Here is a 58,188-nt window from a genome sequence, read left to right as displayed (position 1 = left end):
GTGTTTCTTAACCTGGAAACCACTAGCATTCTGGATGGGATAATGCATTGTTGTGGGGCTGACCTGTGTATTGCAGGATGGTGACCAGTATCTCTGACCTCTAGCCACTAGATGCCAGCAGCGCCTTCCAGTTGGGAACAGTCAAAAAAAAAAAAAAAAAAAAAAAAGTCTCTGCATTGCCAAACGTCCCTTGGGGCAAAATCATCCCTGTTCTACACCAGGCCCAGCTCCCTTAGCAGGTCCAGAGAAAGAGTTCCAGGCCCTAGAATTCCCACCCCCTTCCCTAATGCTCTTCAGATCACATAAATGAAACCACTGGAATTTAATAAAACAAAAATCTTTTATTAGAGATGAGTGAAATAACAAGTCTGAGATGAACAAAACCAGACACTGGAGGCTCAGAAGACAACCCTGTTCCTGTGGGATCCCAGACCAGTCAGGTCTCCATCCAGGGTAAACAGTTCAGCCTCCTGGGCCAGACTGCTTCGTTGGCCATTGGCACCCTCCAGCCTCTTCTGTTTGGCCTGGCCCATCCTTGCCAGGGCCTCATGCCCAGTGCCCATAAAGCTGTTAGAGATTGATGATGGCTTAAGTGTACCTGTTTTCTAACATGGGGCTGAAAGTCATGGTGGAATTTCTGGCAAGGGGAAGGAGGAACTTTATTTCCTGCTCTCCCTTCCTATTATTTTCCTTCCTCCTTTCTTAGCTCTTTCCTCCCCCAAGACTGGAAGGCTCCTGAGTTGACCGAAGAAAAAGGAGAGAAGTGAAGATCGGTCATCTCCGACCATTCCTTTTCTTCCTGCTAAATCAAGGAGAGTAGGCAAATGGGGGTTACTCCTAGTCTACCTCCCGGCTGGGGAATATAACAGAGGTGCCCGGGAAGGCTGCGCTGTCCCTTGAAAGGAGTACTCTTCAGAGTTTTTACTTAACAGCCAGTTCAGCATGAGCACTGGCCAAGCAGAAGGCACGCAAGCTATAGACAACTGCAGGGTCTCATCGGTGTAAGCCAGCCGACTGTCTGCCCCTGGGCCGAGGACCATCCCCTGGGATCTAGCCCTGCCCATTCCCAAGCCCAGCCTTGGGGACCAGCTTCCTAGCAAGGGACCACATCTGCAAGACCCTTGTCTTACTTGTGTGACATCTGGACATAGAGAGAAACTCAGGAAAGGAGTCCTAGACTAATGAATGTCCAAGAAGGCAGCCCTTTGTCTGGTAGAATCCCTGGTCTGGACTTGAAGCATGAGGGTAGGCCGGCCTTACTCTTACGGAGCCCCCAGACTGAGAGAAGAAGCAGAGTTCTGGTCTGATGAGAGACTGAGCATTCTCAAGATGGAGAGTAGCTCAAGAATCTCAGACCCAGCCCTCTGGCTCCCTGGCCTCTGGGCAGTGATGGGATAGAGAGGAAGGAGCCACCATTAGCCCTAACATGGGCCCAGTGTCCTGGGCAAGGGGTATGGGTCCACGGCAGGGAGGAAGGCCAGCCACGGAGGCACAAGGGACAGAGACAGCAAGACCCAAGGGAACGGACGCCTCAGTTCCCCAGTCTTGCGGGTTCAAGTCCTAGCTCTGAACATTGGGGCCCAAACACGGGGATAGTTCGGGCATGCAAAGGCCAGCAAGGAGCTAGTCTTGCAAAAGCTGCGCAGAGTTTCCAGGAGAACCCCCCTTCTTGAGCCCTCTCCTTCAGTGAAGCCAACCTGGGGATAGAAGAATGAAAATTGATAGTTTCTAAGTACCTATATTATATATTTAAAAAAAATTAATGTTTATTTATTTTTGAGAGACAGAGAGCAAGAGAGCGTGCAAGTGGGGCAGCAGCAGGGGCAGAGGGAGACACAGAATCCTAGGCAGGCTCCAGGCTCTGAGTGTCAGCACAGAGCCTGACGCAGGGCTCGAACTCATGAACCGCAAGATCATGACCTTTGCTGGAGTCGGACACTTAACCAACTGAGTCGCCCAGGCGCCCCGTCTAAGTACTTTTATTATATACCAGCTGTTTATCTCACTCGGTTTCACCACCGTCCTGTCATGGATGGATGAAATTATCCCCATTTAACAGACAATGAAACTGAGGCTTAAAGAAGTGAAGCCACTTTTCCAAGGCCTCCACACTCTGAAGCCCGGCCTCTTCTTAGCATGCACGTCTCAACAACAAGTATCGGCTAAATGCTGGGTGACAGATACCTGGTTGTGGACACAGATTTGTGTCTGGTGCCTGACTTTGATACAGTGAGGGTGGCAATTCCTCAGAGAGACCCGGTTCCTGCCCCTGCTGCCTCCCGCTCCCAGCACTGACACCCACGGCCACCCCTGAGGAATCCCCGGGGGAACAAGGAACAAGCAGTTTTATTCTCAGCCCAACTGGCTCTGTCCTGTGCCCACTCCCAGTTCCTCAACTAACTATGGGTAGCTGTGAGAGGCTTCGTGATCCAGCAGAGAGAAGTCGGATTAAGGATGAGAGCCCTTGCCTGGTCCCTGTCACATGCCTCTGTGCCTGGGAGTTGGCAGTCTCAGCAGATTCCTACAAGGGGACAGTCGGGCACACTAAAGACTGGTACACAGCCACCCTAATCCTGCTCATCTGCAGGGAGGTGAGACCTTCTCTGAGCCTCCAGCCTGGTTGACAGGGGCTCGCTCAGCCTTCCCGGAGAGAAGCCAGGGCTTGGGCATCACCACCTCTGCCTGGGCTCTCCCCAGCTGCATGTGTCCTGGGCTGTGGTGGGAAGGGCAGGCACTGACCAAGCTGCGGCCACCTGCTCTCATATGTACCCCAGTCATGGGGAGAGGTCCCCCACCCCAACCGCCTCCCGTTGACCCCCTCTGCCTCCCACGTGTCCTGCCACCGCCCCTCAAACCATGGTCCCAGAGCTCATACCGGCGTGTTCCTTCTGCACAGAGGCTGCCTGGCTGAGGGACAGTCTTCCAGGCTCCGGCCCACCCCGCCGGTAGGAGCGGGTGCTCTCGGAGCTGGAAGGCAGGGAAAGGCCAATGTGACCTCACACTGAGAGCCCCTTAGTGTGGGGGAAAAGAGCTCAGGTATAGGCTGGGGCCTAAGCAGGTGGGTAGAGAACCCCTCGAGGCCCCCAGGCTTAGAACTGACTCCCGAGGGCTCTGGAGACTTCCCCGTATCTATCCCCCAAACTGCAAACTGAAAGGGCTTGTTTCCAGGGAAGGGAGGACTGGATCCTGCGCTGGAGGTGGGAACACAGCAGAGATCCCACTGAGAGCCTCCCGACTCCCGCCTCTAGACAGGAGGGACTAAGCCTTCACTTGGCCTCCAGCAGTCTGGGTCTCAGGCTCCTTCCCAGACTCAGGAGCAGGTGTGTGAGGGGCAAGGGGCCCACTCACCCTCCACTCAAGGGCTAGCATTCTGTGTTAGTCATGGGCCTCAGAGCAGGGAGGTATCCCAGGCCTTAGGTAGGCACCACGGGCAGGTGGGGAAATACATGATGTGCAGAGGGAGGGGGGAGACTTGCCCAGGTGGGCCCTCACCTGAACTTGACCGGGGGATACATCTCCGTGGGGGTGGTTCCAGATGTCAGGCTGGGGCGGGAGGGGCCCGGGGGCTCCCAGAGGCCCTCCTCAGAGCTCGGTGGGGGGGTTTGGCTGGGACCTCCAGCTTCCCCAGGGCTTGTGAGGCTGGAGGGGGTGGAGGCTGGACTGCCCAGGCTCTCAGGGGCCCCAGAAGGCTCTAAGCTCAGGCTGGGGACTTCGGAACGATCTAGAATCAGAAATGATAAAGCCTGTCTTTACCACTTACTCTGTTCTCAATTCAAAGCAGTCCTTGGCCTCAAGGGTCGATGGCTGTCCCCACTCCCGGATGCCACCCACCTCCCCGGTGGTCCCCTTCAGCTCCTCCCCACCATGCCCAGTCTCATTTGCTATGATGGCCAGGCCACACTGATGCACTTTTGGCTTCTACCCCTCCTGCCCCTCAGTCTCAGTCTGGACTCTTCTGCTCATTCCCCAGGCTCAACGCAGATGCTACCCAGACAGGATGCCTTCCTCAACCACTCCCCAGTCCCAACAGGACACGCTCCCTCCCTCCCCTGAGCTCCCAGAACAAGGCTGTTCGTTCTTTCAACGAACAGTTCTTGAGAAGAGCCAGGCACTGTGCTAGGTGCAGGAGAAATGCTAGTCAACGGAACACTCCTGTCCTCTTGAGATTTACATTCTTTGTGTGTGTGGGGGGGGGGGGATTTACGTTCTATACCATTGTGTCTATTATTGTAATGAATTGCATTCCAGCTTCTATCTCCCCCACTAGACTGTGTCTCAGTGTAGCTCCCCAAATACTGGAGACACAGTGGATGGTCAATAAATGCTTCTCTCTCTTTTTATTTAAGGAAAGCATTGAAGAATTTGGAATGAGACAGACCCGGGTTTGAATCCCACATCGGGGACGTATTAGCTGTGGGGTTTGGGGGATGTTACTCCACACCTCTGCCCCTTTACCTGTAAGGGGGACACGATGACCTCTGCCTGACAAGAGACCATGAGGGTGATATGAGCTCACGCACGCACCCTTAACTCAATGCGCTGGTGACAGTGAATGGTATGATGAGCATTTTTCTGGGCAGCCAGTCATACCTCCACTGGTATGTCCCACACGCCCTTGGACCATGGTCCGAGAAGGGTTTTTGACCGGCAAGGGCGGGGGGCAGGCCTCACTCTCGCTCTGAGGGGCAGCTGGTCCCAGGGTGGCGATGGCCTCGTACGTCTTGTTGCTGAGGTCGACCCTCCCGCTGGCCCAGCGGGTCTGGGCTGGGGGCTTCAGAGGGCAGCGCTGCAGGGGCAAAGGTATGGGAGAAAGGATGGTGTGGTTCCTCCAGTTCAGCCCTGCCCCTCCCCACAGCAGGTCCGATCTGGCTCTTTCCATCTGCTCTCTCGCGAAGGCCCGAGAGATGGGGTGAGGACCCACCTTCTCTTCTTCCTCCTCGTCACTGTCGGAGCCAGGCTCTGTGGAGAGTCCCCAGGAGTAGTCCACGTGCAGAGGGAAGGCGAGGGTCCCCGCCCGGGCCTTCTCCAGCTGCCGAAAACAAAGCCTTGGCAGTTCAGAGGGTCAGGGGCTCCGCAGAGAAAGAGGAAGGGTCGGGGGCTTCCCCTCCTTTCCTAGACCTCACCAGCTCCTCACACTCCTTGTGCTGCTTCTTCCTGGCTATGTCCACAGCTGTCTCTCCTGCCTCGTTCACTGTGAGGGGTAAAGTCAGGGGTCAGGGTCAAAAGACATTATAGGTTAGAGGTTAAGATGGGCCTCTGGAATCAGACTGCGCTTGAACCTCGGCTCTGCTACTTCCTGGCTGCGTGATCTTGGGCAAGTCACTTAGCCTCTCTGGGCCTTGATTTGCTCATCTACAAAATGAGTATAATACTCATACCTTTCTGTTGAGGTTGTTGTGAGGCTCTTGTGCCAAGAGCACTTGGCCCCTTACCAGGCACATGTGAAACAGTAAATAAATAGTGGCTACTATAATCACTATTACTTGAACTCAGCTAATATTCATTTGCTTAAATACTTTCAGACACATTCTCTCTTTTTTTTTTTTTTTTTATCTTCTTAGCAGCTCTACTTGGTCTGTGGTATTATACCCATTTTACACATGAGGAAGCTGAGGTTCAACAGATGAATGGACAGATCCCAAGGTCACAGAGGTGGTCAGGGGCAAGCTGGGATTAGGACCCAAGTCTGTCTGCAAAGCCCATGCTTGTTACCAGGGCTCTCCGTCTGGGAAGAAGGCAGGAAGTGCCACACGAGGGGTAGTAAGGAACCGGAAGTCTGGCAGAGGAGGCGTCGGGGCCCCACCTGTGCCAACCGAAGCTCTCCCTTTCAGCAGCAGCTTGAGGCAGTCAGGCTGATTGTAGAGAGCAGCGCAGTGCACGGGACTGTTCCCGTCAGCAGCCTTGGCGTCCAGGTGACCTCTGGGGGTGGGGGGCCGGGGAGGAAGGAAGGGGAACAGACAGGCAAAGGGGTCAAAGTCAGGGGGGAAAAAGACGGAAGGGGGAAGGGGAACAGAGAAGAGAAAGGAACAAGGGGGAGTATGAGGAGGTGGGCAGATGGGCAGGGAGGTTCTCACCCATTTTGGATGATGAAATCCACCAGGGGCAGGGAGGCCTGGGTGGCGACTCTGATAGCCAAGTGCAGGGCAAGCTCTCCAGGTGCCTGGGTACACAGCCACACCTCTGAGTTTCCCCCAGTCCACCTGCCCCCAATCCAGTATTACCCTCCTGAACTCTCGCTGCCCTGGACACCTCCCGACATAAAGCTGCCAGAACCCTGAGAGAGGAGACCACAGGGATGGAACGTGCTTGGGAGGGAGGTGAGAGACCATTCGCTCACTGCTTCCTTCATTGGCTCTGCCTCCTCTTACCCCCAATAACAGGTGCTTCCCAGCCTTGGTTCTTAGCCCTGGGCTCTCTCTGCTCCTCTCTCTCACTGGCCCCTTGAGACCTCAGCTAACCTCATACTTTCAGCTCTATCACTCATGTGTAGGCTGTTCCAAATTCTTACCTCACCTAAGTGCTGCACCCTCGCTGCCCACTGGGAAGCCCTACCCACAAAGACATGACATTCGATTTTTTTCATGTACAGTCAGCAACTCCTGTCAATTTATCCATTCACATGTCTCTGATACCCTTCCCCTCTGACTCACCCCCTCCCGGCTCACTGGAGTCGCCAATGCAATAGCCTTCCCTGATCTACTCGGACGCACCTTTACCCATTTCCAAGGCTAGTCGAGGAAACAGAAAGATACTAATATTCATTGCACACATATTATATGCCTGGCCCTTTATATACATAACTTAATTCTCACTTCTACCCTGTGGGTGCTATCATCAACTCATTTTACAAATGAGAAAACGAGACTCAGAGAAGTTAAGTAACCTACTCAAGATCACACAGCTTGGAAAAGCCAGACAGCCAGGAGTCTGGCCCAGGTCTGCTCGACTGAAGTGCTCGGTCCCATTTACCCCTCTGCCGGGTGGGATTTGAGCAGATGTCAGAGGCAGGGCAGGGGGTGAGGGGAATAGCTGATCCTGGAGAAAGGCTGGGGAGTATGAGAGAGCGGGTGGGGTATAAGTGGCCCTTGGGGGTGGTTCTCACCTGGCCCTCAGGCCCAGGCAGCAGCTGTCCAAAGTCCTGCCCGTTAGCGAAGGCCTCCAGTACTGACAGGAGGTCCCGGTTGCAAATGGCCGTCCGCAGTCTCTGAGGCTCGGGTGCGGACCGGCGGGCAAACCTGTGTTCCACGTACTTGGCCACAATATAGTCCCTGCGCGAGCTCCTGCCGAAGTCAACCACAATTGGAACCCTCCCACAGGAGATACGGATCTCCTTTTCCCCAGAACCACGTCCTAGACCTTCCAGATCCGAGGCTCCCTTCTCCCCAGACTTCTGGTCCAAGACCCTCCTGAGACCACGGGGAGCTGGAAAAGCAGAATCCCCAGCCAGGATGTCCCCCCTCCACCGGATAATCCCCTTACATGTCACTCTCAGCGGAGGGCTTAGGGCCTCCATGTGAGGGCAGCTGGGCCTCCATAACCTCATTGAAGCGAGTGTTTCCGATGTTCAAGGCCAGCTGGGGTCGCAGGAAAGTGGTGGGGGTAAGACCGGTGGTTAGGACAGCGCCCCCTGGGGGACTGAGCCTCCGGAAGCCCCCCCCCCCCCCCGCCCCACATCACCCCCTTCCCGGCGCGTCGGGATCCTGCCCCACCTCTCCAGGGCCCACAGTCTCAGGTTGAGCCAGTGGACCCAGTCCAGCCTCCGACCAGGCCCCCCCCCCAGTGTCACCGCTGGCCCCGCCCCACCCTCACCAGCAGCTCGGAGGGGCCCAGCAGGTCCAAGGTGAGGGACTGCATGCGCGAGAAACGCACACCCAGCTCGCGGTGGACGCCCGAGCACTGGATGCAGGTGAGCACGCCCAGGTTGGTGCTGAGCCACGTGGGGTCTGCAAGGTGGAGAAGCTTGAGCCTGGGGGTGGGGGGGTGGGGGGGTGGGGGCCCCCCCCTCCCACCCTCCCCTCCCCTGCCATCTCCCTCCCCGCCCCGTCCACTGGCTGACCTGCAGCTCCGCAGTCGCAGCACTGGCCATTTCCGGGCCTGCTCTTCACCTCCGCGATGAGCAGCTTCGTGAGGTCCTGGGGCTCCCCATCCAGCCCAGCGCCCCCCCAGGGCCCCGGGCCGCCGCTGGGCTCCCCGAGGAAGGCACTGCTCAAGGCCTCGTCCTTGCTGTTCTGTAGCACTGACACCCACCTGCGGAGAGCATGCCGGGGGGGCCCGGGAGTGACACCCACAGGGGTGGGGTCCCCAGAGGCTGGGAGGTAGCTAGGGCTCCCCTGACCCCACCCCCAGGCTGGCCGTGGGGAGTCACTCACGCCTCACACTCATGTTCATCCTCTGCCTGGAAGTGGTATGTCCTGTTGTCTGTGGGGAGACCGACGTGTGTGTGGTCCACAGAAATCCTGTGGACCTTCCCTGGGCCCAGGGAGCCCTCAACCAAACAGCTGGGCCCGGGGGGGGGGGGGGAGGAGGGGGGGCTTTTGTCCCTGAGGAGCCAGGCTCTGCAGAGCTGGGGTGGGGAGGGTAATGACAGTGGCCAGTAGCACAGGCAGTTTCTCAGAAGTCACCTCCAAAGGAAGAGCCCAACAAGAAGCCTCTGTGTGAAACCCCAGTTACAGGGTCCAGGGAACAGGACCCCACCCAGCTCAGAGGCAGAGTATCCTCCGAACCTACTGCCATCACCCCACTTGGGCCCTCAGCCTCCTCCTGTCTGGTCTCCTTGCTCCCCAACTCCCCCTTCCCCCAACCTGTACCGGCTGCCAGATTGTTATGCCCAAGGTTCCAATCTAATCATGCCACCCCCTGCTCCAGGACACCCTGTGGCTCCCTATTACCGGGAAATCAGGTCGAAACCTTTAAGAGGCATTTCCCGGGTCTCATCTCCCATCGCTCTCCTCTGTGAACCCTACACTCTGGCCAGACTGGCCAGACCCATTGTCCTGCCCCCATGTCTTTCACCATGCCAGTCCTGTCCCCTGAAATGTCTGCCCCCAAACTCTGTGTTGTGTGTTCTTCAAGGCTGCACTCAAATGCTCTCTGGCCCAAACAGCCTTTCCTGATTCCTCACAGCAGGGCAGGGCTTCCGCTCCCTAATCTTTGACAGTGCTGTATCTGCACCTCTCTTCTGGATACATCCCTGCCAGAGAGAGCTCCCTAGGATGAGATCTGGGTCTTTCTCAGCCTGCACTGGTCCCCATGTAAAGCCTGGCATCAAAGCCTCCAAAGGATGGAGACTGAAACTTCTAAAGAAATGATAATTTTGAAAGCCCAATTACCCCAATCCATTCAAATATACTTTACAGAAATAATCGTATTTAATGTGGGATGTGGGTACATTTTAATGTTTAATGGGATGTGGGGTGTACCCTCTAAAAAGAGCACCCAGGGCCTAAGGAGTCTGATGGCCGCAGCAGCAGCTATTTGATAAACACACGTGGGATTGGACAGAGACCCCTAACTGAAGCCTCCTGGGAGCTGACAGGTCTCTTCGAGAAGCCCTAGGCAGTTGTTGGAGAGGAGACAGGGACTACTCACGGGTCACCAGGTCAAAGCACTTTTTCTCCTCGGCATTTGGCCTCACTTGGCACGTCAGCAGGGTCAGCTTCACGGGGGGCCTGTTTATCTGTGGGAATTGGGGGACAGAGGATTTACATGTTACCCTCTGGGCCTCCCAAATCCTTAGGCCTCTATTTCCCAATCTGTTAAATGGCTATAATAGTCCTGTTCCAGTTCACATCTCCTCTCTCCCAGCACCTCATGGATTGTGGAGTGTGGGCCAAGACTACGTTGGGAGCTTTCAATCCCATCCTTCCTCCCACAGGGGGTCTCCAGCCACCTGGATCCAGGTTTGGGGGCCAGTGCTAGAGGGAGGGCTTGTTCTGACCAGTGAAGAGAGGACCTATTGAGCCCTGAGACCCCCTCTCCTCCAGGCCTCACCGTGCTGTGTGAGATGGTCAGGCAGCCGTACTTGACTCCACACTTCCTTTTCTGCCAGACTCTTCGAATTCTAGAGCCCAGAGGGACAGAGAGACACTGACCCAAGGCTCACGCCCAACTCCCCCGTATCAGAAAACACAGCCCTGGGCCAGGTCTCCAGCCCCACCTGTATGACCTCCAGCCACACCTCTTCACCTCTTCCATCCCCTGACTCCTACACCCCTTACTTTCTGGGGCTCCCTTCTGATGGAGGAGACCTAGTCCTGCCCTGAGGAAGCTCCCAGTCTGATGGGGGAAACACAGCCCCCACTCTCTGGGAATCCTTATTCTAAAGGGGAACATGTGACCCTGGCCCTCTGAGAGCTTCTAGTCTGATGAAGGAGACACTGCTCCCAACCCTTAGGGAGCTCCTAGTCTGACAGGAGCATCAGGCCCTTGACCACACCGATGCATTATGATTAAGGATAAAGCAAGATAGATACTGAGACCCCCAAAACAGAAATTAGCAAACCCACAATCCAAAGCTACTTGGTACTTCTTTAAGAGGTGAATATTAATTGGTATAACAAAGCTATTCTTCTCTGATAAAAGCTGATTAGTAAACAGAAACATGAATACATCCCCCGGAGCCTTTGCATTTCACAGATTTTTTTTTTTTTTTTTACACCAGGGAGCAAGGCACAGTCAACGCTTTCATTTCCAGGCATATTCCGTATATTAGAGAGGTTAAGGGTGAAGGCACGGGGACAGCGTAGGGCCTAATAAGTGTTCAGTAAGGGCTAGCTGCTACTATTATTCTTTTTCAAGTTAAGAACAACCAGTAAGTTCCAGCAGGAGTTCATGTGCCTAGGATTCTGAAGATCTTGCACTGCTAGAGCGGAGGGGTGCTGGAACCCTCAGAGTCTATGCAAATGATGAGAACAGTCCCCCTGGGCGGCTCCCCCAACCATTGTTTACTGGCCGTGTGGCTTTGGGCAAGTTACTTGAGCTCTCTGAGTGACTTACCCGTCACTTTTCTTGTACAGAAAGCCCACCTTCTCCGTCCCAAACTGCTTGTTGCCTTGGTGCTGATGGATGCTGTAGCCACCTCCCGAGTTCTTCCGGCTCAGATTCTCCTGTTCCTCGGACACGCAAAGGACACCTTAGGGCATCTGGGAAGAGCCTCACTGCGCGGGGGTCTCACTCAGGGAGACTTCTCAAGGGCCCCTTGAAGTGGGATCTTCCTTCTCTCCCTCCCTCCATGGCCGGCCTTGGGAGAAGGCATTCATGTGGGCATGACTGAGGGGCTGACCTCTCTGCTCTCAAGCTGCAGTGTCCCTCGGAGGGAGTCCCGGAGCTGGGTCAGCTTCTGTAGCTCCTCCTCCTGGGCTTGACGCAGCTATGGGACAGAAGGCAGGACCCCGCTGTCAGCCCACAGATGTGCCGGGTGCACAGCCCAGACCAAGACTTGCAGGGCAGCAGCCTTGCTCTCTGGGCAGGGGCCAGCTCTTCCACACCCCCAGATTCTCCCGGAAAGACAGAGGACTTGACCACGTGCCCAAGGGTGAGGCCCGACTTACTGCATGTACAGAGGCTGCCAGCTTCTCGATGAAGGGGGACAGGCTCTGAGCGGCCTTCCAGCCATCTTGGAAAAAGCTAAGAGGCGTGAGGCCAAACGGGGGACAAGAAAGAGGAGAATGAGGGAGGCAGGAAGGGTGAGAGAAGGTGCTCCAAGGATCACAGGGCCCCTGGGGGCAGTACAGCCTGCCTGTCAGGAGCAAGCTCTCTGGAGTCAAAGTTGTCTGGGTCCAGATCCCGCGTCCCAGCTGCGTGATGTTAGTAAATCTGAGCTGCAGTTTTCTGAGGACGAATGGGGGTTTCTCCTGGCTCACAGGGCTGTTGGGGGACTGAGTGAGCGCAAACGTGTAGAAGTACCTAGTGCCTGATACATGGGGAGCCCCCAGTAAAGAGGAGCCCTAGAAAGCATTCCCAACAAGGCACAGGCGGAATCCTCGAGGGCCTGCCAGATCCTGGGGATGGGCCTTGTTTTGTGTTGTCTGAAGGGTTAATGGTGAGGGCCATGGGGTGGGGGTGGGGGTGGGGACAAGGGAGAAGAAACCTACTTGTGCTGGGCGTGGAAGAACTTGATGAGGCTTTGCAGGAAATCAGGACCCTGCTTCATCTGGCTCTCCCCGGCTCTCAGCAGATACTGGGGAAAGAGCAGGGCTAAGTGTGCAGCGTGTGCAGAAGCTGAATCCTGGGGGCAAGGGGCTGCTGTCCCCACCCCGGGCTAACCTTGGCCGTGACTGAACCTCGGTGATATCTCAAGTGCCATCTGGATAGGACCCCGGGGGTTCGGGAGGCGAAGAGACACATCCCAACCTCCCCTCACCCCTGCGGCGCCCCTTACCTCACACATGTGCAGCTGGAAGACGCGCCGTTCTCTCTGTGTGTCCTGGGCCACCTCCCCAGGGCTCCCTCCTGTCACTCTGGCCCGGTCCCTTTCCTTCTCCAGCCTGGCCCTAGGCCCCAAGGAAAGAGAGGCCCGAACAACTCTTGCCATAGCCCCTTTCACCACCCACCACCTCCACATGCCCCTCTCTGCCACGGGCACACGAGAGTGAGGGGGCCCTCCTGGGTGCCAGCTGTGTGGTAGGGCTGGGGGACAATGGTGAACAAGGAGGATCCAGGTGGGGGAGAAAGGAATCAAATCGCAGCCGCGAAGACTAAAATAGGGGATCCGACCTCGCCCGGCTGCTCAGGGAGTGCTGTTTGAGGTGAGATCTGAAAGGCTGAGAGGTAGCCTTGGAGGAAGCTAGGAGCATCAGACCACGTGGTAGCCGGAGGCAGGGGGCATCGGGGCTCAGGGACGGAGATGGAGAGGAAGGGGCTCCAGGTGAGGCACAGAGGGGCCAGATCACGCGGGGCCTAATTCAGATCATTGCTCCCAAGAGCGATGGGAAGGAGCTGAAGGCTTTTATGCAGGAAGGCGACAGGCTTAGATTAGGGCCAGGTGGGGTTTGGGGTGACCAGGCTGATTTTGCCGGAAGGATCAGTGGCTCAGAGGATCAGTAGGTACCTTCATACTTCTGAACCATGGAGCTTCCCATCTAAAGCTTAGAAAACCTTTGTCTTTTTCTTTGTGAGCAAAGACAGCTTGTAGCTAAGAGTAACCTGGGCCTTCCCCCTACAGATCTCAAGGGTTGGCTGTTTTCCCTCTTTGGGGGTGGCTGGATCTGTTTGTAAACGATTTCCTGGAAATCCCACGCCCATCAGACCACCCACTCTCAGCCGGGAGAGTGTTTCCACATCTGGGGCTGGGCACATGTAACCACAAATCTTCTGTAAAGCAGATGTCTTGCTTATCAGTTTTGCTTCCAAGTAGGTACCAGCCCTGAGCAAAGATGACAACTGTGGGATACATTACAAGGATCACTACCCCTCCCCAAGCCTCAGTCTCCTCAGCCGGGAAATGGGGATCCTTATCTGTACCCAGATGAGACAAAGTATGCAGAAGACTTAGCACACGGACGACCCTACAGCTAGTATTATCATAGGTCCCTCCAGGCCTCGGTTTTCCTGTCTGTAAACTAGGGAAGCAAAGGCCTAGGCAGAGTCCTCAGGTCCATTCTGGCCTTAAAGTTCCAGGCCCTACTGAGGTCAGTGTTTACATGCAGGATCTGTCCCTGGAGACCCGTTGAGCCATTCCTCAACCGTGGAACTATGGATGTTCTGACCAGATAATTCCTTGATATGGAGCTGTTCAGTAGATGTAGGATGTTTAGCGGCACCCCTGACCTCTACCCACTAGACGTCAGTAGCATCTCCCAGTTGTGACAGCCAGAAATGTCTACTGGGGGGGGGGTGCCCCTGAGTGAGCCCCACTACTCTAGAGTGGGGGTCTGTAGGTTTAAAAAAATTTTTTTTCTCGGGAGTGGTTATTTTTCCTTTCCCTAAAGCTTTATGATACCCCAAGAGGGAGTCTGTGGCAGGCTGGTGGAGTTAGGGTGGGGACTGACCCTGTGAACTGGGCCGGGGCGGGGGGGGGGGGGGGTCATGGCAGATGCTATTTCAGGGGATCAGAAGATGAGCAGCAGGGAGGGGCAATGGCTAAGGCTGTGGTGTGCCCGCAGTGAGCCTGGCAGCTTGCTAAGAGGGCAGGAGACAAAGCAGGCAGAGCGGCTGGGAGGGGTGGAGGCATCTCCCATGCACACTGCTAACCTCATCTTTCACTAGTAAAAGTGAAAAATAAGCTAGATGGCTATCAGTGGGAAATAGATACATTATGCTCTGGCCATCTGTGGGAATACTATGCAGCCGTTAAAAAGGATAAGGAAGATCTATACGTACTGGCATGGAAAGACATCTGCTCAAGAGTAAATGGGCGAAAAGGAAGCACAACATGGGACAGTGGCTAGAAATGTGTGTTCTAGATTTGAATAGCAGCTCTCTCACTTAACCTTTATAAATCTAAGCTTCAATGTCTCCCATTTCCAAAATGAAACAAATGCTGCCTGTTCTCAGATGGCATAATGTACGGTACAGTAGTCCCTGGCATACGGTAAGCCGTCAGGATTATGATGATGCTAATGATATTGATGAGTATGATAGTAACTACTGGTGATTCCTTTAGATAATGTTTTGTTTGTTTGTTTTTAGCATGGGGCACTTCCTGATTTATTTAATATTTTTCGTACAGGCTCTAGTGGAGATTAAAGGACAGAGGCTAGTTAGCTCAGGATAGAGACAAGCTGTAAAGTATAAATGGCTTCATGAATTACCACAGCTCTGTCCCTGCCTCAGCTAAGGTAATCTACAGAGCCATACCCTACCAGGTCTGAGATGACCTCAGACTACTAGCTGGGGACTTGCTTTTTATTCCACCACACCCTTCCCAGAAAAGAGCAAGTCCTATTCCCTCCCTGTCCTCAAAGGATCACCAATGTTGTAGAAACATTTCCCATGCTGGGAATATTTTATTTCCTTTGAATGGAGTTGCAGCAGAAGGAGTGAAATGAATATTGAGTGAAAAGCAGTGAAATGCTAGTTACTGAGAAGACCAAGGTAACTGGAGAAGGGGACTTCGGGGAGCAGTGTAGTATTCAGACGGGGAGCAGGCACTCCCGGTGGAGTGAGGGGGTCAGTGAGGAGGATGGAGGAGAGGAAAGGAATCAAAACGAACCATGCACCCGCTGACCTGATGCCTTGGAATCGCCTCTCCTGTGATGCCTCCCCCGGCCACCCTTCCCTCCACCCGATCGAAACCACCTGTCTTGTCTGCCGCCTCAACGCCGACACTATTCTCACGGCACCGTCGCTTTGTATCTTCATTATTTATCCACCCACCTCTCTTCTCGCTTACGAACCAGTGGGATCCACTAGGGCAGGGATTGGGGTGGCACTCTCTTCCTTATTTCTTACCTATAAATTGGGGATAATAACAGCCCCCTTCCCTGCCAAGGGGAATAAATACATCAGATAACAGATGTAAAGAGCTTATCATGGTACCTAAGGTAAAAGAAGCTTGTAAGTAAGTATAAGTACCAGCTGCTATTATTACTAATTATTATTTTTAAGCACTGATATTGTGTTGGGCACTCTGCTAGACTCTTCACATGCTAAAGTGATAACCCCAGGAGGCAGGAATCATCACCCCATTTTATAGGTGAGGAGCCTGAGGCCGAGACAAGTCACATGTCCAAATCTCTCGGCTAGTAACTGCTGGAGCTAGGATTTGAACCCAGCATCTGGATTCAAGCCACCATCCAGTCTGTCGGATGCTCCAGGCTTGGGGACGGCGCTGGTAACCAACGCTGTGTCCCAGATTTGCCCCATCCCTCCTTCCCTGTCTGGTTCCCTCTGCTGGTGACAGGCACAGTGTCTCTCTTTTTTTTTTTTTTTCTTTTTTTAAAAAAATTGTATTTATTTTATTAACTTTAAAATTTTAATTCCAGTATGGTTAACGCATGGTGTCCTATTAGTTTCAGGTGTATAATACAGTGTTCGACGGTTCTAGACATTACTCTCTGCTCATCACGGTAAGTGCACTCATTAAGCCCCATCACCCAGTTCACCCACGCCCACGGTATCTTTTCTGATAGGCCACAGTCAGAGACTGTTTCACAGAAGATGAAGCTGAGACCCAGAGGAGGGAAGGGACTGTCCAAGAGCCCAAGCTGGCCAGGGGAAATGCTAGGAGCAGAGGCCTGGGATCCTGCCTATCAGCCCCTTGCTGTGTTACTCTGATCGCAGTTCTGGCTCAGAAAGATTTATCTGGCTCAGATAAATATTTGTGGAACCACAGCACCAGGTGCTTCATATGCACTGTGTTTATGTCATCTCCACACCAACCCTGCAAGGGTGTCACTGGCCCCATTTCTCAGATGAGGAAAGAGACTTGCACAGGGAACACCCTAGAAAAACTAGGTCCCTGCCCAAGGGATGCCTTTCTTCACAGCTCCAGGTGGACAGGGGAGCCCTCCTCCTATATGAACAACCAGGAAGTGAGGCTCCTGGTGGTATCCAACAGACGCTATTCTGGGCCCTTCCAGCTGCTGCCCAGACTGGTTTGGTAAGCATGAGGTGGAAATTACAGTAACTCACAGCGCACCAATATCTAGCTATACCTGAAGCCCTCATAAAAAGGAGCGTAACAGACGCCTGTGCCAGGACGGGTAGCTCAGCCTATGTAACGTGCCCGGCAGGAGCCAGGAGACCGCGGAGCAGGGCAGAAAGAGCACTGGGTTCTAGTCCAGGCCCTGTGGATTACTCACTGAACAACCCTCACCAAGCCCCTCTCCCTATCAATTACACAGTCTTTTCTTAAACGAAACCTTGCAGGCAAGATCAATACGTAAATCTGGTACGGGGCGCCTGACTGTGGCTCAGTCAGTGGAGCATGCGACTCTTGATCTCAGGGTTGTAAGTTTGAGCCCCATGTGAGGTGTAGAGATTACTTACAAACAAAATCATATACAAAAACATACGTATATGTATGTGTATGTAAATCTGGTAAAAGCAGAGCTGGTTGGAGATGGTCAGCAGGGTGGGGCTTATTCTTTCCACTTGGTAGGTGATGCCCTGCAAGGCTGACGGCTTAGTCAAGGGAACTCAGGAAGACGCAGACCATGTGATGGCCCCACATCAAATTGCTGGGAAGACTGCCTGCGTGGCCACGCCCCTCTCTGGGGCTCTAAAGAGAGCAGATGGCCACGCCCACCACCGCTCCCACACCCTCCCCCGGGGCGGGGCGGAGGGTCTACAGGCACAACAGCAGTAGAGACCTGAGCGCTGCTGGAGTGGGGAGTCCTGGCCTTCCTTCAGCCTCCCTGGGGCTGGAGGAACAATAAAGCTCCAGGATCTCCTTCTTAGAATTGAACCTACAGAAGTAATGATTCTGGGAGAGAGCAAACATTTAGTTCCAAGGATGCTTCCCCAAAGTCAGGGGCGGAAGAAATACATTACGGATCATGCGTATGTTGAAACACAGTGTGCCCATTTAAGTGACGATGTATATGAATATGCAATGATGTGGAAAGACGGTCATGATGTATTTTAAGTTTTATTTTTATTTTCTTATTTATTTTGAGAGACAGAGAGAGAGAAAGCATGAGTAGGGGTGGGGCAAAGAGAGAGAGGAAGCGAGAGAGAATCCCAAGCAGGCTCCGCACCGTCGGTGCAGACAGAGCCTGATGCGGGACCGAACTCATAGGCCGTGAGATCATGACCTGAGCGGAAGTCAGAGGCTTAATGACTGAGCTACCCAGGCGCCTGGGTCATAATGTATTTTTAAGTAAAAGAAAACTCAATATGATTATTATGTTCTCAGTCTTGTAAAAAATATTTCTTTATATATAGGAAAATGACTAGAAAGTTGTTAATGCTTTGGTCTTGGAAATTAAGCTTTTCCAGGGCTCCTGGTGGCTCAGTCTGTTAAGCATCCAACTCCTGATTTCCGTCAGGTCATGATCTCATGGTTTGTGAGTCTGACCCCCTTGTCTGGTTCTGTGCTGACAGCACAGAACCTGCTTGGGATTCTCTCTCCCTCTTTCTCTCTCAAAATAAATAAGCTTTTTTTTTTTTTTTTATTAAAGAATTTTCCTCTTGGTCTTTGGTAGTTTCCCCTCCTCCCACTTTTTTAAGTGATAAAACTAGAGCATCCGCCCATACTATGTAAAAACACACAAATAACAGGGGCGCCTGGGTGGCTCAGTCGGTTGGGCGGCCGACTTCGGCTCAGGTCATGATCTCGCGGTCCGTGAGTTCGAGCCCCGCGTCGGGCTCTGGGCTGACGACTCAGAGCCTGGAGCCTGCTTCCGATTCTGTGTCTCCCTCTCTCTCTGACCCTCCCCCGTTCATGCTCTGTCTCTCTGTCTCAAAAATAAATAAACGTAAAAAAAAAAAACACAAAAAACCACTCATATAACAGAAGTACTAGCTGTTCCCCACAGGGCCCTCATCCTCTCCTAAGGATAATTAAAGTTTTTTCTTCTTTCCTCCTCATTTCCTGAGTTATTCACAATGGACACATACTGCTTTTGCAAAATGCAAGAGAAGACAACAGTTTACAAATAGTAAACAGAGCTCTGAGGTACGGTGGGCCTGGCCGGGCCCTGGCAGAGTCCCATAGACAGGGCCCGAGGAGTCTCTGCTCTGGGGGGACTCGCTCCTTCTGTCCCCATGATGTGCCAGTAGCCAGTGAGAGGTCTGGAGTATCGTGAGGTGCGCACAAGAGGCGTGGGTCTGACACTGACTCCCTTTCCTCCTCTATGTCCGACTAAACGCTTACAAATAACCACCTGGTGTTGCAGAAAGAGGATGAAGGGGCGGGAACCCCAGCTCCACCTCCGCCTCCCCGTGTGGCCTTAGGCAGGCGACTTAACCCGTCTGAGCCTCCAATTCCTCCTGACGCTTGGGAGGCTAACACCTCCCGCACAGGCTGGGTGGTTGTGGAGACTTACTGGCATGCAGCCTTTCCCTCTCTCTGCCCACTTCTGGCACCACTGAGCAGATGGGTCTCTGAGAGCAGGATCTCGAGGACCCTTCACAACTGCCCCCCTTTGGTGGTCCTGCAGTCCAGCCCCCAGACTCCTGTCAGGCCTGGGCATAGATCACCTCCTGTAAATGCCTCTAGAGAGTGAGATGGCGGGTGCCTGGGTGGCTCAGTCAGTTAAGCTGAACCAACTTCGGTTCAGGTCACGATCTCACAGTTCGTGAGTTCGAACCCCGCGTTGGGCCTTTTTGTCCAGGCTCAGAGCCTGGGGCCTGCTGCAGATTCTGTGTCTCCCTCTCTCTCTGACCCTCCCTGGCTCACACTCTATCTCAAAAATAAATAGACATTAAAAAAAAAAAATGTTAGAGAGTGAGATGCCATGCGCTTTTGGGTGACACGTCCTGGCAGCACTGAGGTTCTCCCCCTGTCCAGCCTCCTTCTGCAACACAAGATTCGCTCCCCTGGGCAAACCACCCTGACCGCAGCCACTTACATTTTGGCTTCGTAGTCCTTCCACGCCTTCTCCAGCTGCTTTTTGGAATCCTGTGGTTTAAAAAGAACAATTTGCCCAGGGGCGCCTGGGTGGCGCAGTCAGTTAAGCGACTGACTCTTCACTCTTCTCGATTTCAGCTCAGGTCACGATCTCATGGTTTGTGAGTTTGGAGCCCCGTGTGGGGGAGCCTGCTTGGAATGCTCTCTCACTGCCCCTCCCCCACTTACACATGGGAGTGTGCATGCACACACACACACACACACACACACTCTCAAAATAAAAAACTAAACTAAAAAAAAAGAACAATTTGCCCAAAGGGGCACTTGGGGGCTGGAATCAACAGTATGCTTTGCTACCTTTAGGAGGACCCTGTGCTTTCATGCTCCCCTATGCTGCTCAGAGCCATACTCCAACCAACCCCTGCCCCCATAGCCCTTACTGTAAACCTCACCCCCCAAACGAGACCCGACCAGCACCATTTCTCAGGACTGAACTCCTTCTCCCACCTGACCTCTTCCTATAGCTGCTAAGAATCAGCTGGGTTTGGTGGGCCTTGGCCTGAGGTACGGGAAGAATTCTGAGTCCTCTTTCTCAGAAGGCAGAGATCGCCAAGAGAATGAGGAAGATGGAAGTCAGACTCCTCCCCTAACTTTATCCCACCCTTTCTTGTGCCTGGAACCAGATCATCCTCTCCACAGGAAGGGTACACGTAGAGGGACACACGCACAGAGAGGCTGAGGAGTCTACTCAGGGCCACACAGCAAGCCGGTGAGACCTGGCTGATCTCTGGCCTGGTTTGCCTGGGCCTCATCCAGCTGGAGTGCTCACACCCTCCAAAACTGTCCCCGTCAGCCAAGTTAAAAAAGCTGCCTGGCTGGTTTGGGCGGTTCCCAGGCTGGTGGCCGGCCTAAGGCAAGAGGGAAGTCTCTGGAAGGAGGACAGCTTCTCCCCTGGGCCTTCTGGGGCAGACTTCTCAGGGAGATTATTCTGTGGCTTTCTTTGAGTTCTGCTCTGCCTGGAGGCTAGAGCTGCCAGGTGCAGAGAGCAGCCAACACTGGAGTTGGCAGCCCCAGATCCCACCCTGGCTCCTTGGACTAGCCAGGTAACCTGTAAACAGGTTACCAAACTCCCTGGGCCTCGATCTCCTCAACTGCAGAACAGGGACGGCAGTACCTACAGAACCCACCTCGTAGGGTTGTGGTAAGAATTGCCTGACCCGTTTCCCGTAAGGGCCCCGGCAGACAACAGTTCAGCCATCCCAGACTGACCCCAAAGCCAGGTCTTCCCGCCCCTCCGAGGGTCAGCACTCCCACTGTGACAGCCTCACCTGACCTCCGGCTTCAGCCCAGCCCTGTCTGCCCTTCGGTCCCCTGCCCACCTCTTTCTTACTCCATCCCATCACCTCTGGGCACCTCCACTCCCCGAATGGAAACTCACCTGTCGCCCGTCCCTCAGTTGCCCCTTCAATAGACTGTCCAGGGGGAATGAGACAATGTTGTTCAGATTCTGAACCTGGAAAAAGCAGAGACCGCCATCCCCTATCTTGGGTGACCATCTGTCGAGCCCCAAGGGACTACAGGGCACAAGGAAGGGTCAGAGGGCAAAGGAGGGCCCTGGGGTGAGGGTAGGGGGCAGAAGGGGTGGCAGAGCCGGCCCCTGAAAGCGCTGTTTCCCCTTCTCCTGACTAACCCGGCCTCATCGCCTCACAGCTCCAGGAATATCCACGGTCAGCCCATCTCCATTCCTTTGCCACGAGCACCCTCCCCTCGCCCCTCTGACTCTGAAGTGGCCATCTGCTGTTTGTGTCTGGCCAGCTCCCCTCCCCCATCATGTGGGGAACCCTTTCCCCTGTGGTCACGTGAGGTAAACACAGGAGTCAGAGCTGACCAGAGCACCCCATCCTCGGGCAATAGGGATTGGCTCAGGTGCACAATTCGAGCTGGCCAATCAGGATCCTTCCTGGAACTTTCTGCCAGAGTCCTGGGAGAAACACTGGGTCTTTCTTCTGGTGAGACTGTGAATCTGGGTCTGCTGGGCCATCCTGCCCACTGAGCAGACACAGAGAGAAACTAAGAGAAAGAGAAGAAGCCTAGAGCCAGTTGCATACCTGGATTTCCCATTACGGGGGCCAATGGATTCTCTTTATAACAAATCCTAGTTTGAAAAAACTTTTTTAATGTTTATTTTTTTATTTTTTATTTTTGAGAGAGAGAGAGAAAGACAAAGTATGAGCAGGGAAGGGGCAGAGAGGGAGACACAGACTCTGAAGCAGGCTCCAGGCTCTGAACTGTCAGCACAGAGCCCGACACGGGACTCGAACTCACGAACTGCGAGATCATGACCTGAGCCGAAGTCAGACACTTAGCCGACTGAGCCACCCAGGCGCCCCTAAAAAATCCTGGTTTGAATTGAGTTTCTATCATTTGGCAACCCAAATTGCCTGTCTGATATTTTAGTTCACCTTTCAAAGTATAGCTTGGGTCTCCCCTCCTCCAGGAAGCCTTCCTGATTGCTCCTCCCCATGGTCTACGCTGACCTTCCCCTTTCTGAACCATGGCAGCCTCTGACCCAACTCGCTGGGCCCTCGAGTTTGTGCCAAGCTACTGGTAATGCTTGGTGTCGTCCCACATCTCAGCTCCTGTCTCTCCCACTAGACTATGGCTCTCTAAGGCATTAGCCTCTTCCCTGTGTCACCAGCCCCTCGTACGATGCCCAGCACAGAGTAGACCCTCAGCAAAGCTTAGTTTGACTGAAAACAGCAGGAGGAGAGGTCAAGACAAAAGAGGTCACTAATTCAGTTGAACTCACACACTAAAGCCCTACATACGGGACAGTGTGTGAGGCAGTGCTATGCAGAGAGGTACAATCATGACAGGTGGCAATATTATCTATCACTAACTGCGCGCTTACTCTGGGGTAGGCACTTAACTTGCGTAACCTCATTATAACTCTGTGAGGTGGGTACCATTATGAGCACAATTTTACAGACGGGGCCCAGGCAGAGTGAGCGACTTGGCCAGGGACACCCACCCAGAGAGCCGCAGAGCAGGGCCTGAGTCTAAGCCTGAGGTCTGGGGGCTCAACCACCAAGCAAACTGCGTCTCAGAGATGATGCAGCCAGGGCCTGGGCAAGGGAGGGACTGGAGCCACGACAGCCAGTCCCAAAGCCATGGAGCCTGGGGAGCGACGGGCTTTCCTGAGGTGCTACAGCCAGGCTTGGGTTCAGACACTGGAGCCGGACAACCTGGGTTCCACTCTGGCAGTGTGAACTCGGGCCAGGTGCTTAACCTCGTGCCCTAGTTTCCTAGCCCGTAAAGCGGGGAAGACGGTAAAACCAAACCCACAGAGCTGTGCTCCAGGATTGGATGAGTTAACCCACGTGAGGCACCGAGAACCGTGCCTGTTCAGGGGAACAGCTTCTATCTTGGACCACGTGCAGGAGCCGAGAGGCTTGGTGAGGGGAGGTCGTTCCCAGGCTTTGTGGACACAGCAGATGCAGTTGGGAAAGCAGAGGGCAAAGAGGGTTAAGGGGAGGCAGTGGCACAAAGGCAGGAACCCCAGGCTCTGCCCTCCCTTCTCCCGAACCTCCTCCAGGAAGCCCTCTCTTCGTGGGGCTCTTCCCCTCTGTGAGGCCCATCTGCTGCTGGGTACTCGCACAGAAGAGAAAGAGGAGGGCAGGGTCAGAGGGAAGGCGGGGAAGAGAAGACATGGGGGGAAAGTCAGAGGAGAAGAGGAACGCAAATGGTAGGTCAGAACTGGAAAGGGAACTGGGTCTCTGGTCAAGGTCAGGGGAGACTGGAGGTCAAGGGCAACCCCCGAGAAGGGTGGAACCTTTCTCAGTCAGGTTCTTAAGCCCACTTGATGTACCCTGAGCCTAGGCTAAGGGCTGGGTGAGAAAGGAACAGGGCCTCACCAGGTTCTTGAAAAGTGCAGCCACCTCGCGGGTGAACACGGCCAAGTTCAGGAAGCCGGTGGACAGCTCATGACTGTTTTGGGACAAGTGGCTGTTGCCCAAGGACTCTACAGCCTCTCGGTACTGCTCCTCATTCTCCACGTGGCCTGTGGAGGTAGAGAAAGGCAGAGTTCGTTCCATGCTGGGGCTGGGGCTGGGGAAGGGGCTCCTTGGCCAGGCTGGGCGTCAAGCAGGCTCACTCACCAAGGCCGGAGCTGTGGATCGCCCGCACAGCTTTCTTTATTCTCTGCAGGATGGCCTGGTCTCCTTCTAGGATCTAGAAGCAAATGTGGATAGAGTTCAGGGATGCCCAGCTGGGAGGAGTGCCGGACTCCATGATCCCACCCTCGAAACACACGTATAACGTTTCTTCCCCGGGGTCCCCCTGTACCCCCCACCAAACATAAATAGACCACCCTCTTCCACCCAGACCACATGGGAAACATAGATCGGTCACACCACTCCAGAAGACACAGACTTTTCTCCCCAACTCCAGTGCAGGCCAGCTAAACACAGCGATTGCAAGGCATGTGGCACAGTGGGGACAGCCAGACCTGGATTGGAACCCTGACTCTGGCACTACCTACTGCGTCAATCTAGACAAACCTGTTAACTTCTCTGAGCCTTGGGTACCTTGTCTGCAAAATGGAGATGATACTATAGACTCCTGGAGGTGCTGAGCAAATGGATTGGTTTTACAGATATATACAAAACGCTTGGGGCGCCTGGGTGGCTCAGTTGGCTTAGCATCCGACTCTTGATTTCGGCTCAGGTCAGGATCTCGTGGTTCGTGGGATGGAGTCCCACATCGGGCTCTGTGTTGTACATGCAAAACGCTTAGCAAAAGACCAGAGGAGAGAATGTGGACATCTCTGTATTCTCGAAGACAAATCCCAGGCTCAGGAAGCAGAAGGGGCCGCACTCAACCCCGACTGGAAAGAACTGGTGGGACAACCATCTCTGTGCGTTGCAGAACAGACAGCAGACTGTGGGGAAGGCCAGGAGATGTGATGGTGAGAAGCAGGACTCGCGTGCCTTGGGCAGGGGGGTGCTCGGCTCAGCTCAGATCAAAACCTCCCAGACACACTCCTCTTTCAGTTGGGGTGCAGAAGCCCCAGCCCCATGGAGCCCTTATGAAATGCTTCGTTAAGCTGGAAATTATAGAATGTTAGGGCTGAGAAGGGCTGATAGAACCACAGATGAGGAAACTGAGGCCAAGAGAGGGGAGCGCCTTGCCCGGAGTCAAACAGCGGGGCAGGAGCAGAGCTGGGTTTCCAGGGGCTGCTCCAGGACCATGGTTCACCCACACACCCAACCACACGCCGCAGCCCCGCCCTGACCCCAGCCCCACCTCTTTTGTCCCGTGACCAAAAAAGGGATCAGAGTTTATTTTCAAAGAGTTACCTTCAACGTGACCAGGGTTAGCAAACACATTTGGCATAGTATCTCCAAAGATTCTAAGTGATATTCACAGGAGGACATGCACAGGGCCGACCTCAGGGGCAATGTGGGGTGTTCTCCGAAGCCTCTGGCATGTAGGGAGCCTCTAGAGGGAGCGGGGTCTGGGTTTGAAGCTCAGCTCCCCTGCCCAGGTGCTGTGTGACCTCGAGCAAGTTGCCTATTTGCTCTGAGCTTCCTGATTAGCTATCTGGAAAATGGAGGAAATCCTGAGTATGAACATCATGTGTGGGACCAATGGAGGCTCATCCCAGGGATGAAGAAAAGAGTCAAGGACTTAGGGAGATGGGGGGAGAGGAGGCCATATTTGAATCAGCTAAAGAACTAAGACATTCTCCTGGAGAAACAAAGACGAGGGGGAGGACAGTTCCCAAAGACCTAGGTGAGGGAAAATGCGTTCGCCAAAGCCCTCGATCCCCACCTCGAGACTTGAAAGGGAAAGCTAAGAGACGATTAATTTAAGGAGCTGCGACTTTACGCCAAACGACAGCGTAGGTTAAAGATATGAACAAATTCCAAAGAGATTTAGAAAACTCCCTAGAAGGCAGATCCGCGCGCTTAGCATACAGAAAATACCCAATAATTGTTTACCTAAATGAATGACGTTTTGCAAAGTCCTGGGACATGCACCTGAGAAGTCTGTGTCCGTGATACTTTTCGGAGAGTCTCCCCATCCCACGACACAGATTCTCTGAAAGCTGCCCTCCTCCCCTCTAGCGGTGGGCCCTTGTCACCTTGTTTGTTTTAGCCACAGTTGACTGGACTAGGGTGGACACTTGACCCAAGCTGGCCCAATCAGCTTCTCTCTCCAAGGAATTCGGAATCAGGCTCTGGGAAGTTAGCTAAATGATCTGAGGTACTGAAGCTGGGACATCTTTCCCACCGTGTGCAAAGAGAAAAGAACAAAGCAGACGTACAAAAGAAGCAAACGAGACCCATGCGGCCACAGAAGAGCACTAGAAAAATGCTGCTCTGGTTTCTGGCACCTCTCCCGATCCCGCACCCCGAGAGGCTCCCCTACACTTCCTGTCCTTGGGTCTTCATGAAATATCCCCGAATCCATCCAACAAATTCCCCTAAGTGCTTAAGCTGGTTTGAGAGGATCTCTCTTCCCTACAGAGACTGCTGGTTGGCTCCCAGCGTCCATTCTCTCTTCTTCTTTAGCAAAAAGAACCCTGACTTTTCCGACGGCCACTCGCGAGAGAGACGACACTTCCCAGCCTACCTTGCAGGTGAATATGGTCATATGACGAAGTGCTGACCTATGTAATACGACGGAGATTTCATTTGTTAGCTTTCAGAAAGTATTCTTAAAAGGAAGGGGGAGCCCCTGGGTGGCTCAGTTGGTTGAGTGTCTGACTCTTGATTTCGGCTCAGGTCATGATCCCAGGGTTGTGGGATCGAGTCCCACATCGGACTCTGTGCTGACAGCACAGAGCCTACTTATGATTCTCTCTCTCCCCCCGTCTCTGCGCCTCGCCCCCTCAAAACGAATAGATTAAAAAAAGGAAGGGAAGGACTACACACCTATTAAAATGGCCCAAACCCAAAACAATGACAACACCAAATGCTGATGAGGATGTGGAGAAACAGAACTGTCTTTCACTGCTGGTGGGAAGGCAAAACGTTACAGCCACTTTGGTAGACAGCTTGGCAGTTTGTTACCAAACTAAACATACTCTTACCATACAACCCAGCAACTGCACTCCTTGGTATTTACCCAAATGAACTGAAAGTCTATTGCCACATAAAAACTTGCACATGGATGTTTACAGCAGCTTTATCCATAACTGCTAAAACTTGCAGACAATGGCATATTGTTTAGCGCGAAAAAGGAGCTCCCAAGTCACAAAGGACGCAAAAGAACCTTAAATATATATTTCTGGCTGGCTCAGTTGGTGGAGCACGTGACTATGGATCTCAGGGTTGTGAGTTCGAGTCCCATGATGGGTGTAGAGATGACTTAAAACTAAATTGTTTTAAAAGATGTATATATATTACTGAGTGAAAAAAGCCAATCTGAAAAAATTGCATAGTGATTCCAACTATGGGACGTTCTGGAATTGGCCAAAGTGTGGAAACGATCAAAAGATCAGCGGTTGCCAGGGGAAGAAGGGATAAACAGGTGGAGCACAAGGGACTTTTAGAGCAGTGAAACGATTCTGCATGGGCCTGCTCGTGGATACGGTCACTATGCATTTGTCAAAACTCATAAAATGTACAATACCGAGAGTGAACCTTAACATAAACTATGGATTTGGGGTGATAACGACGTGTCAGTGTAGGCTCACTGATTATAACAAATATGCCACTCTGGTGTGGGATAGTGATAGTGTGGGAGGTTATTTGTGGAGTAGAAGGTATATAGGAACTCTACTTTCCACTCAATTTTGCTGGGAAGCTAACAGTGCTCTAAAAAATAAAGTGTTTTTTTAAACAAAGAGGGGGAAAAACAGAAAAGGATAAAAGGAAGAGAGGGAGGGGTACCCTCTGTCATAACTTTCTCTTGGCTGGAATGCATTTGTGATGTCTAGAGCTCAGGCAGCCATCTTGGGCCACGACGTAGAAGCCACCTGTTATGGACGGTGAGCAAAAAAGTAGTAGCCTTGTCCTGGTGATTGAGGAACCACCCTAGCAGCCCTGGGCCACTTATTTGTAAACATTTATAAAAGAAATAAATGTCTATCTTATTTTAGCCACGTTATGCGGGGTATGTTGTCATTCGTGACCGAAGCTAGCTCCCACGTAGGCAAGCCACCCTAATGACCAATAAACTATCACTTGATGCCCTTGTCAGACATATCTCAGGAAATGGCTTCCTGGCAAGATACCATTTCTGCCCCTACTGCTCTTAGCAACCAAGGTTCACATAGGTATTCATTCATTCATTCATTCCCTCACTCACTCACTAGTTACTGCGTGCCTGCATTCACACTCTGTGTAAAAGACACAGACTTTGGGGTGCCTGGATGGGTCAGTTGGTTAAGCGTCCGACTTCAGCTCAGGTCATGATCTCACAGTCCGTGAGTTCAAGCCCTGTGTCGGGCTCCGTGCTGACAGCTCAGAGCCTGGAGCCTGCTCCGGATTCTGTGACTCCTTCTCTCTCTGCCCCTCCACCTCTCACGCTCTGTCTCTCTCTCAAAAATAAATCAACATTAAAAAAAAAAAAAAAAGACAGACTCAGCTCTCAGGGACATCACCATCTAAGGGGCAAAGAGCCAAGTAAACAGACACCTGCAGTGTGACTATGGCTATAATGTAAGGTGGACAAGGCACTCGGGAGCCCAGGAGAAGGACAGCCATGTCTGCTTAGGAAGAACAGAGAAAGTCTTATTCGGTGATGCTTGACTGTGGGCCCGGGACAGGCAGGAAAGAGACTAAGACTGCACGGTGAGATGCTGTGGGGAGTGCGTGATATAAATGGTAGGATTGCTGGAGGAGGAAGGCTTGCCCTGGGGAAGAATGGGAAAGGAGAGGAACATTGTTCATTCATTCATTCGTTCATTCCGACAAGCACCTACTGGTGCCTATTTTAGCCAGGCATGGCCCTTTCCTTCAAGAGGCTCCCAGACACATAACCACGCAAGTGCCTGAAGTGGGCACAAAGAGGGGAGAGTTCAGATCACCCTTTTCCCAAGAAAATATTTGCACGCCACTCATACTAGGGTATCGACGACTGATTAACAACTACCCTCTATGATATAATGGGGCAAAGGCTTAAGCTAAAGAAATACAGTTGTGTTTGTTTTTTTGAGAGGGAGAATGGGTGGAGGGGCAGAGAGAGAGAGAGAGAGAGAGAGAGAGAGTATCCCAAGCGTGCTCCACACTCAGCACAGAGCCCGACACGGGGCTCAGTCTCTTGCTCCTGAGATCATGACCTAAGCCTAAATCAAGAGTTGGACACTTAACCGACTGGGCCACTCAGGCACCCCTAGAACTACAGTTTTAAGGAGGAAATTCTGATCACAGCCTGGGGATGGGAAGATATCTGGGGAAAGGCACAGAGGTTTCCAGATCTCCTGTAATGACCCTACCATAGCACAATGAGTCGCAAGCTGAGATTCTAACCCCATTCTCCTTAAAACGATCTCCCTGGGCAATGCTAGAACAGCAGTGCTCCAAACGTCCTCTTCTTTAAAGTAGGAAAATGATATCGTACGGGGAGAAAATCCATCCTCTCCTTAACTCACAGAGTCACTGGTGAAGCTTGTATGAGATCGCAGACATGGCAGCACGTGCCAAGCCCTGAGGCATCTGGAAAATATGAGTACGATCCTTACTGTGGTTTGCTTTCTGCCTGTGTATGAGATCAGCCCTCCTTCTCCGTGTCGAAGACTGGCTAGGCTAGAAAAAACAAAACTCAGCCTCTGGATTCAGGTGGGTCCATTTAATCCTCAAAGTGGGGTCTCTGAACCAGCAGCATCAGCACCACCTGGGACCTTGGTAGAGATGCAAATTCTTCGGCTGAATCAGGAAATCTAGGGGAGGGGCTCAGCGATTTATGGTTTAACAAGCCCTCCAGGTGAATCTGATGCATGCTAAAGTTTGGGAATCAGATTCTATCAGAGACACATAAATCATCACTGCTAAAAGTATGAGGCTGGCCCCAAACTATCTAGCTTTGAATTCCAGCTCCACTAGGCACCTGCTGTGTGACTTCTCCATGCCTCAGTGTCCCCATTCATGAAATGAGGTTGATAATAGTTTCTCCTCCATAAGGTTGTTGGAGAGATGAAATGAATCCACAAAGTAAAGTGCTCAGAACCTATTATTTCATAGCTAATAATGTTACTTATTCCAAAATGAACCTGAATTGGTTTGGAATTTCTCAATCTTCCTTGAGCTAATTAAAGGTCTTCTCCCCACCCTGCCATGATCCTGCTCAACAAGATGTGGGAATGACAGGTGCAGAGGGGCCACAGTGGAGCCTCTGCCACGGGGCAGTCATATACAACAAGATGCCACATGTTCTGAATACACATTTCTTGTCACCTTCCCAGCCACCCTTTGAGGTCGGCATCACCACTGGCATTTTATAGATGAAGCTGCTGGAGGAAGGAACAAGTCCAGGTATGTTCTGGTCCCATAATTCTGAACGGTGGTAGAGCTGTAATTTAAAACCAGGTCTGGCCAAATCCAGGGCTCATGTTCCTTCCACACCACCAAGCCGCCCCGCAGAGGTTAAGGGACATGGCTCCTTTGATATCAAGACCGGATCTGCCTCTGAATCTGAACCCCACCTCAAGAACCTCTGCCATATCCTCTCACCATCCCCCAAACAGGGATGGGGCAGGGAGAGACCTGTGCCAAGAAAATAAGGTTGACGGTGGTGCTCCAACTACAAATATCCCAAGGGCTATCCTACTGAAGAGAATATAGATTTGTTCAAATTGGACCTGAGGGTTCCCAGGACTGAGAGGTGGAATTTAAGGAGACAGAAACAAATTTCAGCTCAAACAGAGGAAGGCGTTCCTAAGGAAGACTAAGTGGTGAGCTCCCCACCACTTGAAGTATTCAAGGACTTCAGGTGGCAGAGCATGACTCGGGCAATGGATTTGGGATCAGTAGTGATGGCTATTTAGATTTCTCTGAAATGGATCCAAAGCCTGGGCAAGCATCGGGCAGAGGCAGGGGAGACGAGACCCAAGACCATCAGGGACGTGACTAAACTTGGAAAACCGACTAGAGTCCTTTGGTCAGCCTTGCCTGGCTGGCCCGAGACAAAGCCTGAATTCCAGCTGGTGGCCCTGCCCTTTGTGCCCCTACTTCCCCCAGTGCCACTGCCCCCACCGTGCGCGCGCATGCACACACACACACACACACACACACACACACACACACACACACACACAGTGCTCTGGCTCACTGATCCGTGTTCTCTGCAGGCAAAAGACCGCAGATGGCAGCACTAGGGCCATGCCCAGCTGCCCTGCTTGGAAGGGCCTTCTGCTTGCCCCCCTCCTGGGTCAGGATTCATCAATAGGACCCATTCTTCATTCCTGTGATTTCCCAGAGCCAGCTGTGGTAACCATGACGACTCAGCCAAGGGAGCAGAGCAGCAAAAGCTAAGGCCTTGGGAGCTGCCGGTTAAATTTCACCATTAGACATTCACTCCTTTGGACTATTATAATATGGGACATAGGCACCACTTTTGTGGCACCATTAATCAATCACAGTGTTTTTCCCACTGAAAAACCTGGATTCAGTTTATCATTCTGTTAAGACTGCTCTTTTTGTTTGTTTGTTTTGCTTTGTTTTAAGACTGCTCTTTAGGTAACAATGAGACTAGAGTTAGCACAGGAGATGAAAACCATTTTCCATCTTTGCTTTGGGCCATGACCTTGTCCCCCAGAGGACTAAGTCATGGAATATTAGAGATAATCTAACATTACCTTCTCATCTTACAGACTGCACAGCAAAGACTCAGATGAGTTTCTTGCCCCGGGTCTCACCAGAAATGCAAACGAACTAAGGAAAGCACACAAACCAACGCTTTCGCGGGGCTTTACAGTTTATAAAGCAGTTTGACATCCATCCTCTAAGATTCCCAGCTTCCCAGCGGGGCAGCTGTTGCATTGTTCCCATCTGGCTGAAGAGTCAGTGAAGCTCAGGGAGGTGAAGGAAGTGGCCTGGGCTCACACAGCCACAAAGTAGAGGAAATGAAGCTGGCACCCAAATCATTAGACTCTAACCCCCTTGTTCATGTCTAGTCTCTGGACCCCAGACCCGTGACATCCACAGAGTCACGACCGGGGCCCTACGAAGCCACACGTCCAAGAAGCACCCTAGACCAATAAAAACAGTCTCACAGATTAGCGCGACCACATTCCACACCTGCATGCAGCTGTTATGATAAATAAGACACAAAAAAGCTTTAAAAGCATTCTTGAGGGTTGGCCGGACAGCTCAGTTGGTTAAGGGTCCAACTCTTGATTTCAGCTCAGGTCGTGATCTCACAGTTGGTGAGTCGGAGCCCTGCATCGGGCCGCACTGGCAGCACAGAGCCTGCTTGGGATTCTCTCTCTCCCTCTCTCTCTGCCCCATCCCTGCTCTCTCTCTCTCTCTCTAAATAAATAAAACATTAACATAAAATAAAATAAAATAACAGAACAGAAAAGCATTCTTGAATTCATGGTAACTTTCGGTCCTTTTCCAAATTTCTCAAGCAATACTAAAAGTATGACTTTGTGGGAAGGTCAGTGAAACTTTGACATTAAAAAGGGATCACTCAAATCAACAGTTAAGCATCCGACTCTTGGTTTCAGCTCAGGTCATGATCTCACGGCTGGTGGGATTGAGCCCCATGTCAGGCTCTGCGCTGACAGTGTGGAGCCCGCTTGGGATTCTCTCTCTCCCCCTCTCTCTGCCCCTACTCTGCTTGTTCTAAGTAAATAAATAAACTTAATAAAAAAAATGTCTTAAAAAAAGGGGTCCCCCTGTGAGGGGGCAGAATCTTGGCTCCTTTAAGCCTTGATGTCCACAGAGAAGATTAAATTATATGTGCTACATATTAAATGTGAAAATGAAAATACTATGTTTTAATGAGCAAGCCAAGTTACACTTGTAGTATTTATGAAATGATAAAATGCAAAAAAACAAAAGCCACCAAAAAACCCAGAAAAGGCCTTAGGGCTTCTCATTTCTACATCCAACTACCAATGTACAGGAAACACAGATGGAGACATTCATGACCCCACACCTGGGGAATGCAGCAGTGAGCACAGAGTGCGTGACACTACAGAACAAGCCGCCGATTTCTCCAACAAGGGGATCGTAGAAAACGAAACCACAAATGATAGAGGAGAAATCATAAGAGACTCGAAACACACACTGACCAAAGGCAATACTTGCACCTTACTTTGCTTTTTAAACTTTTTTAGAATTTCAGCAAATGCTTGGCACTTGCTTCAAAACTGAGAGTCAGGGAAGCAGGTGGGGATGAGGTCGGGGCAGGACCGGGTCACAGGTAAATGGAGGCCGTTCACCATCGTGTTCTGTCTCCGTGACAATTCTAAATTCTCCATAATCAGGAAAAAGTGAGAGCTAGTAGATGAAAAAACAAGATCGGCAAAATATTCATAGTTGTTGAAACTGGGTGAGTCTACTTTGGGGTATGTTTGAAGATTTCTACAGTACTGAGTTAATACAAGAAGACAAGGGGTTCGAGGCGCCTGAATGGCTCAGTCTATGATCTTAGGGTTCGTGAGTTCAAGCCCCACATCAGACTCTGCACAGACAGCGCTGAGCCTGCTTGGGATTCTCTCTCTCCATCTTTCTCTGCCCCTCCCGTGCTCTCCTGAGCGTGCACATGTGCTATCTCTCTCTCCCTCTCCCTCTCAAAATAAACAAATAACCATTAAAAAAAAAAAAAAAAGACAAGCGGTTCTTATATTCAGAAAGGTAGGGGTCCACTGCACTAAGTTACTGAAACTAGCCTTTGACACCCTAGGTGCGCAGAACTGACCCCTTTCAATGGACAGCTGTCTGGGCATAGCTTTCGACAAGGGGGATGGGATGCGAGAGTGGGTTTGGAGACGTTGGCCTGAGGGAGGCCAGGGGCCTGGGGCCCAGGGCCAATGGAGGGCAAGGATCAGGCAGAAGGGTCTTTGAGAGGCAGGCAGAAAGGGGTAAAGGCTGACCTTCTGGCTCGAGGCAGCCTCCACACTCCATGGCCTGATTACAAAAGGGCACACAGTGGAAAAAGCGCATGATGTGAAGGGAGGAGGCCTGGGTTCTATTCCAGACCCAATTTCTCACCCGCTCCGAGACCCTGAGCAAGTCCCCAGCGTCTTCGGGAGTAGGCTCTCCACCTGCAAAGCGGGAATGACAGTCACTGCTGCTCCAGTCCCCTCCCACTGAGAATGGAGTCATAAAGACTGGGGAAGTTTACAGCCCATGCAAACGTGAGCGGTCCTCTTCAGGTCAGGCTCTCATGGTTTGCTTTTTCTCATCCACCTGCCCAACCACCAGATCCAGAGAAAGGAGGGGAGCCCCACTGGGCCCTTCCTGGGTGGTCTGCAAGGCTTTCCTGTACCCAAAGCCCTGTGTGGGTGCTGGGGAGAGAGGGACATCAGCTCAGGCCCTGCCCTCGAGGTCCCCGGTGTGGGAGATACGCCACGATCGCGAACAGCTGAAGAGGCGCTTGGCGAACGCAGAGCAGAAGAGGAGTCCGTGTGGGGACAAAGAACGGAGCAGCCACAGCCACCCTACACTGAGATGGAGTGATGCTTCACCAGGGCCTCGGAAACAAGGAGACGTCAGTGGAACAAAGAGAGGTGGGGGGAAGACGATTCTAACAGACGGGAGGTACCTGGCAAAGTCCCTGGAAGGCACGCTTCCCACATTCGGGGACCGGCCAGGAGCTTTCCGAAGCAGCACTTACCAGGGCCGGGGTGTGGTGAGCAGTGAGGCCCAGGGCCGAGCAGGGCCCAGAGTGACCCACTGGGAGGCCACGCTTGCAGTGAGAGTTGAGCAGACGCTCCCATCACTACTGGACGCCAGGCTTGTTGTGACAGACTTTGGGTTTTTTTAACTTTATTTACTAAGTAATCTCTACCCCCAGCGTGGGGTTCAAACTCACGACCCCGAGCTCACGAGTTGCACAATCTACTACATGACATACCTTGTACCAGTTCACGGAATCCTCTCAACAACCCAGGAGGTTTTACGGATGAGGAAAAAGTGAGGCCCCGGGAAGTTCTGGCTTTTGCCCAGGCTCGCACAACTAGTGAGTAGAGGAACCTGGACGTACACCAAGGGCGTCAGGCTCCAGAGTCCAAACTTTTTTTTTTAACATTTATTCATTTTTGAGAGAGAGACACAGTGCGAGCCGGGGAGGGGCAGAGAGAGAGGGAGACACGGAATCCGAAGCAGGCTCCAGGCTCTGAGCTGTCGGCACAGAGCCCGACCTGGGGCTCGAACTCACAAACCGCGAGATCATGACCTGAGCCGGAGTCAGACGCTCAACCGAGTGAGCCACCCAGGCGCCTCGAGTCTGAACTTTTAACCAAAGCCCTCGGTTTTATCCCACAAGTAATGGGGAGCGCCTGCAGGGCTCTGGACAAGAGAGGAGGGACTTGGTAAATTCTCACGGTAGAAAGATCAGCTCTAGGACTTGGCTGCAGACCAGTGCCCAAGTGCAAGAAAGGGGTACAGACGCGTCCCCCAGGCACGACAGGGTGATGGGGAACACGGCCTGACCCAGCGCAAAGCAGATCACACAACGGGAAGGCCTTGGATTCCAAGGTCCCAGAATGAGTCTACTTATTAACATGAATCCAACCACCCCCCTGCTTACTGAGTGAGCACTGTGGGGCAGGCACTTTATTTTTTACCTCATGCATCCCTCCCAGCAACACTGTGAGGTAGCTATTATCCTTCCCATTTTACAGATGAGGCAACAGAGGCTGGGGTAGGTTGGTCAGCTGGCTCAAGGTCACGTAGGTAGCTCTAGGAAGCGTAGAGCCTTTCGCTTCCAGAACCTTCTCCCACTCTCCCACACTACAGCCAACCACGAGGGAAGTCCCAGCTGGCGGAACCTGTTCTCTGTGTAAGGAGTACTGTGGCCATATTTTGTCTAATGGTGGATGCCAGGCATCTTGAGAGGCGATACAGAAACATGCTGAGGGAAGGCAGAGGGACTGAATTTTAGGTCTGCCTCTGCCACTAGCCGCTCTGAGCAAGTTTCTTCCTCTTGTGCCTCAGTCTCCCCATCTGTACACCTTACAGCCGGCGGACACGGCTGCTAAATCCCCTTCCAGGTCAGTGCTCTGGGACTCAGAGTCCTGTTAATCGTACCTCGTGAGGCCACTCCAACCTCAGCCACCAGCAAGAGCACATCTCCAAATGGTTTTCATCTGGATAGGCAAGGCCGCCGCCCCCCAGGGCCCAAGAGTCGGTGGCGGTGCGGCGGGGGGGCGGGGCAGTCAGAAGGAGGTGCCAGAGAGCAGGGCAGGGCTCTTCCCAGCTTCCCCCTGCATCACCCATGTGGAGGGGCCCCAGCCCTGCCTGCCTGCGCTCCTGCACTGGCTAAGCTGCAAAGTCTGGGGCCAGCCCCCGGTCTACCCCTGCCCCCGGTGTGACCTTGTTCAGTCTCCTTTCCTCCCAGGCTGACTCCTCAACTCTCGTCTGGAGTCTGGAATGAAGGGGTTGGGCGGGATGCGGAAGGCTCCTGCCGGCTCTGACATTTATTATTTCAGGGTCCCTCGGCCTCTTGCTGTCTTCCTTCCTGCGCTGCTGGAGCCCATGACCAGCCGTGGGCCCCCTCAGTTGGGCCCCTGCAGATGTCTCCCCAGCCAGGGAAGCTGCTAGGCCTCACTGGCTGCCCCTTGCAGGGTGTTGGGAAGTGGGGAGGGGGGGGTTGCAGGAAGGGAGCCGCACCCTCGACGTAAGCTGAGGCCCCTGAAAACCCCAAGTTTCCTGGCTGGGATTTTCCTCGGGAGACTGCTCGGCAGTGATGAGCTAAGAGATCAAGAACTCTGCCGGACCGACCGCCTTCGATTCCCGTCTGGCTCCTGGCTCCAAGCCCTGAATTCCACCCAACTCTGCGGACAGCCTGGCCTGCCCTCCTGGATAGAGGAGGAGAGGGTCCCCCGCCTCCCATTTTCTGGGTTCCCTTACTGGCCTGGATGAATCCCTCCCTGTGCCCGACTGGATGTCCGTCACTAATCCCGTAAACCCCAGTCCTACCCAGCTCTGCGCTGTCCTCAACCCGCCAGGCTGTTCCCAGCCGCCAGGCCTCTGCTCATGCTGTTCCAGCCGCCTGGAGAGTCCCCCACCCCCAATCCATTCTATCGAGTAAACACTTAGTCCTTCCTGACTCCACTTATAGGTCACCACCTCCCTACCTCAACAGAACCGGCCCTTCCAGAACGCATCCCTCCTGCCTTTATGCCACGCTACGCCCACTACATGTGTTTATCAGGACATTCATGGCCCTTATGTACCACGCACATCTGACTTCCCTAGGGGGCTCAAAACTCTATAAAAGGTCAGGGACTGGCTCATCTGCCTTTGCATCCACAGCACCCAGCACAGGACCCGGCACATGAGTAGCAACAAACGTTTGTGGAAAGAATGAATGAGTGAATGAGTGACTATTAGCAAGACCCTATGGGAATGCAGAAAAAGCAGCAGGGGTTAAGGACTCCAGCTTTTACATCACACTCTTCTGAGGTCCAAATTCTGTTTCCAATAGTCTTAGCTGTGTGACCCAGAGCAAGTGACTTAGTTTCTCAGAGCCTCTATTTCTCCATCTGTCAAATGGGATAAGAACAGCATCTATTTCACAGGATTGAATGCAGTCAGGCATCCCAGCACCTAGCCCAGCACCCTGCATATAGGGAGGGCTGCAGGGTAGCTATCCTGACCCAGCGAACACCTTCTCTGTGCTCCTGGGCCCTGTGACCCAAATCCCCAGGCTGGCCAGGGGAGTCTCCTGCAGCACTTAAAAAATAAGGGTACCAGGGGCGTCTGGGCAGCTCAGTCCGTTAAGCGTCCGGCTTCTGATTTCAGCTCAGGTCTCGATCTCACGGTTGGTAGGTTCGAGCCCCGCATCAGGCTCCGTGCTGACAGCAGAAGCCTGCTTGGGATTCTCTTCTCCCTCTCTCTCTCTCTGCCCCTCCCCTGCTCTCTCTCTCTGTCTCTCTCTCTCTCTCTCAAAATAAATAAACCTAAAACAAAAGAAGGGTACCAGAGCCTCACTTCAGAACTGTTAAATCAGAGTCAGGCATGACCCGTGGTAGAAGAGGTCAAGCACTCCCAAGTGCCAAGTCCAAATCCTGGCTTTGCCACTTACTGCTAGTAGAGTTACCAGACTCAGCAAACATACAGGACATGCAGTTATATTTGAATTTCAGATAATCAGTGAATAACTTTTTAGCATAAGTGTGTCCCAGATATTGCATGGGGATCCTGTATGTTATTTGGCAATTCTGTTTACTAAGCTATTTCCTCTCTGTGCCTTTGTTTCCTTATGGGGATTACACAAATTATACATAGGAAATGCTTATAGCACTGCCTGGTGTCTGTTTCTATTTCCATAACTTTTAAAGCAACCTAGATGACACAGAAGAACTTTACAAACATTACACTGAAAGAAGCCAGACACGGGGCCATATGTTGTAGGATTCCACTGATATAGAGAGAGAGAGCACGAGTAGGGGAGGAGCAGAGAGCGAGAGAGGATCCGAAGCGGGCTCCGTGCTGACAGCAGAGAGCCTGAACTCAACAAACCTCGAGGTCATGACCTGAGCCGAAGTCAGATACTTAACCAACCGAGCCACCCAGGTGTCCCCACCTGAGTGCTTTAAAATGGCTCATATGGTGAATTTCATCTCGACTTCAAGAGATCTACCTAGGGGCGCCTGGGTGCTCAGTCGGTTGAGCGTCCGACTTCGGCTCAGGTCATGGTCTCGCGGTTCGTGGGTTCGAGCCCCGCGTCGGGCTCTGTGCTGACAAACAGCTCGGAGCCTGGAGCCTGCTTCGGATTCTGTGTGTGTCTCTCTCTCCCCCTCCGCTGCTCATGCTCTGCCTCTCTCTCTCAAAAATAAATAAATGTTAAAAAAAATTAAAAACAAAAGATTAAAAAAAAAAAAGAAATCTACCTAAAAGCAACCCAGGTTGTAATGTACAGTTAGGACTGAGACTCAGGTAGGCTCTCGATAAACATTTCATGATGAAACGAACGGATGGGAGACAGCAAAGGGCAGAGCTAAGGGGAGAACCTGCCTTGTCCAGAACTGGGCTCAGCTCTTTCCTCCTGGACACCTGCAGGGGACGTGAGATTCCTCTTTTTATCCTGGTGCCAGGACAGCACAGACAATTTTAACACTCACTCATAGTAATGGCTTCACCCCTGTTGCTATGACCCCATTTTCTCCGTGTGGTTCCTGATCTCCTTAGCTATCCCATGTGCAGGTGATATTGTGTTTTTAGTAAAAGAGAATTTTCAAAGGTTAGGTATCTGTTATGTGCCCGGGATATGCTAGATGCTTTATATGTAATCTCCTCAAAGAACCCCACAAGATAGTTATTATCACGCATGATTTACAGAGGGGGAAACTGAGATTCAGAAAGGTTAAGTCATTTGCCTGAGGTCACACAACCAACAGGAATTCAAACCCAGGATTGTCTGACCTCAGTCACTGGACTCTCTCCATAGACCTCAGCCACATCTCTGTATGCTGTGGGTTGTCAGTCATCCTTTCATGGGTGTAAGTCCTTCTCCTTTCCAGACGGGGCCCTTGTCTTGTCATCTCCATGCCCCCAGAACCTGCCATCCTGCCTGTGCTCACAGCAGGTGTTGGATAAGTTCAATAACCTTAAGTGGGCAGATCACAGCTTACCACATCAGTTTTTGCCCAGTACTCATCAGTCTCCCGGGGAATTTCTGAACTGCTCACTTGCCCAGGCCCCACCCCCCGGGAGGAGATTTTCATAAAGTACATCTGGGTAGAGGGGCGCCTGGGTGGCTCAGTCGGTTAAGCGTCCGACTTCGGCTCAGGTCATGATCTCGCGGCCCGTGAGTTCGAGCCCCGCGTCGGGCTCTGTGCTGACAGCTCAGAGCCTGGAGCCTGTTTCAGATTCTGTGTCTCCCTCTCTCTGACCCTCCCCCGTTCATGCTCTGTCTCTGTCTCAAAAATAAATAAACGTTAAAAAAAAATTTTTTTAAAGTACATCTGGGTAGAGGCTACAGCATCCAAAGTTCTTAAAAGCTCAGTTAAAGTCAAAAGCCAGCTGAGTTAGAGAACCTTTAGCGGCTGTTCCCAGCTCAGCCTCCTATACCCTCCACTGTGAGGCCCCGTCCCTGACCCCGGCGAGGCACAGGCACAGTGTTCCCATGGTAGAGGGAGCCCAGGGCCCTGCCTCTGAGTCTGGGGCATTCACTGTGCCTCCACGGGCCTCACTGCCTCAGGTGCTCTGAGCCCAGGCACTAGGCCCATCAAAAGGATTTTCTAGCCAGGCACCTGAGTGGCTTAGTTGGTTATGCGTCCGACTCCAGCTCAGGTCATGATCTTGTGGTTCCATGTGTTCGAGCCCTACATCGGCCTCTCTGCTGCTGGCGTGGAGCCCATTTCGAATCCTCTGTCTCCTTCTCTGCCCTTCCCCCGCTTGCACACACATGCTCTCTCTCTCTCTCTCAAAAATAAATAAGCGTTTAAAAAGTTAAGGAAAAAAAAAAGGATCTTCTAGCAACAATGCCTGTCTGAGGTCTAAACTACCAAGTTGCCTTCGGGAAAAGCATTTTCCTTCTGCCATGACCTGCAGTTCCAGTTTCTGTCCTCAAACCTACTTGTGTCACCTCAGTGGCCAAAAACAGCTTAACACCAGGCAAGGAAGTGACCACTGAAGACCAAAATTTAGAGAGGGGAGGAGACTCCACAAAGCTGGGCGTGAGGCTGACACCCCGGGGAAGACCTTCGGCTCTTGTGCAGAGGCAGAAACAGAAAGAGGTTGGGTTCAGGTGGGGTTCAACCAAGAGGTTGGGTTCCAAGCCCATCCTGAAAGACCCTCTTGATGCAGGTCCCTAGCCATCATCCCATGTCTCTGTTCCCCAGCTCAGGAGAACTTCTCATCTGCCCCCTCCTCAAATCAGTCCATGCCAGCGTCGAGGTGAAAACAGCACTAATCCTGTTTGGAACCTGTTCATCAACAACCTCGGTGTTGCTAACCTTGGGTTGCATCTGCCATTTTCTTATTTTGCCTCTGGACATCTAGGCAGCGTCTGACTGAGCTGAGCATTGGTCCCTCCTTGAAATCTTCCTTTCCTGGCTTCTGGGGCACTGAGTTCCCTCCTTCCCCCACTGGCAGTTCCTTTTCAGCCCCCTTCGTTAACTACTCTTCCCCTCCCAATCTCTGGGCCTTGGAGCTCCCCAGAGCTTGGACCTGGGCCCTCTTCATCCCTCTCCGTGGGTGACTTTATCCACTGCTCAGCTTTAAACACCAGCGAATGTAACGTACGCATATGTGGTCCGTGGACTGCCTGTGCGAGCATCTCCTGGGGTGCTGGTTAAAATTCAGATTCCCAGGCACCCTCCTGCGTGCTTGGCAAACCTGCCGAGGGCATTTGCCAGGTTTTTGCCAGTGAGACATCTGAATTTCCTTCCTCCACCTGAAAAACGACTTGCTGTGCAAATCTTGGTAGAGCTTGTGTCCTACAAAAGCTGACCAGATGAAATTCTTGCTTTTCCAGACTCCCTTGCAGCTAGGGTACAGGTGTATGAGTTAGTCTTGGCCAAGCAGGCACTGGGATCCCAATCAGGAGGAGAGAGTGGAAGATCCGCGCTTATGCTGATGGCAACAGCAACAAAGGAGCCCCGTCTCCAGGGACAGTGGCAGTAACAAGCTGTGGCACTTAGCGCATGGCAACAGTGTCCTCGCCAAACTGGCTCATTGGAATGACTTTGGCTGAGATCCTGCCTGCCGCCTCACCCCAGTTCTCCAGCTTCCCAGAAATTCTGCAAACTACTGAGCATTCCCTTTCAGGGAACTCTTTTTTTATGTGAATCAGCTCAGGTTGGTTTCTGTAACTTGCAATAAGAAGCCTAAGAAAGACACAGCTACTGAATTGGACCCTCTGGGAATGGTATCGGGTGATTCTCACATAGATGCAAGCTTGAAACTCACTCTCTCAACCCTGACAATCTCCAGTGTGTGTTTCCAGCCTACTCCTTTCATCTCCAAACTCGTATATCTAAAACGCCTTCTTGACAAACAGAATTCCTGACTTTCCCCCCAAAACAGTTTGTCTCCCAGAGCTCCCCTTCCTAGGAAAAAGTAAATGGCACTCTTCCATTGGGAATCTGGGAACCTTTCTTTTTTTATTATTTTTTTTCTATTTTTCTTAATGTTTATTCATTTTTGAGAGAGAGAGCACGCGAGCAGGCGAGGGTCAGAGAGAGAGAGAGACGCACAGAATCTGAAGCAGGTTCCAGGCTCTGAGCTGTCAGCACAGAGCCCAGTGTGGGGCTCGAACTCATGAACTGTGAGATCATGACCTGAGCCGAAGCCAGATGCTCAACTGACTGAGCCACCCAGGCACCCCGGGAACCTTTCTTGACCACCCCCTACACGCACTCTATCAGCAAATCTTGGTGTTACTACTTATAAAATACTTCTAAAATCTGTCCACTTTTTTCCTCCACCAATCGTGACACTATCCACACCGCCGTCATCTCTTCCCCAAACAGCCGCAACAGCCTCCTTGGGTCTTCCCCTGCTCCCTCCAGTCTAGTCTCTACACAGCAGCTGATATGATCTTTCTAGAACAGAAATTGGATCATGCTGCTGGCCTGCAAAAGAAATAAAATCCACACTTGCTATGAGGGCCTACAAGCTTGAGTATGATCTAGCCCCTGCCTGCCTTCCCAAACCCATCTGGTCTTGCCCTTCCCATCTGCCCATCGCTATGCTTCTACCCTCTGACCTTCTTCAGTGTCACAGATACTTTAGGTTCCTTCCTGCCTCAGGGCCTGCTTAAGCTCTTCCCTCCATCTGGAGCACCCTCACACCACTATTCTCTATTAATGCTCCTTTTTAGTTTTCTTCTTTGACTTATTTGTTAGCCAACCAATATTTTCTGAGCACCTACTCTGGTGTTATGGTAAATACTAAGGGTATAGTGGTGAGATTAAATTCTATTCTCATGGAAGTCAAAATCTAGTGAGAAACCAGATTTTATTTTTTTATTAAAAAATTTAATGTTTATTTGTTTATTTTGAGAGAGAGAGAGAGAGAGAGAGAGAGAGAGAGAGAGAGAATCCCAAGCAGGCTCCACGCTGTCAGCACAGAGCCTGATGTGGGGCTTGAACTCATGAAACCGTGAGATCATGACCTGAGCCAAGATCAGAGTTGGACACTTAACCAACTGAGGCACCCAGGTGCCCCAAGAAACCAAATTTTAATAAATGATTATACAAATAAATACAAAATATACCTATGAGGTGTGCTGCAAAGGAGAGAGATCCAGTGCTATCAGGAGAATTGAGCTTGAATAAAAGCAGAGAAACAAATTAGGAGGCCACTGCAGCACGCCAGGGGAGAGGAGGTGGTGGTCTGGACTAGGGTGGGGATGTAGGGAAGTGTGTGGGCTCCAGAGATGCTTATGGAACTTGTGATCCTTGGTGATGAAGGATGTATGTGGAGGTACAAGGTTTCTGGCCGGCATAACAGAATAGAGGGAGGTACCAGTCACAGAGGAGGGGATACCGGAAGGGCCAGCCTGCGGGGAAAGTCACGAGTGTGGTTTTGGACATACTGAGATGTCTAAGTGAAACAGCCAAGTGGGCACCTGAACATGAGGGTCTGGGCTGGATATACAGATGTGCGAGTCGCCTAAAGATGAGAGAGGGCTGAAGCCATGGATGTGGATGAGATGGGCTAGGGAGGGGCTAGGACCTCGGACCAAACCTCGAGGAAGGCCTTGACCAGGAGGATGAGCCGTCATGCCACTTATCACAATGTGCAATTATTTATTTGTTTGTTAATCCGTTGACTACCTGTCTTCCCCAGAAGACCGTAAGCTCAACAGGGCAAAGACCTACATCTCTTTTTATAAGCAACGTGTCTACCCAGTGCCTAATACGGGGCCCGCGATGGAGCAGTCCCCAGGTACTTCACTGGCCACTGTGTCCCTCAGCAGGGCTGGCCTCATCCATTCCCTAGACAACATGATTGGGTCCATTGGTCGCCACTGTCCAACAAAAAGCCCAAGTGACGAACTGGCATTCACGGCCTTCTGAGTCATGCTACACCCTTTAGCCCTCCGTCTTTTTAAGTCCACTAAACCTGAGCTTTCCAAACTGGGGTTCATCTGCCCCTGGATAACCAAGTAGGCAGAAAACAAGATGAGCACCGCGCCTCTCCCTGGATCCTCGATTGTGCCAAACGAAGCACCATTGCCATGGATACATGGGGGGTGGGGACTCTCCAGGCTCTGCCCCTCTTCTCTGAGAAGTGTTCCTTCCACAGTACAAGTCTCTGTAGACACGCATACACTGCCTGAGTCTATCTTTCCATGACCTCTGCTGATGAAACCAGGGGTGGAAACCCACTTCTAGAACCAATCCAGAAGCTGAGCTGGGCCATCAAGCTCTCCTCCAGGAACGGGGAAGTGGGACACAAGACTGGCTTGGTTACCTTCAGAGGCTAGACCACTGAGGTCACATGGGTGTGGGGGCTGAAGCCACCTGTCTTCCCCAGAAGACTGTGCGATACCCTTCGGGGCCTGTGTGATGACAAGTGAGCAAAAGCAGTGTTCAGATGTGCAGAAAGAAAGAGAGGCAAGAGAACCAAAATGATGTTCTGACAGCTTCCCGGCCTCCAGTGAGGCCCTGGCGAGGTCCACGTTTACTTATACCTCTTCAGTCCCATGAGGCACCTCTGAGTCCTTAAAACAAATTTCCCTTCAACAGAAACAGCTTGAGAGGCCTTATGTTTCCTGCAAACAAACAATCGCTAAGATTGCATAATTTTCATTATTTTTTTGTCAAACAAATAAAGACACGTGATGGAGCACCATGTAAAAGTCACAAGAGTATTAAGAATCAGCAACAAGGGGGCCCCTGGGTGGCTCAGTCGGTTGAGTACAACTTGGTTTCCGCTCAAGTCATGATCCCAGGGTCGTGGGATCGAGCCCCGCATCGGGCTCTGCACTGATCATGGAGCCTGCTTAAGACTCACTCTCTCTCTCTCTCTCTCTGTCTCTCTTTCTCTTTCTCTCTCTCTCTCTCTCTCCCCTGCCCCATCCTCTCACTCTCTCTCTCAAATAAATAAAATGAAAAAAAAATAAAGGAAAAAGAAAAAAAGAATCAGCAATGTTCTTTCTAGAACAAGATTCCAAAAAAGCAAAAGTCACAAAGGAAAAGACAGATCTGACTCCAATAAAACTGAAAACTATGTAATATAAGACATGATACTTGGAACCTGCTTCGGATTCTGTGTCTCCCTCTCTCTCCCCCACTCACGCTCTGCCTCTCTCTCTCCCTCTCTCTCTCTCTCTCTCAAAAAAAACAAAACAAAACAAAACAAAAGACATGATACTAATTGAGGTAAACATTCCTCGTAACCACCATCCCCTTATAATAATGTGTTTTCTCTGAGGACGTACGTTGGGAAGCACACACATTTCCACAGCAATTACCTCCGGGGAGGGTATAAGGATTGTGAGGCGTGGTCAGAGGTGGCTTTTGCCTTTTCTGTTATCTTTTTAAATTTCTTAATTAAAAATGATTATGTTCTTATAACACTATATGTTAACTATACTGGAATTAAAATTTTTTTAACTTCATAAAAATTATGTCCTTTGTGCAATTAAAACTCCCTTAACCTTCAAATAAACATATGAAACACAAGTCTTGGCAGATCTATTTGCGGAAGACTGCTTTATCCAAGATCTAATAGGAAAAATAAGTTCACTAGTAGTTTGAGATGCACAATATAGCATGAATTCTTAGCACTGGTCAAAACAGTTTACTTGGTTCCTGAATATGCTTTCTTTCCACCAGTCTCCAAATTCACTCACTTATGCTCTCCACTGAATGATGGAGTTCTTCCATCCTTCAAGACCCATCTGGAAGTCACCTCCTCCAGGAAGCTCTCCCTGACGACACCAGTCCTCACTGTTCTCTCGCTCCCCACCCCACTGGCCTCTCTGTACCTTTCTCTGGGCATTCAGGATAGACTCCTGGGATTCCTACTGATCTCCCTAAGATAGGCTACATCTCCCCAATCAGCCAGCAAACCAGGGTAGCATCTTTATGTCCCTGGTGCCTAGCCCAGAGATGGCACGGGGAACTGGACAGAGAACAGACTCAGAGTCAGACGGACCCACTATGTGACACGAGACAACTGCCTTAACCTTCTCGGGCCCACTTTCACCTGTGGTATTGTGACCACCAATAAGATGATGGCTGTAAAGGGGCCCCGAACAGGAAAGAAGTGGTTGACAGAATGATCATCTGTCTTAACACTCCCTCATATTTGTATAGTGTTTCACAATTAAAAACAAAAAACTTTTGGGGCGCCTGGGTGGCTCAGTCAGTTGAACATCTGACTTCAGCTCAGGTCATGATCTAACGGTTCATGAGTTCAAGCCCTGTATCGGGCTCACTACGGTCAGCGCAGAGCTCACTTTGGATCCTCTGTCCCCCTCTCTCTCTGCCCCGCTCCTGCTCGAGCTCTCTCTCTCAAAAAGAAATGAACGTTAAAAAACAAAACAAAACTTTAACAACCTAGAGAGGTAAACAAGGAGGGATTATTAACCCATTTTAAGGGTGGGATAACTGAGGCTCAGAGAAGTTACATAGGGAGAACAGGCAGTTGGGCTTTAGAAGGAAATAGAATTGGAACAGGGGTTAGAATATTTGGGTGCCAATGACAATTCTTTTATTACCCAGAGATGGGAGCTTAGACGAGTCTCTTGTACTCTCTGGACATCAGTTTCCCCAACTTCAATGAGAGTTCCTAGGCGATTTCTATCTTAAAGGGTTGCTCAATGCTGACATTCCAGTTTTCAGTGGCCTGCCCAGGGTCCTTCCTAGTTGGACTGCAAAAAAAGGGGCTGCAAGTCTCAGGAAAGAGTCTCCAGTTACTCCCAGGAAACCAGCGGGGACTGGAAGCCTTGCTTTAAGAATCTGTTGCATTTTAATTCAGCCAAAGGGAACCTCAAGCCTGGGTGTGGGTTGGTCATGCCCAGGATGGGGGTAGGGGTGGAATGGGGGGAGATGGAGTGGAGGGTGGAGGTGGGCAGATGCCCGCATCAAACTGCACGTAACTATAAACATGAATGCAAAATCAAACAGGAAACCTCAGCAGAGTCCAATCCAAAGGTCAGATTCTAACCTTTTTTGGACACCGAAATGCTGAAGAGAAAAGCTGTGTTTGGGTGCCCCAGCCTTCCTGCTGCAAAAACAAATGCTTGCAGGAAACCAATTTGACAATAAATTATATAGTTTAAAAATAAATAAATAAATAGATAAATAAATAAATAAATAAATAAATAAATAAATAAATAATAGAAACAAGCAAACAAAAATGCTTGCATGCATCAAACCAAAGTCCTGAAGGCAAAGGAGGCCAGATTTTTGTCCGGCCTGAACCGGGGCAAAGCTGAGCTCTGACCAGAGCCTATTAGAGCCTCCAGACCCCTTCCAAGAGTTTCTCCCCCACCCCCCACCCCCCCACGACCTCCGGCCCAGCACACACAAGTGCTGACACACACCGAGCCAGGCAAGGCCAGATGCACAGGGATAAATGGGCATTTCTGTCCCTGGAGAAAGGTTGATAGTACAGCCCCTTCTCCTGCTCCAGCTCAGATTTAATATTTTAATGAAGAACCCAGAGAGGAGGGAGAGCTGTGAAAGCCCTAAGGGTACCAGTGGCACTTAAGTCTTCCAAGTCTTGACATGGGAGGCTGTGAAGACAAACTTCGGGAAGGTCTCTCCCCTCGAGAGGACAGTTTCCCTGTGAACCTCCCAGAAAAACAGAATCCACATTCATAGGCAGTGGACTCTAAGTTACTGGTTCTGCCCAAGGAAAAAAGCCAAAAACTCACTGGCTTCTTCTTATTTTAATTAAAGCCCGTAACCCTACTAGGTACAGAGCACTAGGTGAGGCCCTGCGAGAGAAATGAGGACAAAAGGGACCCAGTCACTGTCTAAAAAGGTCCGTCAACTAACCTGATAGTCATTCCATTCATCAAGACGCATGCTTTATACACACTGACTCATGTAATACCAGAGCCCTGTGAGGTAAACATTATTATCCCATTTTATAGATGCCAAAAGTGAGGCTCAAAGAGATCAGGTCACATACCCAAGCTCGCACAACTGGCAAACTGCAGGGCCAGAATTTGCAGGTCTGCCTCCTGCAAAGTCAATGCTCTTTCCACAATCCTCTATCACCCCTGCAAAGAGATGCACGCAGATTCTGGGATAGGAGTTCAGCCTGCCAGGGAGAGGAGGAGAAGGAGATATTCCTCAAGACAGTGGCCCAGGGTATTATGAACTATTGAGCTTTGTATCTGCCACACAGTAGGTGCTCAATACTCTTAAGGTGAAGGATGGGAGATGAGAGCCCCTGCTGAGGTCCAAAATGCCATCCAGTTTGGGGCATCCTCTGAAAGGGAACTGCAAAACTACATTATTCTCCCTTGGCCCAAAGCCACAGGGTGTCTGCCCTAGAATAGTCCCTGCAGAGGAGGCCCAGGAAAGTGCAGCAAGCAGGTCCAGAAAGAGGAAGGAACTCCAGAAGGACGGGAATGGGGTGGGGCAGCCTGCAAGGGCGAAAGAAAAGGCCTGGGACGCGTTGCTGGGAAAGACAAAGAGGAAAGGGGAGGGGAGGGGAGACTACAAACTTGCCAACAGCCTGGCCAAGGTGAACCCCGGCTCCTGGCGCCTTCTCATTCGCATTCATTCCACAAGCGCCGGCCAAATCTCAGAACCAGCAGCCAGGAGGAGGTGGCCTCCCTGCAGCCGGGGAGAAGTTCAGGACTGAGGCGGGAAGGCCTCTTTCCCAGAAGGGGAGTGACTGGGGGAACAAATCTGTGGGGCTCCAAAGATGAAAACGCAAACAGATGCAGTGAGGCGCTGAGCAAACACGAGACGGGACCGACCAACAAGAGCACTGGGGTTATGACCCTGACCTGTGAAGTCCTTCATCGAGTTGAACTCAAGCCCCCCCCACCACCACAAACGGTCCCTCGGGCCCTCCCGCGGACTCAACGGGGAGGGCGCAGATGTTTGAGATGCACTCGATTCTCACAGATCTAGAGAGGGGTCAGGTTTCCGGGGAGGGGTAAGGGCCATCGAAGCGCCGGTCACGCCGGTGAAGGTCAAGGAGAGGCCCTGCCGGGACCCCCGACCCCGCCCGCCCAGGGCCCCCTCACCTCCTCCCGCGCCAGTGCAGCCCCCCGGCACCGGAGCATCTTGGCGGTAAAGGCGGCGGCCCCGGCCGGGGAGGTGAGGTCCTCCGCGGTGACGGCCAAGAACTCCGCGACGCTGAGCTGCTCGGGCATGGCGGGCGCGGGGTGGGGGCGCCGGGACTGCCGGAGCGGGGCGCGGGGGGCGCTCGCTGCACCGCGCTGGGCCGACCTCACAGCCAGCCGCGAGCACCGTCGGGGCCTCCGCACGCCCCGCCCCCTCCGCGCCGCCCCGCCCCGCCCCGCCCCCGACTGCCTCCGACCGGCACCGCCGGTTCGCCTCGCGTCCTGGGAGCCCAGAGCTTCCCCACCCCGCCCGCCTTTCGGCTCCGCCCCCGGCCTTCCAGCCTCTCCCCACCGACCTTAACCAGGACAGCGCGGCCCTAGCCCCTCGCTGGGCTCCCCAGCCCCTACCCCGGCCCCTCACTAACCTCCCCAATCCCTCCCCCAGGCCTCCTAGATCCAGAGCTCCGCCCCTGGCTCACTGCCCCGCCCCCGGCCCCTGGCCGGGCTCCACAGCCCCGCCTCCAGGCCTATTAGCCCTAGAGCTCCGCCTCTAGCCGGGCTCCCTAGCCCCTCCCCCAGGCCTCACAGCCCCTGAGAGCTCGGTTCCTGACTCACTGCCCCGCCCCCGGCCCCCCGCCGGGCTCCCCAGCCCCGCCCCCAGGCCGCCTGGCCCAGGAGCTCCGCCCCTCGCCCGGCTCCTCGGCCCCGCCCCCAGGCCACCCAGGCCGAGAGCTCCGCCCCTAACTCACTAACCCCGCCCCAGCCTCCCTGGAAGCTCAGCCGCATCTGTCTCCCGGCCCCTCTGCAGCTACTCCCCCTTTCATCCCTCTCTTGGGCCTCCCAAGTTGCCTCCCTCCCACCCCCTCCGCGCCCCCCGCTTCGTGAGCCTTTCATCTACCTCTCCTCTCCTATGGGTTCGTTCCCAGCCCCCTTGACCTCGCCCCTTCAGCCTTACCCCGACTCAGGCCCCCATCTCTCCCCCCAGGCCCACCCGGTCTCGGCGCCCCCCTTCTGCTCCCAATTGCACCATCCCTCCCTTGCTTCGTACACTCAGCTCTCAGCCTCGGCTCTGAGCCGCAACCCGCCCCCCCCCGCCCCCCCCCCCCCCCCCCCCCCCCCCCGCCTTGGCTTTGGCCCCTGCGGAGTCTGTGTGGTTCGGCGCCTTTGGGTAGCTGTGTGATTTGGGGGAAAGTACATTCCTTCTTGGAACCTCAGTTTCCTTGTCTGCAAGGTGAGAAGCCTGCTGCCCATTTAACGGTGATGTTGCAAGGAAAGAACCTAACCCTTGCGTGTACCCAGTAAGCGCTCTGCAACCTGCTCCCCCTTTCCCGATCCTCTCGCTGCACCCTCATTCTTCCTGGGCTCAGTATGGTGCCTTCCCCTCCGGAACCCAGCTCACTGTCCTTACCAGGCTGAAGACTGCCACTCCTCCCCCACTATTAACCCTTGCCTCTTAGAAACCATCTATGTCCTTGGGTGGATGAGAGATGAGGTTCAGAAATCTACTTAGGTTTCGTTCTGGAGCCTGAAGTCCTACGGAAAAGATTTCTTCAGGTAAAAAATCGGGGAAGCAATATTGGCTTTGGAATTTGATAGATCTAAGTTCCAATCCTGGTGCTGCTGTTGACCAGCTGTGTGCAGCTGAGCAAATGGCTTGCTTCTCTAAACCTGAATCTTCTACTCTTCAAATGGCCTAATAATATTTTACTCCACAAGGCGAGTGAAAGTATTACATGCTTTACCTGGGGGGAGGGGGACTACAAAGATATACACTAAGATATTACCTGCTGAGGACATTATGAGTAATTTTTCTTCTTTGGCTAATCTGTATATCCTAACTTTTCTATAAGGAGCATATGCTACTTGCGTAATAGAATTTAAAGTTGAAACAATGTGTACAGTCTGGTGGAGGAGATAGGACAAATATGCGGTGAAATACAACTCTTATTCACCCCCAGTCACCTTTCAACTCACTCCAGTCAGTTTTCAGCCAGAACTCCTACAGAGTTATTTCAAGGTCAACTAGGATCTCTCTCTTAAAATGCAACAGGCCCTTTTCTTAACTTCTAGGAGCATTTTGTACTGTTAGCCACGCTGTCCTTCTTGAAACACTTTTTTCTTTTGAATTCTGAGACGATTATTTTCCATGGTGGTCTTTCTCCCTCTCTGGCTGTTCCATCTCAGGGCCCTTTCCAAGATGGTCTTCCTCTGCATGTATCTTAACTGCTGGGATCCTTGGGAGCTCTCTGCTAGACCCTTTGTTCTTCTCACTCTACCCAGGCTTCCTGGACACTTTTGTCCATCCCTACCAGCTTCCTTCATACCATTAATGTTGACGCCTTCTGTGTTAGTTTCCTATTGCTGCTGCTGAAACAAATCGCTGCAAACAACACACATTTATTCTCTTACATTTCAGGAGGTCAAAACTCTGAAATGAGTTTCGTTGCGCTGAAACCCAAATACAGCAAGGCCGCACTCCCTCCGGAGGCTCTAGGGAGCCATTTCTTTGCGTTTCCCAGTTTCTAGAACTGCGTTTCTCATCCTTTGGCCTCTAACGGACTTCCTCCATCTTCAAGGGGATCTTGTCTCTGTGTCATATCCTATTGCTTTCTTTTCTATGGTCAGATCTCCCTCAGTCTCCATTTTATAAGCACATTTGCGATTATATTTAGGGCCCGTCCAGATAATCCAGGATAATTTCTCCAGCTCAGGATCGTTAATCACGTCTGCAAAATTCCTTCTGGCATAGGAGATAACATTTACAGGTTCCAGGAATTAGGACCTGGATATCTTTGGGGGCTATTATTGAGCCCACCACATCTTCCAAGGCTCTCTCTCCACGTTGGACCCTTTTCTGGCTTAAGATCTATGTATGCAACTGCCTATGGGATGGTTTCACATGCTTATATCACAGGCAGACCTCTCAAACTCTACAGGTCTAAAACTGAACTTGCCATCTTGTAACCTGCCCTCAGATCTGGCTTCTTCTCTGTCCCTGTCTTAGTGGAAGGTACCACCATGCACCCCCTCGGGGTCATCCTCCCGGTCTCCTTCCACCAATTTCCACTCAATCAAATCTTATCACTGCCTCCTAATGTCTCACACATGTGGCCACCTTCTCTGGGCTAACCCCAGTCCAGTCCATACCACCTCTCGTCTCCTCACGGGTCTGCCTGCCCCCAGTCTTACAGGTCTGATCTGATACTGCCCTGCTTAGAGCTCTTCAATGGTCCCATTGCTGTCTGGATGAAGTCCAGCTTTTTTTTTTGCATGGCTAGCTGCTCCTGGCTTATCTCTCACCACCCCATCCCTGATACGATCTGAGCCCTCTTGATATTCTTCCTGCTGACCCATAACACCCCCTGACCTCCTTTCAACTGCCCAAATTCAATGTCACTTCCTTCAGGAAGCCTTCCCCAATGTCCTTCTAGGCACTCCTACAGACCCTGGTATCCCCTGCTACAGCAGTTCTCACTGTGGACTGTAACCACCTGTTTGCTGATCTGGGCCTCTGGCCTACCTATTTATTTATCCAGAACTTACTATGTACCGGTCACAATGCCAAGGACTATACAAGTAATAGTTAACTCAATACTCCCAACAACCCAGTGAGGCAGGTAACATTATTCTTGCTATCTCTGTGTCACAGGTGGGAAAGCTAAAGCTTAGAGAGGTTAATTGGTATAAAATCAGAATGAACAAGTAATATAACCAAGATTCCAACCCAACCCAGGTCTGCATGAGTTTGTGTTTTGTTTTGTGTTATTATTAATCACCAAACTATGTTACCTAACTTAAAAACATTGCCTCTTGGGGGTGCTTGGGTGGCTCAGTTAATTAAGCGCCCGACTCTTGGTTTTGACTCAGGTCATGATCTCATGGTTGGTGAGATGGAGCCCTACATGGGGCTCCATGCCGACAGCATGGAGCCTGCTGGGGTTGGTCTCTCTCCCTCTCTCTCTGTCCCTCCCATGCTTATGCGCTCTCTTGCTCTATCCCAAAATAAATAAATAAAACTTAAAAATATACGACAGAATACTGTCGTAATATCTTTCAGGCTAACAAATTCCTTCCTGTTTTGTGAAGCAACTACTTCAATGTCAAATCCTCTATCAGATACTCAAACTGAGAGACACGTGCTACTATGGTGGCCCCCTTTCTGAAGCATAAGTTTTATTTCAAGACTTTGGGGAGGAAACGAAATGACAAACATTAAGTAAATTACAGTATTTGGGGGAAAATAAGACAAACCCAGAGCTGTGTCAGCATAAATTACACAATTTGGGGGAATTTCCAGAGAAAACATGTGCCTTCAAGGAAATTTCCAGTTGCTTCAAGTTGTTTACCAGACCACCCTACATAAACACTCACTTTACTAGGACTATTCAAGGGAAGCGTTTGAGGCACACTCCTTATGAAATAGCTGTCTCAAGGTTCCTGGACCAGCCTGTGCAAATCTGACTCTCCAGAATTTACTCGTTCACTCAACATTCATCAAGCAATTCTAGGTGTTTTCCTGAGCGGAAAACGAGGAATGGGAAAGCTGTGGCTACAATGATGGGCAAGATATGGAGCAGTTCTCAAGGAACTTGTACTCAAATAATCAGAAGATGCAACTTGTAAAGGCCCTTGAAGAGGTGCTCTGAGGGGCGCCTGGGTGGCTCAGTCGGTTGAGCGCCCGACTTCGGCTCAGGTCATGATCTCACAGTTTGTGAGTTCGAGCCCCGCGTCGGGCTCTGTGCTGACAGCTCAGAGCCCGGACCCTGCTTCGGATTCTGCGTCTCCCTCTCTCTCTGCCCCTTCCCTGCTCATGCTCTGTCTGTCTCTCAAAAATGAATAAACATTAAAAAAAAAAAAGAGGTGCTCTGAGAATTAGGGGTGGGGGAGGGGAAAAGAGAGACTTTCCACGTGTGGCTCAGGGAAGCTGGGGAGGCTTCAGAGAAGAAAGGGCACCTGAGCTGAGCCCCGAAGGATCTGAGGGAGCTGGGGACAGAATGAGCAAAGACAGGGAAGAAAGACAATACAGAAAATCCACTCCCATCAGCACAGACACTTGCCTCAACAGCTCACATGATAAAACGTCTCCTCTTGACTTCTCCCTCCAGCTACTGCCCCATTTCTCTGCTCCCCTTTGCAGCTGAAGTCATTGAAAGTCACTGCTGTATTCACCGTATCCAATTCCTCTCCTCCAATATTTTTCTTTCCGGTAAAATAACTTCGATCGATTTCGGGTCGCAGGCAAATTGCATCCATCAAAGGGAGAACCCAGGATATTGCTGGGATTGAGTGGTGGGGAGGGTGAGAGACGAGCTCAGGGAGGCCCAGAAGCATGCGCCGCGGAGCCACAGGGGACAGAGGTAGGAGTTCTGGAAAGAGGCCTGAACTTCAATATTCTCTTACATTCCCTCTGATCAGAATCTTGCCCCCACCAGCCACTGCAGCTGCTCTCATTAAGGTCACTGCTACACCCCTTATATTGCTGAGCCCAATGGTCAGTGCTCAGTTCTCACCCTGCGTGGCCTCCAGCAGCTTCCTTGTGCCTTCTTATGCTGCTTTCTTCCTTTGGCCTTCAGGACACCACACTGTCTTGATTTTCTTCCTCCCTCACTGGTGACTTCTTCTTGATCTCCTATGTATGTCAGTTCTTCCTGTTCTTTCTGGTTTCTTAACACTGAGGACCCTGGTCCTTGGTCACCTCCTCGCCTATGTGTGCTCAGGCCCTTGATGATCCCACCTCGTCCCGTGACTTTAAATACCATTTAGATCCTGATGATTCCCAAACTTGTAACGCCAGCCTGGGCCTCTCTCCTGAACTTCAGCCTCTTCTATCCATCTGCCTCCTTGAAGATCCTGGAAGTCAGATGGGGCCTCTTGAACTTAACGTATCTAAAGCGGAACTTCAGATTTCCCTCCCCAAACCTCCTTCCCCACATCGAGACATCTGTTGGATCTATACCCAAAATCGATTCCAAATCCACCACTCCTCACCGCTTCACTGCTACCAGCCTGATTTAAGCCATATCATCTCGTGCCTGGATTACTTCAGGAACCTTCTGATTGGTCTCTCAGCTTCCACCCTTGCTCCTCTATAGTCTACTCTCAACAGAGAAGCAAGTGATCCTTTAAAATATCATGTCAGGGGGCGCCTGGGTGGCTCAGTCCGTTAAGCGGCCGACTTCAGCTCAGGTCATGATCTCGTGGTCCGTGAGTTCGAGCCCCGCGTCGGGCTCTGTGCTGACAGCTCAGAGCCTGGAGCCTGTTTCAGATTCTGTGTCTCCCTCTCTCTCTGACCCTCCCCCGTTCATGCTCTGTCTCTCCCGGTCTCAAAAATAAATAAAATGTTAAAAAAAAATTTAAAAAAAATAAATAAAATAAAATATCATGTCAGAATACAAAAGGTCATGTAATTTCACTGCTTAAAACCCTCGAATGGCTCCCCATTTCACTCAGACTAAAAGCCAAGTTTCCACATGGCCTGCAAGTCCCTGTATAAACCTGTCTCACTCTGACTCCATCTACGCTTACTCTTCCCCTTGTTCTCCACCTCTGTTCCAGGCACACTGACTTCCTTGTTCTTTGAATGTACTAGGCACACTCTTGCCACAGGACCTTTGCACTGGCTGCTCCCCCTGCCTAGAATGCTCTTTCCACAGATATGCACGTGGTCAACTCCTTCACTTTTTTCCAGTCTTAGCTCAACTGTCACTGCCTTGATCATGCTTATCCTGATCATCTCATTTAAAACTGCAACCACCTGTCTCTTGCCATACTCTCCGTCACCCTTACCCTGCTCTATTTTTTCCTATTTAGCATTTACGCCTTTTAACATGCTGCTTTTCTTATTTGTCTTATTTTTTTTTATTGTTTGCTCCCTCCATTAGAATATAAGTTCTCTGAAAGGAGGGACTTCCTTTCCTTATTAGGGCTTGGTTATGTACCCAGGCTTTGGAACCAGACTGCCTGGGTTTGAATCCTGGCTTTGCTATCTACCTTGGGTAAATTGTTTAATCTCTGTGGGCCTCAGTTTCCTCATCTGTAATATGGGGGAATAATGGTATCTCCCTCATAATGTTATAGAAATGATTAAATGAGGTGCTGGATGGAAAGGATTTGGCAATGTTAACTATTGTCCCCACATCTGGTCCATAGTAGGCATGCAGTAAATATTTGCTGGATCCAGTAGGTGTTATTATTGCTGTTTGCTGATGCCCAAAATTACACCAGTGAGTGGCAGGGACAGAATTAGAATCCAGGTTTATCTAATGTCAAAATCCCTGTCTCTTCTGCTCTACCATCTACCTTCTGAAGATCCGAGGCTGAGCTCCAGGGAGTAGAGAAGTCACATTTCATGTCGTGGGATGAGATGAGACCAAAGACCGGAAGTGAAAACGAGGATTGCCGAGGGAAAATGGATGCAAAAGGGACTCCCCCACTGCCCCCTGCCTCAAGATCAAGTCTGCACTCTTTTGCAAGACCACAAGCCCCTTCCCCTCTAGCCACATCTGCTTCTTCAATCCTCTCTTTCAGGAGAAGAAAACTGACCTCTGCCCAATTCCTAAGGCCACCAGACCGCCACCTCTCTGCTCACGCTCTGGCTGTTACTTTTCCCTGCACTGTTCTTCCAGTTTCTTTGCCTGGCCATTTCCTCTTCATCCCCGTGACCCAGATGTCACAGATATCACTGCCTTAGGAAGCCTTCCCTGAGGCTGTGAGATGGTTTGGTGCCCTTCCCATAGGCTCCCGAGCTTTCTCATTACGTTTCATGTTTCCTTGTTTTCCCCTCACTTCCTGCGTGTACACGTGTGTGTGTGTGTGTGTGTGTATGTGTGTGTGAGGACCCACTCCCACCCTTTGCCAGACTGTGAGCTCCATGATCCTGTGGTTTCAAGTTGTGCAAGATCTTTCCTACCCAGGAGTCCCACGAGAGACTGGAAAGCACTCAAGAATCAAGAGCAGCTGCTCTCCAGGGCCAAATGGGCTTCATTTACGTATCCTCAGTTTGAGCTGCCAGTAGAGACTAATCTTAGACTCTCAACACGTAAACTCCCTTGGGAGAGAGACAGTTGGGGAGCCCCAGTCTGGATCAGAAGCTCACAAGACCCCATGTTGTACAACCCCAGGGTTGTGAATCGTAGTCTACATCATGGCGCCCCTTAGAGTGGGGCAGTATACAGCCTGCACAGCTGGAAAGCTGGATAAAGTAGCCCTGGATGCCCATTAGGGTGAGCCAGGCTGCCTGCGAGGTGTGGGGGCCCACCAACGCCCACAGAGTCCAAGCATAGCTGCAGGAACCTATCCCTGTGCACCCAGGGGCGATTTTCAGAGAAGGGTATGGACTAGCCACACATACAAAAGTCTGTAGTTGTCATTAGAGTCCCAAAGGGTCCCCAAACCCACAAAAGGTTGAAAGCTCCTAAAGAAATATTTTGTGAGCACGTAAAAATATTCATATTAAAAGCGTATGTGTGGGAATTCATCTGCACAGTCGATCACCGCCACTGTGCCTGAGAAGGAGGCTTGGGATGGGGCGGGTCTCCCACGACATGAACTGATAATGAAAATAGTGATAACGGCGTTTAGACTTGCTTCGTATAGGTAATGAGTTAAGTCTGTTACATACGTGCCATAACCCATAGAACACTCTCAAAGGTAGGTACTATTATTATCCCCATTTTACAGAGTAGGAAATAAAACCGAGAGTAGTGAGGGACTTACCTGGGACGAGGAGACAAACACAAGCAATCTGGCTGTGAACCTGGGCGTCAGTCTTCCACGGCCTAGTTGAAAGCAGATCCAAGGCAGGGGGGAGGGGGTTTGTGCCGAGAAGTTCAAGTTTGACTTTGCCGAGTTCCTCATTAGAAGGGGAGGACGTCCAGGGGTCCAGGGCCCTCCAACAGTGTGCCCCTGCTCCGGCCAGGAAAGGCCCTCCTTTCGCCGAAGCCCTTCCAGGCACCCCCAAGTGAAAGCTGTCACCGTGGTCTAAAGTCCTCTCAAGCCTGGTGGGTACAAGCTTTGGAGACAGGCCTGGGCTTCAGTGCTGGCTGTACTCCTTATTCATTCCGGCGAGCCTCAGTTTCCCCACATGGAAAATGGAGATAATAATGCCTATGTCATGGGGCTGTTGTGAGGGTTAAAGGGAGCATGTTCGTGAGGTATGCCCTGTAAGCACTCAGAAAATGGTGACGGATGTTATTGTCTTTGGTTGAAAAAAAGAAGACAGTTTTCTGCAGTCTTCTGAAGCTTTATCCCATAGCTCTGGAGGTCAGAAGCCTCAAATGGGTCTCACTGGGCTAAAATCAAGGTGTTGGCAAGACTGGGTTCCTTCTGGAGGCTCTGGTCATTGGATGCCCTGCCTTTCCAGCTTCTAGAGGCCGCCTGCATTCCTGGCTCGTGGCCCCTTC

The 58,188-nt window shown here is 51.7% G+C and overlaps 1 protein-coding gene across 1 annotated transcript; it reads right to left on the bottom strand.

Annotated features, from left to right (window-relative positions):
- Window positions 1-321: 321 nt before the first annotated feature.
- Window positions 322-49,158, bottom strand: ASAP3 (ArfGAP with SH3 domain, ankyrin repeat and PH domain 3). Its single transcript, XM_053898815.1, is given in 27 exon segments — window positions 322-1,667; window positions 1,670-1,697; window positions 2,876-2,935; window positions 2,937-2,967; window positions 3,493-3,721; window positions 4,591-4,786; window positions 4,922-5,029; window positions 5,124-5,191; window positions 5,804-5,919; window positions 6,075-6,160; window positions 7,103-7,280; window positions 7,480-7,574; window positions 7,810-7,943; window positions 8,057-8,247; window positions 8,370-8,418; window positions 9,589-9,676; window positions 9,991-10,060; window positions 10,996-11,105; window positions 11,282-11,368; window positions 11,550-11,625; window positions 12,093-12,178; window positions 12,380-12,491; window positions 19,455-19,504; window positions 20,892-20,966; window positions 23,368-23,513; window positions 23,611-23,683; window positions 48,749-49,158. Coding segments are annotated over 27 exon segments (2,715 nt in total). The 5' UTR covers window positions 48,878-49,158; the 3' UTR covers window positions 322-1,623.
- Window positions 49,159-58,188: the final 9,030 nt, after the last annotated feature.

Source organism: Panthera pardus, unplaced genomic scaffold, assembly GCF_024362965.1.
Source record: "Panthera pardus isolate Hobbes unplaced genomic scaffold, ASM2436296v1 HiC_scaffold_11, whole genome shotgun sequence".
Classification (NCBI taxonomy): Eukaryota; Metazoa; Chordata; class Mammalia; order Carnivora; family Felidae; genus Panthera; species Panthera pardus.
The sequence above is the reverse complement of the archived record's forward strand: the minus strand, read 5'-3'. Positions and strand labels throughout refer to the sequence as shown.